The 72,089-nt window shown below is 35.9% G+C and overlaps 2 protein-coding genes across 6 annotated transcripts in view; one reads left to right on the top strand and one right to left on the bottom strand.

The window, feature by feature from the left end:
- Positions 1-1,123, bottom strand: part of LOC145114530 (mitochondrial Rho GTPase 1-like) — a 5,635-nt gene extending 4,512 nt beyond the window's left edge. For 3 of the 4 annotated variants that reach the window (XM_079050556.1, XM_079050555.1, XM_079050552.1), the window contains exons 1-4: positions 914-1,048; positions 594-821; positions 371-503; positions 137-286 (exon numbers count right to left, since the gene is read on the bottom strand). In XM_079050556.1, coding sequence (XP_078906682.1) covers positions 137-286; positions 371-503; positions 594-814 — 504 coding nt within the window. In that variant the 5' untranslated portion in view covers positions 815-821; positions 914-1,048. The other variant, XM_079050554.1, reaches the window with a different exon arrangement.
- Positions 1,124-55,854: 54,731 nt separating this feature from the next.
- LOC145116644 (uncharacterized) lies at positions 55,855-58,610 on the top strand. Of its 2 annotated transcripts, none has more exons than XM_079052966.1 (6): positions 55,855-56,138; positions 56,320-56,385; positions 56,531-56,617; positions 57,420-57,588; positions 58,069-58,155; positions 58,262-58,610. In XM_079052966.1, exons 1-6 carry the CDS (start codon positions 55,971-55,973, stop codon positions 58,402-58,404), a joined length of 720 nt encoding a protein of 239 aa, XP_078909092.1. In that variant the 5' UTR covers positions 55,855-55,970; the 3' UTR covers positions 58,405-58,610. The 2 variants fall into 2 exon arrangements, with proteins under 2 accessions (XP_078909092.1, XP_078909091.1); XM_079052965.1 differs by having other exon boundaries at positions 55,857-56,138; positions 56,528-56,617; positions 58,262-58,607.
- Positions 58,611-72,089: the final 13,479 nt, after the last annotated feature.

Here is a 72,089-nt window from a genome sequence, read left to right on the forward strand (position 1 = left end):
AAGGTGATCATAAGTCCAGGACACTAGAAGCATGGCTCTGACTAATCTAATAATCTCTTTATAGTAAGGACTGCAGCTGAACTTGAAGGCTTGTTGTACTCTATTATTGATATTGAGGTTAAACGAAATAACATACCTGGACAAGGTTGGCTGCAGAACACTCTATACAAGTTTCAATCTCCCTAAATTGCTGCATTATTGGAGCCATCACCTGCTCTAGACTCATGGGGTAGTGTTCATCTCGCAAGTCTAGCTTGCAACCAACCACAATCACCGGTACCTTCACCTGTAGATATATATACAAAAAACATTAAACCTGGCAGTTTCCTTTTCAAACAATTACATTGTAACATATTAATGGGTTGAAAACCTTCAGGCGACGAACTTCAGGAATCCAAAAATTCTGAAGGCGATTGAGTGTTTCAGGTTTATCACAAGCATAGGTTAACACCACGGCATCAGCTCGCTTCAATTCTTCCTCTAGCTTCGCTTTCCCTTCCAAACTACATTAATAAGTCCGAATTAAAACATAAATATAAACGCATAATCTAATCAATCAAATAAGTTGATGATGGATAAAACTCAATCGAGACCTAGAGGCGGTGTCGATGATGATGACAGGAACGCCATCCGGATAGTAATCCGCAGGAAGACGAGTAGGAGGAAGAACAGGTGAAACGCTTTCAGGAAAATTCTCGGAGGCAGCTGCCGCGATTAAGCTTGATTTACCGGTACCACGATCACCGACAACCACAACGCGAACGGTACTCCGGCGACCGGGAATTGGTGCCCCTACTGCTGAGCCGCCTGACATTTAACAACTACAAAGGGAAAAATCACGTATAAGCAGAAGATTAACAATAGAAAGAAAATGAAAACTTGGGTAGATGCGATCTAAACAATCAACAGTCACCTGTTAGGCAAAAAAATAAAACGAAAAACACGAATCAATCGATGAATTTTATGAGACTAATTTTCTTCTTGACCGACGGCAGACATTCGCATGATAGCGTCGGATACTTTTATTATTTCTACAGCGGGAGTCGGGAGAAACCTGATGATGGAGACACTGAGGTCCGAGGGTGTAGCAAAAGCGTGACTGAGGGGAGTAATTTGTAAGAAAGCTCACTTTTTTGTTGGGAATTTGTAAAAAAGTATTCTTGAAGGATAACTTTATAAAACAAGTCTTTCTTGGGGATGAATTTTGCAGGGAGAATTACCAAAAAAAATCAATTTCTAATAATAATTTGTGCATATCAATATATCATCATCTGCTAAAAATAACGTTATCTGCCATTTTTTATTTTCATGTATTTTTTATCATTTTGATTGCGAAAATGAGAATTCATAGGGAAAACTCATACGTTTTAGAGGATGCTACAACTATGGGTAGGGACAATCCATACGTTTTGGTAAACAAAAGAAAGTTTACTAAAAAAAACTATCAAACATATTCTCTCATCTTTGGAATAAAAATGTAGTTGGTTTTTCTTTTATTTTCCCTATGAATTTTATCTACCTTATATTATTGCTCTTGTTGATATAACATGAGTTCAAACGATTCAGATTAGTATTTTATTGTTGGTTGCGTTGGCGGGTCATGATAGTTAGAAAATGAGGAATTGATATACGTTATACCATTTGTTAAAAAAATTGTGTTGAAATTCTCGTCGATATAAATTTCTCAGATTTATACAATTTGGTTAAAAAGAGAGTAGGTTTGGATGTCAGTGTGTCTTTCCAACACCATATGTTGAAATTGTAACATCCCGATATCAGGTACTTCTATTATTTCTTGTATTGTTATTAAAGTGGCTCATTTGGTCCCTTGGAGAAAAAGGCTTGCGATTTTGGTCGTACGCAGGGCGTGCGTAAGAGTACGCGCAGCGTACTCGTGCAATTTAGGAACGCGGATGATCAGCTAGTACGTTGGACGTATATGTGGTACGCCGGGCGTACTAGCCGAGTCTTCAAACCCTAATTTTAAGGGTTACTCCCTATTTAAAGAACATGATGTCCCTATTTGATCATCCTTACGAGCCACCAAACCCTCCCTAAAACCCTAATCCCGAGTTGAGTTGCTTATGTGAGTTTTTGCAAGTTTTAAAGTGTTCTTGGTGCTTGTAGCGGAAGGAGACTAGAGAATAATGAGTGGGTGCTACAAAGCTTGTAGATCCAGAAACCTTTCCTCTTTGTGTATCATTTCCAGGTATAAAGTATATACCTTGGCAAGCTTTTCATTAGATCTTTATGGTTGAAGTTTCATGAACTTTTGTCCCCAAGATTGGACCTTTATGGGTTTGGAGCACTCCAGGAAATTGTAGCTATCCTTTCATGCATTTTAGGACCTATAGATTCATAAAAAATGGTTGCTTGATCATTCCATTTGGCTCATGCATGAGTAAAGTAGCTTAGAGTGTGTTAGAAGATAATGATTGTTGGATTGGGTCCTTCCTAGCCATGCAAAGGCTTAAAGCCAACGACTTTATGGGTTAAGACATCTTAGAATAGTCAGATTTGAGGTTGGGTTAGTTGTCTTAAGGGATTAAGACACTAAGTTGGTGGAAGTAGAGGTAGACGGAGTACGCCGGGTGTACTTCTGGGCGTAGCCGGTTCCGCCCCTCGATGGATTTTGATTTCATTGTACGCCATGCGTAAGAAGTGGTACGCCCAGCGTACTCACTGGGCAGTTGACTTTTGTTGACCTTTGACCTTTGGTCAAGATTTAGGGTTTTGGATCATGAGAAGGGCAAAATAGTCTTTTTGCCTTTAGGAGATTTAGTTGTGGGATTTGGACTCGCGAGAAAGTTTTGGACCTTAATTATTAATTAGGGTTAATTATTTTGTTGATTAGGCAGAGTCTAGATCCGACAGTTCGGGTGTGAGATTTACTTATCGTCAGTATCAGGTGAGTCTCCTCACTTATTCTTACTTGTGTGGTATAATAGTTGTATCTGTAATGACCAGTTGGGTCTAGCTGTTATGATTATGTTATGTTGTTTATATGTGACTGAGACTACTGATAGGCTTTAGGGTTGCTGATAACCCACAGAGCATGTTGTTAGCCCACTAGGACTACTGATAGTCCCCAGGGTTGTTGATAACCCATACTTGTTTATTTATGTTGTGTTGTATGTAGTATCTTGGGGAACTCACTAAGCTTCGTTAGTACAGTTGTTGATTTATATGTGGCATGTACTTCCGAGGACTGCGGGAATGCGAAGGTCTGATTGTACACATTCGCTGGGAGATTTACTACTAGGACAGTTTATGAACTCTGATATTTCTGATACTGGTTGTTTTGGGATAATTATGTATTTGATAACTTGGTTTGTGAAACCTTAATTTTGGTAAATTAAAAATGAAAAATTTGGGCTAAAATTTGAGGTGTTACAGAAATATGTTATCCAGATAGTTGAGAAGGGTGATGTAAAGCATTTAAAGAAAATTATTTGGAATGTTTCAACTGTTGTACATTTGTATCTGGTGGATAATGATCTAGCAGAGGAGACACATAATGTTCAATACAATCCAACAAATTGATATGTTGTTGGTTGGAACCTATCTAGCGAAGGAAGAGGGTTTGGTAGTATAAGAGGGAAAAACTCTACTAAGAACATATCTAGAGGAAGAGGTAGCAATAATCAAGTAGGTATGCATATTTCTCAAAATGATCCTCTCATTGTTAGTGGTTATGTTGCATATGGAACACCCGTACAACCACAAATCAATCCACAAGTTATTTATGAAAACCAGTATATGTATCGATGAATTCAGTATGATGATCCTAAATATTATGTGTCATATCAAGTGTCGATGACACCATATCAAACGTCGGTATCAACCATTTTCAAACGCCATTTGTATAATATCAAACGGAGGTTGTATAACAACAAAAATTGGTTGTTCCATGTCAAACGTCAATACCACCATTTCTAACGCCGGTTGTACAACATAAAATGTAGTTGTTCTATGTCAAATGTATGTCGAACGAAAAATTCATTATGTCAAACCGTTAAATTATAAGAACTTTTATGATGATGATAATGTTGCATGTAAATACTATGGTGCTTGTCATAATGAAAGGGTAATAATGATTTCATACAAATGGATTGTAACGTCCCAAATTTTCAACTAATTTTTTTATAAATAACAATTAAACCACCAAAAACCATCTCTTCAAAAGTAAATAACAATCCATTTGTTCAAACATCATAAAAGCATAATATCAAACCAGAGTCAAATCGTAATATCAGTGAAAGTCTCAAAACAAAATCAAACACCGATGCGAGTACAATCACGTCGCGCCCTTCCTTTTCTCACTAGAACAACTTGAAAAACATTTAACTTAGAAAACATAAGCACAAAGCTTAGTGAGTTCCTCAGAATATCACACATTCCATCACACATACAATGCATATCAACAGTAAGCTCACGGTCAACACCTTAGTGAGCTAGTTGGCACTCAGCCAACATCCCAATTGGCATGCGGACTCCCAACTAGCTCATAGTCAACACCTCAGTGGGACATTAAACACTCAACCAACATCCCAACCGACCATTAAACTCCCAGTTATCCTCCTACAGGGGCTGAACGCTCGTGGCCAACTTCCTGTAGGACTTTCCAAATATCATAACACAAGACTATTCTAGTCTAATCATATATTTGTACACTAACAGTACTCACAAGCATCCTATCATACAAATGACATATAATGTCACACATAGTATAGTGAGAAAACTCACCTGAAACTAGCAACCCAAGTCTCAAGTCTTAGTAGATGAAACAGCTAGCACGAACCACCTAATATCAATTAGAGACGAATCCTCAGTCCAATACTTATATTCATCAAAGTTTGACCAAAAGTTAACGGTTAAAGATCAACGCCAGACGTACCGTGACCAACACATGGTTGTGTTGTGACCATTACAGTCCAAAACAATCATGATATTCCTCTATGCAACTAATTTATGGTCGAATCACACCCCCTGGCAATACAATGTATTTTTTTAAGTCCTTAATCTTTTAAGCTAGAGGCTATAACTTTCCATAATACTTATAGGAAAGTTCTTAATGAATAAAATTTCCAACTTAATCCATATGCAAGCCTCTAACATTACAAACACTAACCCTAGATCCAAAAGGAACCCAAAAGACTAAAACTTCATGTATGTTTTTTAGAGTTGTTTTGCTTTAAAATAAATTTGTTTTTTGTGTAATCGTATGTACAATGGTATTTTTTTAAGATGCTTGTTAATCATAGAGGATGCTTGTAAAAATTGATTTGTTTATCACTTTAAGCATAATCATATTTTTTAATTATTTAGTATTATTGGAATAATCTTAATCTATGAATTATGATATAGATTAAATTATTTTGGATTGTCATTTTTCTAATTTAGAAACATAATTGTCAAAGTTAAAATATAAAAATAAAACTATGTATTTGTAAGCTTTTAAATTGGGAAGATTCAAGAGAGCAATCTTAAATTATTCATTTCTTCTTTATATTATTGATTATTGCATATCTTAATTTTTTACATCTGCCATGATTTCATGCTATACCTCTTTATCACACCATGACATTTCTTTGTAATGATATTTAAAATGTTCCACAAAGTGTTTAGTTGTTACCCAACATGATTATTGTCTACCTGATCTAGTTTTGCAGTCCTAATGTCTCATATTATATTGCTAGTGATGACATGTTATGTTGTAGGTACACATGTCCAACAAAAAGAACTTGCTAACTTCATCAACTTGGGATACGATTAGGGATGAAAATTTGGCCCAAAAATCCGAATCGAACCGAACCGAATTAGGCCCAAATAAGCAATTCGATTCGGGTTTCGGGTATCTATATTATGCTTATTCGGTTCTCGAGGTTATTTGGTTCGGGTTACCCGAATAAGAGCTTATTCGGTTCTAAATACCCGACCCAAATAAGCATTCCTCGTCCCTTTCTCTGATCGACAGAAATCAAAATCATGATTCACACTTCTGTCATCGTCATTCATAACAAAAAAACCCTACGCTCGTCATCGTCGTTTCAAAATTGATCAATCTTCTCAACTATTTCTAAACTCGAAATCACTTTTGTCGATCTTTCTTCTTGTTTCAGACTTTCAAAAATCGACCCTTCCTATTACCTCTAAGGATTCACGAATTCTTACTTTTTCTAGTCATGGAAAATTGGGTTCCAACTCAAGAAACTCAAGTAAGCATTTAATTCTCATTATTTTAATCTACTATGTAAATGCTATTCTTTCAATGCGTTATTGTGTTATGTTAGTCTTTGAACGTTTTATGTTGATGTATAAAAGTACATTGTTATTTTGTTACTCGGGGTTATAGAATCATAATACGGTTTATTCGGTTTGTTTTGGTTATATTAGGTCTCTAATCATATTGTACATGTTATTCAGGTTATTCGGGGAACTGAACCCGTATTGGTTAATCGGTTCGGTTTTCGGTTCATGCAATTATCCTTATTCGGTTTTCGGGTTATTCGGGTTTGGGTCGGTTCGGTCTGGTTCCGACTCGAATAACATCCCTAGATACGATTGTAGATTTCATGGTAATAATAATAATAATAATAATAATAATAATAATAATAATAATAATCATATCAAAGTTGTAAACGCGATACAACTTTCCAACCAAAGCAAGTACATGGCATGACAATCACCTATGAATTTTAATCAAGAGTTGATGGAAATGTATCATTCAGCCAAAGGTTAAGGTTTAAAAATGATAGTGAATGTATAGGTAATAGGTGTTAGCCGTATATATTTCCTGTATATGTTATTTTATATAGTAATCTTTTTAGTATGTGGCCCAAGTATAGTTAGCCCACATTCTTTGCCCTTTGATTATTTGTATTATAAAGACAAAATTGCAAGAATGGTCCTTGTGGTTAGGTCGAAATTGCCACTTTGGGCCAAATAGGTTTGGACTAGCACTCATGGTCCAAAGGTTTTCATTTTCTTGCCACTTTGGTCCAATTTACTTTAAACTTTTTGGTAATGACGATTTTGCCCTTGGTTTTTCTTTTTCAGTTTATTTATTTATTTATATACTTTAATAATTAAAAGAAAAATAAAAAAGAAAATACCTCTCTCTCTCTCTCTCTCTCTCTCTCTCTCTCTCTCTCTCTCTCTCTCTCTCTCTCTCTCTCTCTCTCTCTCCAGATGCTAAACCCTATCAGCCCCCCATCGACTTCCAAACTTGTTCCAAAGCTTAGACCATGGCTGCTACTATCACCCATTTTGCCACCTATCATCAGTTTGCTTTGTTCACAACATAGTCTGGAAGTTCAACCTAATTTACAAGACACAAATAAATCATACACAAATCCAGATACACATTAACCCAGAGAGTTAAAAAGGTTTAGAATGAAACCCATATAAAAATTGAATTTACAGATATGAAACGAAATAAGAACAAAACAGAGTAGTAATGAAATTTGTCGATCATGAACCTAAATTGGGATATACTAAAATACCTGAAAGAAATATGGAGGACAAATTGGGAATAAATCCCAAATCATAAAAAGCCCTAAACCACACTTTTCATCGGAAAGAACAAAATCATTCGATACCCATTTCACTCTTCTTTCAATCATAAGTAGAAGGGAAACGAGAGAAATAGAGAGATTCGATGAGGGTGATAGAGATGGAAAGACATAGGGCTTTCACATCCGAAATCGACTAAGATTAAGATTACGTTGAAGAAATCATTTTTTTACAGTGATGGTGAAAGAGGATGAAGGGAAATAAGGTCTGATTCATGTAGTGACTAGAAGGGGTAGTTTGTGAATGGTTTCTAGGTTCAAAATCAAAGCAGAAGATGATGAGGGCGGTTGATCGATATTGACAATGTGAGGCAGTGAAGACGAAGGGTGCTGAAGGTAGCAGATTCCACAACGGAGGCATTGGTGGTTGCTGGTTACGAGGGTGGGGCAATAAAACCTACAAATCTCTGTGAGATTGAACAGTAGAGAGTTCTCACTATCACCAATTTATCCATTGTTATGTTGATGTGTTTAGAGTAAGGATTAGAAAACGCTTCTCGAGCCCTTTTGGTATGCAAGAATGACTTTGTTCTTGCAAATGATAAGGGATGAGCTGGGTTTTGTGTGTGTGTGTGTGAGAGAGAGATGTATTTTCTTTTTTTATTTTTCTTTTAATTATTAAAGTATATAAATAAATAAATAAACTGAAAAAGAAAAACCAAGGGCAAAATCGTCATTACCAAAAATTTTAAAGTAAATTGGACCAAAGTGACAAAAAAATGAAAACTGTTGGACCATGAGTGCTAGTCCAAACATGTTTGGCCCAAAGTGACAATTTCGACCTAACCACAGGGACCATTCTTGCAATTTTGTCTATTATAAATATATGATGGAATACAATATTTGTTTTGTTCTTTACTCTTCGTAAAAAAAACTATATGAATTGTTATTGTTGTGGACTTGACAGATCAATAGAAATGATGTTGCTCGGATCAACGTTGCATGTTGTTTAGTAAACCTTTGCTTTCTTCCAAATATTTTCTCACTTCACGTATTTAATTAGTTTGATAGCCAACTCTCATTTAGTTCATAATTTATTATGATAGACACATGTACGAATGTATTCAATTCATTAAAAAAAAAAGTAACTTCTTACGCTATCCGTGTCATCTATATATATATATATATATATATATATATATATATATATATATATATATATATATATATATATATATATATATTCAATTCATTAAAAAAAAAAGTAACTTCTTACGCTATCCGTGTCATCTATATATATATATATATATATATATATATATATATATATATACACACACACAGTGGCGGACCTTAGTGGTGCCCGGGGGGTCCCGGGCCACTGCTCCGATTCCGGCACGCAGTGTAAAAAAAATGTTTTTTTATGTTTTTTCTATTAGGTGTACCGACTTAAAATACGAATGCCACTACTAATCTAGATTTTTTCAGAAATTTTTTTTTAGTGCCACCTCTACTAAAACGTTTTGCGTCCGTCACTTTATATATATATATATATATATATATATATATATATATATATATAGAAAAGTTCAATAGATGTAAGTTCAATTGAGAAAATAAAAAAGGTTGAGAATGAGATAATCATTCTCAGCCACTCATTTATTTTTGCCGCAAAAGCCTCCGTCGTACCAGTGGAAATTGAAAAAGAATAGACATATGTTTTCCAACAAAACATGTTTCCTTAAATTATGCTAATCATTACCTTAATATATACAAAAAACATAGTTTTTCGTTTTTTTTTTTAATTTTTAAGAAACTATTTTTTATCGAAAAATGATTTTAAATATACCAAAATTTATGATTTTTATTCTCTACAAATAGACATCCATATTGATATAGTTTTAAGATAAAATAATTTTTTTTTATTTTCAGCTATCGTTATTCATAAGTGAATAAAAATGCATCAAATTTTTGCTACAGTACATTCGTTATTCACTTATGAATAATAATATATAATTAATTTTTTTACAGTTTAAGTATCATTTAAAGTACTTATTCATATATGAATAACAAATTAACCGTAACAAAAATCTGATAAATGTTTTATTCATATATGAATATAAAATATGACGACAACTTATACACGTTTTATTCATATATAAATAGAATATATGACGAAAGATGATGTAAAAAATATATTTGAAGTAAGAACACTTTATTGTGTGTCATATTAATATATGAACGATACTTAAACTATAAAAAAAATTAAACATGCGTTTTATTCATAAGTGAATAACGAATGTACTGTAATAAAAATCTATTTGATTTTTATTCACTTATGAATAACGAGAGCTGAAACTCTAAAAAAAATACTTTTTTATTTTATTTTAAAACTATATCAATATGGATTTTTATTTATAGAGAATAAAAATTTATGAATTTTGATATATTTAAAATAATTTTTTGATAAAAATGGCTTTCTAAAAATAAAAATAAAAAGTATTTTTTTGTGTATATTAAGGTAATGATTAACATAGTTTAAGGAAACATATTTGGTTAGAAAACACATGTTTATCTGTTATCTATTTTCGCCGGTACGCCTAAATGTTGTGCGGCAAAATAAATGTGTGGCTGAGAATGATTTCCTAATTCTCAACTTTTTTTTTTCTCAATTGAACCCTCCTATATATATATATATATATATATATATATATATATATATATATATATATATATATATATATATATATATATATATATATATATAGAGGTAAGTTCAATTAAGAAAATAAAAAATGTTGAGAATGGGGGAATCATTCTCAGCCACTCATTTATTTTTGCCGTAAAAGTCTCTGTTGTACCAGCATAAATGGATAAGGAATATACATGCGTTTCCAACAAAACATGTTTCCTTAAACTAGGCTAATCATTACCTTAATATATATACAAAAACATAGTTTTTTTTCGTTTTTTTAATTTTTAAGAAACTATTTTTATCGAAAAATGATTCTAACTTTACCAAAATTCATGATTTTTTATTCTCTACAAATAGACATCCATATTGATATACTTTTTAGATAAAATAAAAAATTTATTTTTTTTATATTTTCAGCTATCGTATTCATAAGTGAATAAAAATGCATCAGATTTTTGTTACAGTACATTCATTATTCACTTATGAATAAAAATATATAATTAATTTTTTTTACAGTTTAAGTATCATTTATACTACTTATTCATATATGAATAACAAATTACCTGTAACAAAAATATGATAAATGTTTCATTCATATATGAATATAAAATATGACGAAAACTACTACACGTTTTATTCATATATAAATATAATATATGACGAAAGATGATGTAAAAAATATATTTTAAATAAGAAAACTTTATTACGTGTCATATTCATATATGAACGATACTTAAACTATATAAAAAAAAGCATACATTTTATTCATAAGTGAATAACGAATGTACTGTAATAAAAATCTGATCAGATTTTTATTCATTTATGAATAACGAGAGCTGAGACTCTAAAAAAAAATTATTTTATCTTAAAACTATATCAATATGGATGTCTATTTATAGACAATAAAAAATTATGAATTTTGATATATTTAAAATAATTTTTCGATAAAAATGGCTTTCTAAAAATCAAAAAAACAAAAAAAAGAGTATGTTTTTGTGTATATTAAGGTAATGATTAGCATAGTTTAAGGAAACATGTTTGGTTGGAAAACACATATTTATCCGTTATCCATTTCCGCCGGTACGTCTAAGTGTTTTGCGGCAAAATAAATGTGTGGCTGAGAATGATTCCCTCATTCTCAACCTTTTTTTTCTCAATTGAACTCTCATATATATATATATATATATATTATCCGATACCTATTATATGAAATAAACGAAAATTAATATTCAATAATCAATAACACAAAAACAAAATTTTCGCACAATTTAAAACGCTAACTTGATGATATAAGTCAACTTAAGCCAAAGATCATATTTCATATTTCTAGAACACAATTTAATCATTCCTTAAAAACCTAACAATTATTTAAAACAACATATTATATAAAACCTAACAATTAAAAAAATTAAAAAATCTAAATCAATGAAATTTGAAAGGTTCGGCAAAGACGGTAACTCTCCAATTCATGAAAGCGGGCCTTCAGTGATGCGCAGCTTAAAAACTTGGCCCAACATCCAATTTTTGGACTTGGGCAAATCCAAATTGAAATGGCTACGTTTCAGCGGTGGTACAGAGAAATTCAGCAAGAAGCTGAAATGTGTAAACTGTGTTTTTTTCTCTGTATATGGTACAACCTTTTCTGCTGAGATTACAAAATGATATTCCTTGTTTACATTATAAATTTAGGGATAGTAACTAACATAACCCTCAGAAATGTTCTTGACCAAAATGACCAAACTTTTTGTAGTTTGGAAAATAAACTTCTTTCGTCTGAAATGGGTCATTATGAACTATTTTCGGACAATAATTTTTAGGGAAAATAAAAAGTACGCTCTTGACAAAAAAACTATTTTGGAATTTCAAGAATGAGTCCGAAATCCGATAAGCAATTTCTGGAATTTCAAGATATTTTTTCGTTTTCTACCAAAACCTTACAAAAACTTAAATAAACATAGCAAATGAGAGTCAGATACTAATGAGAAGCATATACGATACAAGGGATTAAAAAGTGACATTTAATTGAAAATTTGGTGATGTTTTTCGACTAACCATGTTGGACATGAGTAAAGAGTGTTTTTGAATGAAAAAATCCGAACGAATAGTCATTTTCTCAAATCAAGAAATTATTCCGGTATAACCCGAATGACCCATTCCAAACAAAAGGTTATTTTCACAAATCAAAAATTTATTGTCATTTTGCTAAAACCCTTGTTTCTAATGGTCATTTTTGTAGATATTCCTAATTTTTAATACATTATAAATCAAAAATAAAAACAAACCCGTAGTATTAGAGATGTTATTTTGAGACTAGGACTGACAAAAAGTCTCATTCAAAAACATGGGACAAAGACTCTGTCACACCCCCAAACCGAGATGTCGGAAACATTCGGGGGCGGAGGACGTCATGTTTAGTATCACAACAAATGTAGAATAGTAAAATAAGCAACAACATCCATTGCATTAATATTAAAGTGTTTACATTGTATTCAAATCACATATGGTTGACTCCAAAAGTAAGTAGCAAAACAAGATTCGTAGCTATTATGCTCCGTCTTCTAGAACCCTGCGCGTGTACATGTCTACTAGTCACCTGAGAATACAAGTGATTTTGAAAGTGTATTAACATTTAAGTTGGTGAGTTCATAAGTATTTTGTTTTATAAAGCATGTTCTTTGTTCCTCGAAGACCTTAGTATGTTCCTCCAGAAAATCCAATATTTTCTAATGTAATCTTATGTAAGAAAAATGTGAGCCTTTGGTTCCTTTTACAATCACCTAGTAGATACAGGTTATATACAATACAGATCAAACAGACAATCGATTGTGTGGTTCTGCCCTAAGCCCACAACCAAACAAGGAACATGAAATGAGGCGGAATCCACACATTCCACTGTTTGTCGGATCTACATTGTATGTAACCCTGGCGTATACACTAGGTAATTACAGAGTTAACGGTGTTGGTCCTTTTTGTGTGACATCTACATTGTACTCAGAAAGTAATGTAATATTGTTGTATTTGTATGCAATCCTTTATGTATGTATGTACTTAGTTAAACGTTCCATCCGAATGTATGTTTTTGTACTAGAAAATAGTATGTTGTACTTGTATGTTATGACCTGACCCATACCTATTTCCCCCTATGATTACTTAGTGTATACGGATTATATATAACTAAGATCGAATAGATAGTAGACTGTGTGAATCTGCTCTAAGCCCACAACCAAACAAGGAACAGGAAGTGAAGCGAAAAACACACATTATACTACCTACCGCATCCTATTAATATATAACCCTATTGTATAAACCAAGGAATCACAGAGTTAGCATTATAGGTCTCTTCTAAACTGTATGTTCATGTTACTAGGAAAGTTGTGTGGTGTAGTTCTATTGTTTAGTAAAACTACTTGAAGTTATGAAAATCCCGTAATCTAAACGCCTTAGTTGATACCATCGTGAGTTTCATATAACCATACTTAATTGGACCGGATAAAAACACGACGTGCTGTAGGCGTCGAAAAAGTTATGATGCTTGTCACCTGTAGACCTGCCGGTCCCAACTGTAGCTAACAGCCAAGGTGCGGGATTGTCAGTTCCGTATAGATCTATACACAAACCCACGCTCTCCCTCCAGGAGACTCTGGTTATAATATATACGACTTAGAAACCTGTACCCAGATGGGTACGGCCAAGTGGTACCTCACAACCCTGTATAACTAGACACGAAGAGAATACTAATGTTTTTTTGTACTTGAAAATGTATGAATTATATTGTACTAGTAGTGTACAATAATTATAATTTAAATAATCATTTTAGTATGATATTCCTGATTTAGTAAAATAGTATTAGTGTTCCCTAAACTATACCTATTATAGTTTATATGTATGTTCTGTACGCAATGAAAATCTTAGTAACTTAACAGTTTATATAACACAATGAAATAATTTGAGAAAGATACATATTACTGGACATGTTTACAAAAGGGGTTAAAGCTTTATTTAAATACTTTTCATGTTCAATATATATATAAAACATATATAATTGAGATCAAACGGGCAGTCAGACAAATGGTTCCAACCCTAGTCCACAACCAGACAAGGAACAGGAGATAAGGTGGAAACACCAGTCCTAAGTATGTTGGATCTACATTATATATATATATATATATATATATATATATATATATATATATATAAACATGTATTTTGGAACATCAAAGTATAAAATAATTTAAGTAGTTTGAAAACAATTTTTAAAATAGTTTAAATCAGTTGAAATAGCTTGAACTGTTTAACACAAGATTTCCTTGTGTTTTTACTTATATCCCCCCCCCCCCTTTTTAAAACTTTGAAAAATAGTAAAAACATAGGGGTATGAACTCACCTTATGTGAGTGATTCGATAGAAGGTTCGATATACGATGTTATTTCCACAAGTTAAGTCCCGCAACAAAACCGAGTCCTAAAAGCATTTCACGTAATATATAGGTATACAATTAGTGAATATATATAGCAAGTATGTTAAGGAAGTAGCCTAATTTATAAGTTTCACTTACAAATACGAGTGTCAGAAGTCAATTTGTGAGGTTGCAAGGTGTTTTCGGCCAGCCCTTGGGTTTTCGGCCATATGAATATCTTGGTGATGTTCTTCGTGTTCTTGGTCAAACCAAGAAGATTCAAGGGTTTTCAGCTGAAGATCACCAAAAAGGAAGGTGATATCTTGATGAAATGAAGAACACTTAATGTTCTAAGCAAGATCCGAAGGAGATTCAAAGGATTTTGGATGGTACTTGAGAGAGAAAAAAGGGTTTTCGGTTGGTGTTCTTGAGAGAATGGATAGTGTTTTCGGTTGGATGTAGAAGAAGTGAGAGTATGTTTTTGGTCCATGCTATTTATAGCAAGAAACTGACGAGAAATGACACATGCGTGGTGATGCGAACCGAAGGGATAAGACCGAGGGTTCTCGGCTGCGAACCATTTGCGGCTGGGAACTGTTTGCGGTCCGAAGGAAATGGTCAGATGCGAGGGTTTGCAGCCCTGACCGAAAACTCGTTTTCGGTCCGAGGCAAGTGATTGCGAGACTTCTCAGAATTCATAGGAAAGGCATATTTTGATTTTAATAACACTTTTACACTATCACCTAATTATAATAACGATTTAATCAAATGGTTTCTAGTATCTTGACCGATGTTGACTTTTTGTTGACCTGAAATAACGGGTTGTCACAGACTCTAATATGTGCAAAAGATGTAAATGTCATCTGCGTGTAACGAAAATAGTTACCAGAAGCAAACATGAGATAACGATTAATGAAGAGACAGTATTGCACTTTCTTTCTTCTATATTTAGTTTGGGGACTATTTGGGTGATAGTAGATATGTTGACTAAGAGTGCCTACTTCTTGCCTATCCAGGAGAATTCATTGGCTGAAAAGCTCGCAAAGATATACGTTAAAGATGTAGTTTCTCGGCACGGAGTACCAGTCTGGATAATCTCTGATAGAGATTTTCGTTTCACTTTTAGGTTTTGGAGGAAGTTCCACGATAAGCTAGGAACGTAATTGCTTATTAGCATGTCTTATCACCCTCAAACTGATTGGTAAAGTGAAAGGACGGTACAAACTTTTAAGGACATGTTGCGGGCATGCGTACTTGATTTTGGTGGGAGTTGGGATTCGTATATGTCATTGGCAGAGATCTCTTATAACAACAGTTTTCACTCCAATATTGGCAGGACTCCTTTCTAGATGCATTATGGGAGGAAATGTTGGACACCAATATGTTGGGGAGAAGTCGGTCATAGAGTGATGGGAAGTACTGGTGTAGTGATCAAGATGACCGAGCTTATTCAACAAGTACGTGAAAGGCTACAAAGGCTACAAACCTTGGCTTGCCTTTTCTTAGATCTCTTCTTGTGTGACTTTATGGGTATTTTGGTGCAAAATGAGGGCCATTTTCGGGTTGAGCTTGTCTAGGGGGAGTAGTTGCAGATCTGGACTCCTCTAAGCCCTCATGTACATAAAGTCTCAAGCTTTATGAAGCTTTGACCCTTCTTTATGTCCTAAACCCCTTCTTGAGCATAGTTTTGGGTATTCTAGCCTTGTGAGGCATTGCATGATCGTAAAGTTAGCAACTTTACGTGGTAACTCCATGCTAGGAGGTTAGATCTAGAGTTTGGAGCACTGGAATCGACTGAAATGAGAATTGGCTAGAGTACTCGACGAGTTGAGAGGGTTTTACCCGTCTGGGGATTTAGATTGAACTCGACGAGTTATTGGGACAACTCGACGAGTAGTTGGGGTTTTCCAGGTCTTCTGGACACTGTGCTGACTCGACGAGTTGGTGAGACAACTCGGCGAGTTGACCCGAGTTTTCCCGATTTTTCCTGAGAACAGAGGGAACTCGACGAGTCGCGTAGATGCACTCGACGAGTTGAGTCAACATGGACTGTTGACTTGAGTGTTGACTCCCATGGACTTTTAGGGTTTGACCAAAATGTGAACTTTGGAGATCAAGGAGAGGTAAAATGGTCCTTCACCCTTTTTGGAGATTTAGCAAAGGAGTTAGCTTAGCAGTTTAAAGTTATTGATAAATTGCTAATTAGAGGTGATTGTGATATATGTAGGCGGAGTCTAAACCTGCAGTTTGAGTACGAGACATATCTGCTTTACTTACGAGGTGAGTCTTCTCACTATACTTGCCTGAGTGGTAATAATGTGTGACCGGTGGGTCTAATATGCTTATTGTAAGGTCCTAAAAAGGATCTTTACCAATGATCAAGCAACAAACAATCACAATAGAAGAAGAAGAAGAAAAGAAATCGAGCTTGCACACATTTATATTCAGAAAAACGTCAGGTACAACTCGATGGAACACTCTGTAAACGCAATGGTATCAGCAACCACACATAGACCTACACCTCCACTATTTATACTAGACAGGACCGCAAACTGGGTTTACGGCCGTAAACGTGTTTACGACCGTAAACTCTGTTTACGGTCGTAAACACACTTTCCAACCGTAAACACCTAAACAACTCACAAAATGTATTACAGACTCATACTGAACTATTACATTGAAAGCCTAGACCAAACCATTAACTATACCCTTCAATCTTCCCCTTGGTTTGGTGCTAGCTTGGACTCAGCTTTTGTCGACCACCAACACATCAGATTTTCCCATAGCTCTGTTCCACATCTCTTTCTCGATAATCTCAGCAACCATCGAAGTATACTCCTTTACAGCGGACTCAAAAAGTTCTTCAGCCACCACGATCTGATGAATGGAGAGCTGATGTATATCCCACTTGCCAAATTGAAGCAAATCCCTCATGTCATACAAATGGATACAATCGTCTTTAAGCTTGATGACAGCAGAAGCAGTAGATTCATCGAACACCCAGTATAGCATAGATGCGAGAGATCCATCCGGATAATTTTGAAGAACGGGAATCTGCTTAACTTGAGTAGTAGCGGGCCACATTACTGACCGAAGTGGCTGACTTGTTTTGGGATCAATGACGCTAGGGTAAATTTTAATGATAGACTCTGCAGTCTTCATTGAAGGGAAGCCCTTAGCCACTTGATCTTCCAAAAATGCCTTGAACGGAGTCGCCCTGGGATTGTTTGATGGATTTGAGAAAGGAACTTTAGACAGCTCCGTAAGATCAATCCTAGTAAAGGAATGAAAACCGTGAGCATCTTTGTATAATTCAGTATTGCCGCTCTTTCTTCTCACCATAAACATATTCATAGTGTCATGGAATCCCCACGAGATTATTCCTGACCTATCACCATAAACGTCTCTGAAACGATGTTCGCCCAGATCCATAACGGTGATCTGTGGTTGATCCCAGGGGGCATGATGATCTGCGCTCCTTTTGAATAGAAGTTGACCCTTTTCAGCTGACTTGGCCAATTTAGCACGCTTCAATGCCACTACACTCGGAGCCTGAGCCGGTTCTTTTTCAAAACGGTTAACAACGGTGGTCGTTCTTGTAGGTTGTGGAACTATGGGAGTATCTTGATCAGGAAGATAGATATTTGGCTCGTCAACGGATGACTTGAATTTGTCGCCAAAATCTTCTTCCAACTTCTTCTTAAGATCGTAGTAGCTGGCGGTTAGTAAGCCAAAATGTGTCTGAAGATCCGTAATTTTCTTCGTCTTCAGAGCTTTATCTTCGATAAGTTCGGCCACTTGAATATTGAGCTTTGTATTTTCAGTCTGAAGGTCTACGACCTTGATATCCAGCTCAATATTTCTCTGATCTAAATCAACATTCTTCTGATTCAGTGCATCGATCTCCTTCTGAAGTCCAAGTATTGAAGGATTCTCTTCTCTTGAGCTGCCACCCCCAATAGAAATTCCTTTGCCACGTGAGGGAGGCGTTGAAAATTGTTCTCTGGCCAAATGCCTAGCTAGCCTCAAAGAAGCAGCCTCCTGCTCTGGCCTGGGAGGAGAGAAACCTGTGGGGAAGGAAGAGCCACCAGCTTCATAGAAGGTACTAGGACCTTCACTTACAGGTTCAGATGAAACGATAGCATGAGTTGTTGTTGGTGGAGTTGTAAAACTTTGAAGTACATCCGAGTCAAGAATTCCCTGTCTAGGGTCAAGTCTTCGTCTTTTTGTGGGAGGTTGAGAGGCCTGTGTAGTTGGGTGATCACTTTCCAATGGCTCAGAAGTAGGTAAAACAACATCAAGGGGAGGAATCCCTGATACTATCACCATAGGAATTGCTATTTCCGCCATTGGATTGGTAGGAGGAGGCGTGGCTTTGAGAACGTCTTCATTTTCCCTTGTCTCTGTTGCTGGATGAGCAACTTCATCGACATTGTCAAGCAACGTGTAGAGGATTTCACCGGTCATGAAGTCTTCATTACTACCAAAATTCAAAGGAATTTCGTCCTTATCGAACCCTGTGAGATCGAGGCCTTCGTACAAATCAGTCTCCGTTCCACATTTCGAAGACCCCTCGTTATAATCTCCTTGGACCTGAACAAATGTCAGTTTGTGTTCCTCAGCTACTTGTGCATTAAGTGCTGGATTTTCTTCTTCATCATGATCTGACGTTGTGATGACATCTTCAGAAACAACTCTCTCAGAGGAAGTGGGCTCAGATGACATCTTGTCTGACGTTCCATGAGATTCGGAGGATTCATTAATCTCAACAAATTTTCCGAATTTCACCAGAGGATGTAATCCTTGGAAGACGACTTTGCCCTTGCGATTTTGCTTAATAAGACCAATAGTGTGGGGGCCCAATGACTTTATGTCTAGTGTGTCTCCATCTTTGACCATCTCCGGGAATTGATTGTCAACAAACAACTGAATAAACCTCGGATACATCAAGAAAGAGTCTCTAGTCTCCCGAGATATAGCATTGATGTTTACCAAAAACTCATCCAGAATGAACTTTGAGAAGTTGAATTTGATGCCGGCAGCCAGTGAAACAATTGCTCCTGTGTTCCTGAGCGAGATTTCATCATCTCCTGATCTCCTCCCCGAGATACAGCTCACGAACACATGCGCTAAGAATCGCCAGTAGGGTGGTAAAAGCTTTTTCACCGTGGGAGGGTAGATGCCCTCATATCCCATCCTTTTGAGAATCTTTTGTACATCATCAATCCCAATTTCAGTAGGAAAATCGGGATGATCATCGATCAGCAATGTTTCTCTGATATACTGCTCAGTGATTATGATCTTGCATCCTTTAACTACAGCTTTAACGGCGATCACCCCATTATCTTTTGACATCTTGGCCGTCTGCCAGAACTCCCTGACAATCTTCTGATGAATGACTGGATTCACAGTGATGGCAAAGGCCAGGCAGCACTCTCTTAGTCTGTAGATCATTGGTTTGAAATCTGCATGAGCAACAGGAGGGTCATCCAGTACAATTGCCAGGTTATGCATGTCAGCAAACTTAGGACTCGCCATTGATCTGCACTAAACCAGGCCAAGTAAGAAAAAAAAGTGTTTAAACAATTAAAGCTTTAATTTTTCTTAATTAAACAAAATTATTTTGATCAAAAATTGGAGTTTACGGTCAAACATGGTCAAACTTGAGTTTACGGTCAATATTGGTCAAACAAAAGTTTACGGTCCGAAGTGGGTTTACGGCCGTAAACCCATTGCAGTGGTCACCTGACCGTAAACTGAGTTTACGGTCGTAAACGCAAAGGGAGTTTACGGTCGTAAGCTCCAAAAAAGTTTACGGTCGTAAGCACAACCGTAAGCCCTCCCCAAACCGTAAACCCTCCCCAAACCGTAAACTCCGACGAACACAAGAACTTCGATTAATCCTCCAATTTCAGTCGAATCGATGAACAAACAGCTTTTCCCCAGTCGGTTTTAGCATACCTTTGAAGTGGACTAACTGATTTCGCAAAATCTCACAAAAAATTTCGAGGATGAGAGAGAGTAGAGGGAGTGTTTGCGGCCGCAAGGAGAAGAGGGAGGTGAAAAGGGTTTACAGGAGTAAACCCCACCTTTTATACCTCCTTAGAGTTTATCTGTCTCCCACACAGTATTATGCACAGTCCAAATCCCGATTAAATTTTCAAAAAAATAAAACTTTTTGAGGATATTAAAATAAAAGTAAAATTAAAATTAAACTAAAAATAAAATAAACTATTTTCTAAAATTTAAGAATTAAAAGATTTAAAAATTAAATTTTTGACAATTATAAAAATAAAATAAAATAAAAAATAAATAAAATTAAGAATAAACACAGACAAAATTTATCTCAAGAATCACTGAAAATTATCTTGTGATACTGGGATCAAAGTTGTTAGACAGCCTTATCCACTTGTCGGTACCTTCTATCTTCACGTCTTTGTCTGGTCGATCGCCGGTATTGTTGTCCACTTAAACACGAAAAATTGTGACAAAATTAGAACATACTATTAGTTATAAGACAAAGTGATCCTAAGTTCCTAGAAACTATTTCTTAAGGACCATTCAGCTGACGACGACCAGAGATATTGTTGTCCACCTAAATTGAGCAGCGAGATCTATAGACAATCTGTAAGTGTTCAATTTTTAATTATACTAGAACATGGTTCCCGCTTCCTGATATGCTCCAGTAAACAAGGACTTCCAGAATACTCCTTACATCGGGTGAGCAGACAATTATTGAGAGAGAAGATAGATTTAGAATGCATATGCTATACACCCAGGTCGGATCTCTTCCAATCACGCAGAGGGTGAAACATATGACTAACTGAAGTTTTAGAGGGATTGAGAAGTAGAATGGTGCATATACTGTGTACCAGTTCGGATTGTGAGTCACGCAAAGGAGACAGTATATGGCTAACAGATAGAAAGAATTGCATAGATAGAAGATGCAGAGAAATAGACTTGCATATGTTACAGTCCAGGTCGGATCTCTCGATCACGCAGAGGAAGCAACATATGACTAACAGACAGATAGAGAAAGAAAACAATTTTCTACAGACCTAATTCATCGGAATTTACCAGTCGCCCCATCAATACCCGAATTAAGGACAAAATCCGCACATCGAGGAAAAGTTAATCCACGGTTCCAGGTACAGGTTCTTTTAATGTGACCAGTAGATTCCCATATATATCTCCCTGCTCAACCTATCCAAGCGTCGTATTGTCAGGCTAAACGGATCTAACTAGGTCAAGATTTGTCAAGTCTATGAATTCCTTAAGTTCAACTCTGCCTAGTCATGTCCACTTAGAATCTTTCGTGCCTACCAACGCATCAAACCCAGAGCATAGACCCTTCAATTTTGGGTACGTTACGCAGACTCAGATTGTCTGTTATCACTTGATAATATCACTTCCCAGTACTATATCAACAAGCAAAACTATAAGCGACAATATTTTTGATTTTTTCTGAATTTTTAATGTTTTTGGATTTTTGATTGTTTTCTGAAAAAATAAAACAGAAGCACGATGTTTTTTTGGATTTTTAATTTTTCAATTTTTTTTTAATTTTTGTTTATTTCTCCCATAAATTTGTGCATGGGTGAGAATGAAATGACTAAAATGCGCAAATTTAAAACTAACCTAACCTAAAATAAAAATTTAATCCTCAAAACGAATCATTTTTAAAAATCCCACAAGCACATCGAATCGAGCTTTGTTAAAAGGCTTGGTGAACAGATCCGCCACATTATTGGCAGTGGGAACCTGTTCTAGCCGGATGAGCGAGCGCTCATAACAATCTCTGATAAAATGAACTTTGATATCAATGTGCTTGGTTTTGGAATGTTGGACAGGATTTTTAGTAATCTGAATTGCGGCCTCATTATCATAGTGAATTGGGGTTTCTAGATAGTTCAAATCGTAGTCCAACAGCTGATGTTGGATCCAGATAACTTGAGAACAGCAAGCAGATGCAGCAACGTATTCCGCTTCTGCTGTTGAGGTAGAGACGGTATGATGTTTCTTGCACTGCCACAACACCAGCCTATCTCCAAGGAATTGGCACCCTCCTGATGTTGATTTCATGTCAAGCTCACAACCTCCATAATTACTGTCAGCAAAAGCATATAAATCAAATTCAGAATTCTTCGGATACCAAAGACCCAATTTTGGGCTGCCTTTGATATACCGAAAAATCCTTTTGACAGCAATAAGATGTGAAAGTTTAGGATTAGCCTGATAGCGAGCGCATCGACAAACTGCAAACATGATGTCTGGACGACTTGCAGTAAGATACATCAACGATCCGATCATCGATCTGTAGTGTGTCTGATCTACGAATTCGCCATCAATATCTGGATTCAGCAGGGGTCTTTCAGCCATTGGTGTTGATGCAGGTTTTGCGTCTTGAAACCCGAACTTCTCAAGAATATCCTCCACATACTTAGCTTGATGTAGCAGGATTCCAGTTGAATTTTGTTTGACCTAAAGCCCCAGAAACATTGTCATTTCACCCAGTGAACTCATCTCAAACCGCTTTTTCATCACACCTTCAAACTCTTTACAAAGCTGTGGACTAGTAGACCCGAAGATAAAGTCGTCAACGTAGATCTGGACTAGTATCTGATCATTACCAACATGCTTGATGAATAAAGTTTGATCAATAGTGCCGCGAGAGTATCCATGCTCGAGCAAGTGCTTTGTTAGAGTCGCATACCATGCTCGAGGAGCTTGATGTAACCCGTACAACGCCTTGTCCAACTTGTAGACATGATTAGGAAACTTTGAGTTAACGAACCCAGGGGGTTGATCAACATAAATTTCTTCCTTCACCTTGCCATACAAGAAGGCAGTCTTGACATCCATTTGGTAGACCGTGAAGTTCATGTAGGAAGCATATGCGAGAAAGATACGAATAGCCTCCAATCGAGCCACGGGAGCATAAACCTCAGTATAATCAAGACCCTCAACTTGTCGAAACCCGCGAACCACCAACCTTGCTTTATTGCGCACTATTACACCAGAATCGTCCTGCTTGTTACGATAGACCCAACGCGTGTCAAGAGACCTTTTGCCCTTTGGTAACTCAACCAATTTCCAAACCCCGAGCTTTTCAAACTGATTTAGCTCTTCATGCATCGCATCTACCCAGCTGGGCTCATTCAAAGCCATGTCAACGTTCTTGGGCTCTATTTGAGATATAAATCAAGAGTAGAGACACGCATTAACATCTCCACTCTGACTTCTGGTTTTAACTCCATCGCCCAGCTGTCCAATGACGTTATCGATCGGATGATCGCGTTGAATTCTTGAAGGTATGTCTTGGCTGATATCATTGAGTGAAACAGGAAGAGTGTGGATGTTGAAACCTCCATCATTTGCTGATTGATCCGCATTGGATGAATCTGCTACAAACTCACTAGCAATTTCTTCAGGAAAGAGTAGTTCCATAAAAGTTGGATTGACAGCGGAAGCATCTGTAGACATGAACTCTCTTTCAATAGGGGTAAGAGGTGTAGCATCAGCATCAGGAGTTCCATCTTAAACTTTAGACTCTGGACTATCAAGTCGATCAGATGACTCCCCCTGAGGTGGAGCAAAGGACTCCCCCTCAGATGGAGCAGAGGACTCCCCCTCAACCGTTGGAGGTCTGTAAACAACTTCTTCGTCTTCATCTTCAGAAACAATCTTTGAACCAGAAGAGGATCCATTTGAGCCATCTGAAGACACATTTAAGGATTTGAAAAGCGATGTGTAATCAAATAACCAGTCAGGACCCACTCGAGTGTCTGTTTCATTCTCCTGCAACCAGCGCGCGTCATAGGATTCAACAATCTGCTTAGTCTTCTTGTTGTAAACCCTATATGCGGTACGCGCAGCATACCCTATAAAGTAACAATCATCAGCTTTGGCATTGAATTTAGGGTTGGATTTGAAGGGTTTTAGGTAAAACAAATAAACTAGAAAAACAATTCCTAAGTTCACATGCAACCTACTTTGGATCTATGTTTTAACTATTGAACATACAACTTTGAATTGCAATACAAGAACCCTAGAGGAGAGAGGCTATTATCGAAAATAGTAAACTAGGGTTTAGGGTTTACATACCTTTCAATTGTTATAGCAAACAATTGATATTCCCTTGATCTTGATCTTGATCTTCTTGGAAGCTTTAGCACCACAAGTGTAATGCCTCTAATGGAGTCACACCCAAACCAGCAAGAAGGAAAGTAGAAGAGAGAGAGAGGAGAGGGAGTATGCAAAATCTCGGCCTTAGGGTTTCTTCAAAAGAAAGAGTGACCAAAAACATGAACCAGGAGGCTCCTTATATAGCTGAGGGATCTAGGGTTTAAGGGAAACCCTAGTTATCCTTTGCTTAGGGCCTAAGCAAACCCAAGGGCCTTATCCAAGCCCCTATGGACGAAATTATTAGGGTTTCCCCTAAAGATTTCGTCCACCCTCTTCCAAGGGGGTTCTAGAGCCTTCCACTCAACTATTAGATAATTGCAAACTAGTCCCTGCACCTTATAATTAATTCTTTTAACCCCAAAATCAATTCTGATTAATTTCTGGCTAACAATTAATTAAACATAATGATTTCTAATTAATATATTAATCCATTAACATATTAATAAATCATTTATATATATATATTAATTTATTAATCTTATAAATTAATATCTCTCCTTTCATAATTTCCTTGTCCAGTTGCTAGGTTGAGGGCAACCCAAAAGGACTGTGCTGCTATCAATTCAAGTACATACCAATTATAGTTATGGGCTTAGACACCTAATCCAACAGTCTCCCACTTGGATAAGTCTGTAACTATAATTGCTAGTATGCCTTCTAAATTTGACCAGCAAATTGTAGCTTCCAAAAGCTGCTGCCGAACTCTGACCCAGTCAGTTACGTGTCCTAAGATAAGTGATCATATAACCCTTCGTTCTGCTTGATATCCCCAGACAAAAGACATGGAATGTAATCAATCTGTTTGTCCAGAATCTATGTTTCCCGATTCCTGATTTGTGATGATGTAGGACTTCTAATCGAACACATCAATTTAGTCCTGGCTGGGCCCAGCACATAAGTCAACACCAAATCATCGAGGGGCCCACAGATATCGCTTTTCCTGTTAGGGCAAAAGGAACGAATAAACGTTGACTCATATGCTTGTATCTTTTACTCATCAAATTATGCATGACAATACGTTTTATAACACCAAGTTACTGATGCGTTTTCGTATCACCAATGCACAACCGACTTGTAAATTACAACTCATATATCTTCGTTTCAAGATTATAAGATATTATCGTCTCAGTATTACTCGTGATGAATTCCATGAAGTAATACTCTGAGCGTGGGTTTATCCAATACTCAAATCTCAATTTCTGAGTACTCATGAACATTGCAGCAATTCTATTGCCATGTCTATCCTTAGACAATCTGCAATCCAATTCATGACAGTCTTAATTCACTACTTACTTCCAAGAGTACGAGCGACTGTGGAGTTTGAATAATCTCATTATTCAGGAAGTAAAACATGCAAAATATGAAACACAGTAATAAACAATTGACAAAAGGTAGTAGCCAAACTTATAAATAATACTTTATTATTTAATCACCAAAAGTCAATTACATTTACTTTGTTACAAGTTTCAAAAACTAATCTAACTACTAAAACTAATATCATCTTTCAGTCCTATGCTCCGAGCATGCTGAATATGCTTAGCCCTACTCAGACCCTTTGTGAGGGGATCTGCTGGGTTATCTTCAGATGACACCCTCTTTACTATAAGATGGCCTTCTTCAACTCTATGTCTAATGAAATGGTACTTTCTGTCGATATGTCTGGTCTTACCATGATCTCTCGGTTCCTTTGTCAAGGCAACCGCTCCTTCATTATCGCAGAAGAGTTCCATAGGCTCCTGGATGGTTGGAACAACTCCGAGATCCCCGATGAAGTTCCTCAACCAAGCTGCTTCTTTCGACGCTTCACTTGCTGCAATGTACTCTGATTCACAAGTAGAATCAGCCACCGTATTTTGCTTGGAACTCTTCCAAGTAACTGCTCCTCCATTCAGTAAAAATACCCAGCCCGACTGAGAACGGAAGTTATCTCTATCCGTCTGAAAGCTGGCATCACTGTAACCATCTACTCTCAAAGTATCACTGCCACCAAGCACAAGAACCCAGTCCTTTGTCCTTCGCAAATACTTGAGTATATTCTTAACTGCTATCCAATGAGCTCTACCTGGGTTTCCCTGATAGCGACTGACCATGCTCAAAGCAAATGCCACATCAGGGCGAGTACATGTCATAGCGTACATGATCGATCCGACAGCGGAAGCATAAGGTACACGACTCATGTCATCTATTTCAACATCTGTACTCGGGCATTGAGTCTTACTCAATTTGGTATTGCTCTGGATAGGTAGCTCTCCCTTCTTGGAATTTTCCATACTAAACCTCTTTAGTACCTTATCCAAGTATGTGCTCTGACTAAGTCCAATTAGTCTCTTCTTTCTATCTCTCAATATTCTAATCCCAAGAATATAGGCAGCTTCTCCAAGGTCTTTCATTGCAAAACACTTTCCAAGCCAAGACTTAACCTCTTTCAAGGTTGGAACGTCGTTACCAATGAGTAATATGTCATCGACATATAACACCAGAAAAGTTACTATACTCCCACTAGCCTTGATATACACACAAAACTCATCTTCACTTCTAGAGAAACCAAACTCTTTGACTTTCTCATGGAAGCAAAGATTCCAACTGCGAGATGCTTGTTTCAATCCATAAATGGATTTCTCAAGCTTGCACACTCTATTGGGAAACTTTGCATCAACAAAACCCTCTGGCTGACTCATGTAAACATCTTCAGCCAACTTCCCATTAAGGAAAGCAGTTTTGACATCCATCTGCCAGATTTCATAATCATGAAAGGCAGCTATGGCGAGCAATATCCTAATAGATTTAATCTTAGCCACTGGCGAAAAAGTCTCATCATAGTCAACCCCTGGGGTTTGAGTAAAACCTTTTGCAACCAGTCGAGCCTTGAATGTATGCACATTCCCATCCATGTCTGTCTTCTTCTTGAAGATGCATTTGCACCCAACTGTCTTGCGACCTGGTGCACTATCAACCAAATTCCAAACTTGGTTGTCATACATGGACTTAATCTCGCTGTCCATTGCCTCTTTCCACTTGGAAGCCTCTGGGCCTGCCATTGCTTCCTTATAAGTGTCTGGTTCATCTAAGTTTACCAGTGTTCTGTCACTTATGAATGTGTCACCATCTGAAGTAATATGAAAACCATACAACTCAGGTGGCACACTCACCCTAGTGGATCTTCTAAGAGGTAATGAGTTATCAATTGGTTCAACAGGAACTGTTTCCTCTGGTTGAGTGCTAATGTCATCTAAGGTTCCTTCATTGGCTGACTCTTGAATTTCTTCAAGGTCAATAGTGCTCCCACTGTCCTCTTTGAATATGAGCTCTCTTTCAAGAAAGACTCCTCTTCGTGCTACAAAGACCACGTTCTCACTAGGCCTGTAGAACAAATATCCAAAAGACTGTTTTGGGTAACCAATGAAAACACATTTCTCACTTCTAGCTGCTAGCTTGTCGTGAGTCTCTCGTCTTACGAAAGCTTCAGAACCCCAGACTTTAATATGTGCTAACGAGGGAACTTTCCCTGTCCACATTTCGTGAGGTGTTTTGGCAACCTTCTTTGTAGGGACAAGATTGAGGATGTGGGCGGTTGTCTCTAAGGCATACCCCCAGAAGTGAATAGGAAGCGAAGCCCGACTCATCATAGAACGAACCATGTCTAACAAGGTTCGATTGCGCCTCTCAGCTACACCATTTAACTGTGGTGTCCTAGGAGGAGTCAATTGTGAGACTATCCCACATTCTTTCAGATAGTCGTTAAACTCGATACTAAGATACTCCCCGCCTCTATCGGATCTAAGTATCTTTATCTTTCTGCCCAATTGATTTTCGACTTCATGCTTAAACTCTTTGAACTTTTCAAAAGTTTCTGACTTATGCTTGATCAAGTAGATATATCCATATCTGCTATAATCGTCAGTGAAGGTCACATAGAATCGATTAGCATCTCTTGTAGTTGATCTGAAGGGTCCACACACATCCGTGTGTATGAGATCCAACAGACCTTCACCTCTTTCACAAGACCCTGTGAATGGTGATTTTGTCATCTTTCCCAAAAGACAAGACTCACACATATCATCTGACTTTAGGTCAAATGATTCCAACACTCCATCCTTTTGGAGTTGGGCTATGCGTTTCTTGTTAATGTGTCCAAGACGACAATGCCACAAGCATGCCTTGTCTACACTATTAGACAAGTCAATATTAAGTACACTATTTCCTAGGCTATCAACACAAGTCACTGTTTCATACACACCATTACAAGGCAAAGCTTCAAACATAAAAACACCATTCTTATAAACAGAAATTGAACCATTCAAATCATTAAAAGAATATGTAAAACCTTGTCTGAACAATGCATGAAATGAAATAATGTTTCTCGTCATCTCAGACGAATAGCAACAATTTATTAAATCTAATCTAACATCATTACTAAGCAGAAGCTGATAAACTCCGATCTTGGTTACTGGTGAAGACTTTCTGTTTCCCATGATCAGGTTTATCCTTCCTCGCTCTATCTCCTCACTTTCCTTTAGACCCTGCAAATCAGAACAGATATGAAAACCACATCCTGTATCAAGGACCCATGAACGAGAAGATAATGAGTTATTAGCAGAAATAGTGTAAATACCTGCCGAAGATGGCTTCACTTTGCCATCCTTGATATCTTGCAGATACTGTGGGCAAGATCTCTTCCAATGCCCCTTTTGGTTGCAGTAAAAGCAAACTGCCTCTTTTGGATCAGAAACATGGGGAGTGGAACCATTGGGCTTAGCCTTTGGGCCATTACTAGATGACCCAGCTTGAGCCTTGCTCTTCCAGTTTTGCTTGGGAGGACCTTTCCTCTTTTTCCCCTTTCCCTGTCCAATAGCCAAAACAGGGGCACTAGCAGGTGTGGAGGGTATACTTTTACCTTTCATCCCTGCCTCAGCTGTCTGCAACAAGTTGTGCAATTGGGCCAAGGTCTGCTCAGTATTGTTCAAATGGTAAGTTAGAATAAACTGACCATAACATTCAGGAAGTGAGTTCAAGACCATGTCAATGGCCAATTCCTCATCAAAGTGAATATTGAGCTTGACCAAACGCTCTATGTAGCGTTGCATTCTTTGCACATGTGACACAACTGACTCCCCATCTTTCATCTTGCAAGCCATGAGTGACTTGACTACTTCGAACTTTTCTTGACGAGCTCGCTTATGGTACTTTTCCATAAGGTCCTTGTTCATCTCGAAAGGCCAGTAGTCCTCATAGTACCTCTGCAGTTCTGGGGACATAGTTGCCACCATGATGCATGCCACTTTGGTAGCATCATCGTAATGTTTCTTGTAGGCAGCAAGATCTTCAGGAGTAGCTTCATTCTCATCAAGCTCTTTGAGCTCCTTTTCAAGAACATATTCTTTGTTCTCGAAGCGAAGAGCCATCTTGATGTTGCGCATCCAATCATTATAGTTTGAGCCATCCATAACGACTTTGGAGCATATATTGAGCAAAGAGAAGTTTTGGTTGGAGGAGGACGAAGCAGAAGTGTTTCCAGGAGTAGACATCTGAAAAGAAAGAAAGTTTTAGTTAGATTTCAAGATACCTTAATAGAATAACCCAAAGATATAGTATCAAGGTTAGGATCCAACTATGAAGATTCACAACTTAGAAATGGGATGCCGAGATCCAAGTGCAAATTTCATAAAGGTAGGTGAATGACGATTCACCAATTCCACCATTAGACGAAACAAACGAAGTGAAATTCCTAATTCTTTTGAGATACATTGAAACTATTCAATGGCATGTTTTATTCTCAGATTATGCTCTTCTATTTGTGACTGGGATGCCGAGGATCACAAACAAGATGTGAATAACCATGCAAATGTGCTTGGTAACCTCATTGTCTTTATCATTAACTATTGATGTGCTGGTAAACCACACACGCTCCATCAAAATGACAATTATGAGATACCCATTGCTACTCTTTATTAGTGCCTTTTAGTGTGCTGGTTAACCACACACGCTCCACTAACGACCAATAAAGCATAATGTGCAATTTCATGGATTAGCATACTTTTCACATTTTTCCTAAAGTAACTAGAGTTGGGATTTTGAAAATAATGTTCTAGTACTTTCTTTAATATCATTATACTTTTAATGAGAAGTAGTTGTCCTATCAAATCCGTTCTGCTAACGACCCTCCACTAATCAAGGAAGCGGTGGGTGAGAGTGGACACCCATTCAACTACCATTTTATAGGCAGTTTCCTTATACCCCCCTTATAGATTAGCTTCGTGAATGAGGCATACTAGCGATTTGACTGACCATATTCTTATACATATAATATTAAACCTTTAATTATAATATATATATAAGGTGTGTTTTAAAACTTTTTAAAACTTCAAGGGTTTATATAAATTTCGAAATTTAAGCTGTTAAATTCAAATTTAAATAAACCAATTCACTAGATTTAATATTTATCTATTAATTAACTATTAATCAAATTATTAAATCTTGTAAGGATTATCTAATTAAATTAATCAATTAATTTAATCCTAATCCTTATCCCTCTAATTTCGAAAAATAGGGTAAGGATAATTATCCAATTAATCTAATTAAGTAACAATTATCCAAAAAACAAGAAACCCTAGTTATCCTCTAGCATATTTCGAAATTTACAAGGGAGGAGGCTAGGGTTTTCAAAACCCTAACCCTAATTTCGATTAGGGTTCTTTGGAGGCTAGGGTTTTCGAAAAAACCCTTTGATCCAAAACCCTAGAAATCGAAAATTTGGCCTTTAGGGTTTAATAGCTATAAACCCTAATTTGCAATTCAACAATTGTAGCAATTCAATTTAAAACAACAATGGCTCTGATACCACTGAAGGGTTTTAGGTAAAACAAATAAACTAGAAAAACAATTCCTAAGTTCACATGCAACCTACTTTGGATCTATGTTTTAACTATTGAACATACAACTTTGAATTGCAATACAAGAACCCTAGAGGAGAGAGGCTATTATCGAAAATAGTAAACTAGGGTTTAGGGTTTACATACCTTTCAATTGTTATAGCAAACAATTGATATTCCCTTGATCTTGATCTTGATCTTCTTGGAAGCTTTAGCACCACAAGTGTAATGCCTCTAATGGAGTCACACCCAAACCAGCAAGAAGGAAAGTAGAAGAGAGAGAGAGGAGAGGGAGTATGCAAAATCTCGGCCTTAGGGTTTCTTCAAAAGAAAGAGTGACCAAAAACATGAACCAGGAGGCTCCTTATATAGCTGAGGGATCTAGGGTTTAAGGGAAACCCTAGTTATCCTTTGCTTAGGGCCTAAGCAAACCCAAGGGCCTTATCCAAGCCCCTATGGACGAAATTATTAGGGTTTCCCCTAAAGATTTCGTCCACCCTCTTCCAAGGGGGTTCTAGAGCCTTCCACTCAACTATTAGATAATTGCAAACTAGTCCCTGCACCTTATAATTAATTCTTTTAACCCCAAAATCAATTCTGATTAATTTCTGGCTAACAATTAATTAAACATAATGATTTCTAATTAATATATTAATCCATTAACATATTAATAAATCATTTATATATATATATTAATTTATTAATCTTATAAATTAATATCTCTCCTTTCATAATTTCCTTGTCCAGTTGCTAGGTTGAAGGCAACCCAAAAGGACTGTGCTGCTATCAATTCAAGTACATACCAATTATAGTTATGGGCTTAGACACCTAATCCAACAGGATTCCAGATGAAGAAGGGTGCAAGGGCAGCCAAATACACGGAAATGGCTGACTGAAGGCTTGTGTCCATAGAGAATCTCGTACGGTGTCTTCATAGGAGCTTTGTTGATTAGAACACAATTCTGCACGTAGCAAGCAGTGTTAATCGCCTCGGCCCAAAAGAAAACAAGTAATTTTGAATCACAAAGCATTGTCCTTGCAGCGTCTTTTAAAGTTCTATTTCTCCTTTCAGCAATGCCATTTTGTTGAGGCGTGTGAGCAGAGCTGTATTGACGCACGATCCCCTTTTCTGCGCAAAAATGGTCAAGAACCGCATTCTTGAACTCAGTTCCATTGTCAGTACGAAGCGCCTTCACCTGGTTGTTGGTTTGCTTCTCAATCATCACAATAAACTTCTTTATCAGATCAACAACTCCAGCTTTGTTGGATAAAAAGAAGACCCACGTAAAACGAGAGAAATCATTGATCACAACTAAACATTACAAACTTCTGTTGATGCTCAGGACGTTGACCAGACCAAATAAGTCCATATGCAATAATTGGAGCACCTGACTGATTGAGTTGACTTGCTTCGGCAAGTGTGGTTTTCTATGATGTTTTCCTTGGGCACAGGACACACACTTCTCAAATGTAATAAAGTCTCTGACAGGTAAGCCTTGGACCATCTCATTCTTAGCAAGGCGATTCAGGTTTTTCGCGTTAGCATGACCGAGTCGTCGGTGCCACAGCATTGCGTTTTGTTCGGAGACTTTTGAAAATAGGCAAGTGACTTGTTCAGGGATGTTACTGTTCATGTCAATAATGTAAGCATTCTCATCCCGCTTAGATTTGACGAGAATCCACTCTTCCGGGATGACAATGCCTGGCTTGAGAATCATGCATTCTTTATCGGTAAAATGGGTAGAATAGCCTTTGTCGCAAATTTGGGAAACACTCAACAAGTTGTGCTTTAACTCGGGAGCAAAGTTGACATTCTCAAAGCTTAGCACTCCATTTGTAACGGTTCCTCTCTGAGTGATCTTGCCACCATCTCCGCCCACGAAGGAAACATACCCCCCATTAAAAGATTGAATGTCGCTCAACTGGGAGATGTCTCCTGTCATATGCTGGGAGCAGCCGCTGTCGACGTACCAAGGACGGACGACATTCCTCCGCAACTGTCCCTGCAAAATGAGCGGGATCATTTAGATTTGGGAACCCAGGTCATCACTGTCCTGGGTTTCCTTTTCGCTTTCTCTGATTTATCTTTTAATGATTTCAAATTAGGATCCTCATTCCTAATCACTTCAGAGGATGTAGATGATGGATTGTAAATTGATTTGGGCATCCAATGATATTTAGGTTTTACAGTATTCTCAGGTGGTTTTGAAATAGGTTTCTTATGAGTTTGCACTGAGCCTCTGGATGTTCTACCAGAAGTGGTTGAAGATCCATAATTGCTTTTTGACGAAACCGATCTAGGCGGAGCCTTGTTCGGTTTTGGCAAACTATTTTGAGCTTTGTTAGTGAAAACCTTTTTATTATTTTGAAAAACAGCCCTTTTTCTGCTTCTATCATCTTTCCAATTATCATTTTGAGAACGAGTTCTTGAGGATTTTCTAATTAAAGACCTTCCTCGAGATTCGTTCTCTCCTCTTGGTGACATATAGTTCACAAAGATCCTATTTTGACAATTCCTAGCTATATGACCACCAACACCACAATTAAAACAAATTTGTTTATTATTTGAACTTGTACTACATTTCTCAGATTTATTTTCTTGACAGACACTCTTACTCTTCTCAGAAGAACATGCATGAGAAATAGATTGTGAGATAAGTGAGGGTGCCTCAGACGGTGTGACTTATGGAATTGATGGGTTTTCATGAGAATCACAAGCATCAGAATTACCAAACAATTCATCAAACATATCAAAGAAATTAAGTTCAACAATAGCAGATGTGGAAACATCACATGAAACATTATCAGTCTTAACATTAGAAACACAAACATTTTCATTTGAAACAGAAATATCAGAATTAGAAACAGAAACAGAAACAGAATCTCCAGCTTCACGCTTTGCCTGATATAATGGTTGATCTGCAGGGGAAGTAGAAATGTTAGTACTTTCAACATTAATAAATTCGCCTGAAACGAAACCAGATGGCTTGCCATAAACCATAAACGATTCATTGGCAATCTCATCCTTGGATAGGGGTTGATACTGATATGTATGATTATAAGGAGGAGGTACACTATCATATCCTAAACCCTTTGACTGATTTCGTTTGAACTGCATGCAGTGATCAATCATGTTGGCAACTACCTCGCTTGATCCATCAAATTTTCTAAAATCAAAATTTGCAGTTTCAAATTGTCTTTTCAATGTATCAAGCTCGGTAATTAACTCATCATTTTGTCTCTTAACATAATCATAAAGTTCACATTTTTCACTGTATTCTGTTTGAATTCTCTTAAAGTCCTTTATTTTTGTCTCTAACTGGGCCTTAAGGGGTTTCTGTCCTTTCCTAAGCTGATAGCCCTCATATCTAAGGTCCTCTGCTTCTCTACGTAATAGTTGAATTTCATCATGAAGAATTTTAACATATTCATTACAAGCCTGAGAACAAGATGGTAGATTTACCTCACTTTTCCTGGGCTCGGAAGTAGAAGACACCATCAGAGCAAACTGCAGCTCCATCATTTCTGCTTCGGGATTAGCTGCATCATTCTTCAAGGAAGCATCATCAATCTGAGCTAGGTGAGCATTTTCTGGCCCTGAAATATTCAAAGCCTGAATCTGGTCCTCCCAGTCAAAAGACTGAGTGACCATAGCAGTTTCACCATTAACCGCAGCGCCTGCACGGTTGTTTCCCACTGCAACTATCGTCCTGTTGTTGTTCGTCCTACGATCTGGCTTTGGACACTCACGAGCAAAATGACCCGGCTCATGGCAGTTGAAACATCGCAGCATGCCCTTGTTGAATCCCACCTTCTTGTCAGCATTCATGCCCCAGTTGCTCTTCCCTGTCTTCTTAGCAAACTGCTTGGACCTGAAAACAGCCATAGCAATCTGCCATGTGATGTCCATCTCTTCCACGTCTTCAGGATGAATCTGATCCAGGTCAGCAAATGACAGCTGAGGTAGAAGATCTCCAACCACAAAAGCATTGTAGCAGTTAACAAGCCCAGTGGCTAGAGCCAGATTTTCATCAGTGTCTTTCGTGTTTGAGGAAGAGGCTACAACTTGCACATTTGGATGGGGAACAGCTTGTGGAGTAACAAATGGCTGGCTTTGAGAGTGAGGAATGGATGATGAAGCAACAGAGGTATGAATCTGAGGTTGTTGAGCAGCAAAAGCTTGACCTGAGGAAGTCATGATTGATGAGAGAGCATTGTTGGATGAGATTCCAAGATTTGCAGTAGAGTACGAGTTCACATGGTTTATTTCTCTCTGTTTGTCATCAATATCACAAGCTTTGATGATCGCCATGATTTCAGCAAGAGTGAGGCGATTTAGATCCTTGGTCTTCTTAATCACAGCAACATTCATGTCCCATGATCTGGGAAGAGCATTCAGAAGCTTCTTGTTAATTTATGACTTGTTCAAGAAAATCCCAAATATGTTCATGTCAGTGGTGAGAGTTGTGAACCACTGCAGCTGAGCCTCAAGAGTCTCTCCTGGAATGTAGTTGAACATATTGAACTTTTGTCTCAACATGTCCTGGCAACTCTCCTTCATATCTTCATTGCCCTCATATACCTCAATTAGGGCTTCCCACAAATCCTTAGATGAAGTATACTCTCGAAAACCTTGAGCAATATCAGGAGATAATGCCATGGTTAGAGTGGCTAAAGCCCTTTCCTGCTCTTCAACTTTCTCAAACTCCTCATCAGTGTAGTTTTCAATAGCCTTGTTAATCACTTGGCCTCCGACTGTCATAGTGATTCTAACAGGGCCTCTAAGAATGCTTCTCCAGACTTTGAAATCCTTCATTTTAATGTATTTTTCAATTCTGTACTTCCACTCAGGAAAACCATCTGCAAACATTAATCTTGGAATACGCGTAGTAGTGCCCATGACAGTATCAAGTTCGTGAAAATGATTTTGACTTTGAGATTCCATTTGAAATTAAAGCAAATTAAAGTCACAAAAGTGTTTACGGTTGATGTTGATGAGATTACGACCGTAAACTGTGTTTACGGTTGAAGAGTTTACGACCGTAAACTTGGTTTACGGTTGGGCTGTTTACGACCGTAAACTGGGTTTACGGTTGAGCTGTTTACGACCGTAAACTGAGTTTACGGTTGAGTTGTTTACGGTTTGTACGTTTACGGTTTAAGCGTTTATGGTTAATGAAGCTTAGTTTACGGTTGTTGAAGATTCACAGTTTACGGTTCTTCAAGATCTTGAGTTTACAACCGTAAACAGGGTTTACGGTAGGCAGTAAACTCCCAGAAGGTCTTCAAAAACACGTTTTTGCAGAAGATTCAGTTCCTTTAACCACAAAAACACTAAAACCAATCTCAAACGATAAGAATATCAGTTTAAGCAGCCCAAATCTCGATTGAATGAAGCTTTGACACCGGTTTTTGCTCTGATACCGATTGTAAGGTCCTAAAAAGGATCTTTACCAATGATCAAGCAACAAACAATCACAATAGAAGAAGAAGAAGAAAAGAAATCGAGCTTGCACACGTTTATATTCAGAAAAACGTCAGGTACAACTCGATGGAACACTCTGTAAACGCAATGGTATCAACAACCACACATAGACCTACACCTCCACTATTTATACTAGACAGGACCGCAAACTGGGTTTACGACCGTAAACTGGGTTTACGGTCGTAAACACACTTTCCAACCGTAAACACCTAAACAACTCACAAAATGTATTACAGACTCATATTGAACTATTACATTGAAAGCCTAGACCAAACCATTAACTATACCCTTCACTTATACTGAGTTATGTGATATCATGCATTTGTCTTTGTGATATATGTTGTATATTATTATGTGCTTTATTGGTTAGGATCGGAGGGTCCAACCCGAGTTGTGAGACCGGAGGGTCCTCACTGGAACCAATGGACCGGAGGGTCCTTATCGAGATATAGCCAGGAGAGGCTAATTATTTGCGTGTGGAATTTTGGGGAACTCACTAAGCTTCGTGCTTACAGTGTTGTGTGATATGTGTTTCAGGTACTTCTGTAGATTTCGGGAAGGCGAAGGCTCGATTGTACACATCTATCGGCTTATAGAGATTTGAGGATTTTGGGATACTCTGATGTAGTATTGAAAATAAATTACAATTTATATGATGATTTGGATTTATGAGTAATATTTTGAGAATTAAAAATGAAAAATTTGTTTGAAAATTTTAGAGCGTTACATGCGGTCCAGCCTAGTGCCGCAGGACTGGTTGTGTGCATTGTATTATGTTGTTGTGTGTGGTACTTTGAGGGAAATCACTAAACTTTGGCTTACAATTTGATTTTTATGGTTCCAGGTACATCAGAGGACAGGGGCAAGGCGAAGGCATGATTTTGCACATCATCATGGATATTTATTTAACTTATGGTTTTGGGATACTCTGATTTATACTTATGGTTTGGACATTATGTTTTGTGTGAATTATGGATATGAGATGGTTTTAAAAAATGAAAATTTTGTCATGATTTTTGGGATGTTACAGTTTTTCTAGAAAATCTGAAATCTACATCCCATTTTGACCGTGGTGTGATTAAGAGTGAGAGTTGGCCATTCTTTCTCCGTTCACATTCTAATCACCAGGTTTCTGTTGCAATCACTAACCCTAATCCTATTGTCCAGGTGATTATATCACAAGAGATATAGATAGAGATGGAGAGCGATCAGGGGAGAGAAAGAGAATGGGGATCACCGAAATTTCTTGCTGCCGGAGTTCTTCTACTCACCGGAAAAGGGAAGAATCGACGGGAAAAGAGGTTCCCTTGGTGGTTTTGGCATTTAAAGGTAACTCCTTTCTATTTCTTATTTGTATTCTTTCTTTGCTAGATATTCGCCGCCACCACCACCAACAACCTCCTACTGCCGGTGTACACCGCCAACTGCCACCACTTGCCACCCTGAGGTGGCTGTGTATGTATGTGTTTGTGTGGGAGTGTGTGTGTCCAAGCATTTACAAATATGGTCCTTTCACTTATGTTTATTTTCTTCTTTTCTTCCTTAGACCACTGTCGACCACCACCACCGCCTGCCCCTTTTCATCGGTGGATGGTTTCCTTTGCCACTACATTTCACCTTGCAATGGTGGCTATGGGTTTTCTTAATTAGGCTGGTGTTTAGCCAAAGAGTTCAGAAAGCAATTTTTTACTTTTTGCAATTATGGCATTTTACTTTGGTTGTATGATGGTTTTACCACCGTTGACCACCATCGGACTTACAATAGATGGTTGGTTGTGGTGGACTGATTTTCCAGCCTTGTGATCTTATATTAGAGCTTAATGGGTTAAGTTGCAAACTTAACCTGTATGTTGAACTCGTGATTTTATGTTAGAAAGTTCCTAGTTTCAAGCCTTCATTGAGCCATGCCATTAAGCCATTAAAACTCCTGTGTTCATTTATCTTAATAACGTTTTAAGTGACCTTTTAAATCACTAAAGGATTAAGAGTTAAATATTGTTCATTCAGAGCTTAATAAAAGGGTAAAAGTGATGTGATATCATTGATGCTTATAAGTTGTTGAATCTGCCCTGCACTTCGAAAATTTATATCATGGAATGTCAGATTTAGGTTCTATCAGTGTCTAAAGTCTATGTTTTGATTCTAGTATCTCCATAATTTTTTCCTTGACCCGATGATGGCTCTAACTAGGGCGAAAATCGTCATTTTCACTAACTGGTAAATTAGCTGCATTGATATCCCATCTTGTAAAATCTATAGTAAATTGTAGAAAATCGTATGGGCGTGTACAAGTAGTCCCTGGAAATCTAAAGGACTGAAATTCTAGAATATGGAAAAATAATACAGTTTTGGAAGGCTGTGGTGGTGTAAACTTGTAACGTCCCAAAAATACTAAGTAAAAATTTCATTTTTCAACCACCAAAACCATTCAATCATTTGTTAAAAAAACAATCATAGTATATTGTATTCTCAACATGAGAGTCAAAATCATAAATCAATAATGTGGAAATAAAACTCCAGGGGATGCAGTGAGATCAAGTCGGTCCCTTCCCTTTGAAACCAAAAGTACCTGAAACATTAAAACATAAACCGTAAGCACAACACTTAGTGAGTTCCCCAAAATACCGCATAACCATACGGTCCCCGTCCACAAACATAACGCCCCCCGCCTAATTAGCATAACGAGACCTTCCCAACTCACATATTGGACCCCACCCAATTCACATAATAGGTCCCACCCAACATACATAATGAGCCCCACCCAACATACATGCAAGAGTCACAAAGACAACTAGCATCTTACATAGTATAGTGAGAAGACTCACCTTCCACTCGAAGTCGAAAAAATCACATATCGTAAATTTGTGAACCTTAGTCTACACTCTAAAACTAACCTTTTGACCAAAAGTCAACCATGTCAAAAAGTCAACGGTCAAAGTCAACTCCAGCTGACCTCCACATCGTGGCCACCCATTGGCCACGTCGTAGCAACGTCACGACAAAGAAATCACGACCAGACCAACCACCACGTCGTGGAAAGCATGCCACCAAGTCATGGCAACTGCATAAAACTAATCCAATTTTGTTCGATTTTGATGACGTGACACTTCATTTTTTTATTCCAAATCGGAAATCATTTTTTTTGTTCCATTTGAAATTGAATAAATAATGTACATTTATATAAATATATATTAATTATATTATAACCGTGTTTTTCATGCACTATTTGATTATGTGGCGCTGATATGACATGATAACGAAGTATAATATAATTAATACATATTTATACATAATATTATGGTTTGAATGTAAAAAAACCTTGTATTTATATAAAAATGTGGTTTTTTAAATGAAAACAATATATTTATACGGGTTCAAATGTAAAAAAAAAAATTTATACGGTTTCAAATGGAAAGTGGTCAACATTGAACAAAATTGGAAAAAATAATGTTCGGTTTAGAACAAAAAAATGGAGTGTCAAAATTAAAAAAAAAACTTAGTGTCAAAATTGAAAAAGGTGAGAACCAAGTGTCTTTTAAGCAAAAAAAATCAATTTTGACACGTCACCATGTTATATCAGTATGTCACGTCATAATGTCAAGTCAATAGATAACCGGGTAAATTGGAAAGCACAATGTTCAATTCGAAACAAAAAATAAGACAGTGTAAAAATCGAATTTCCGTGTAAATTTAGTGACATTTGTGCCATTTACCCAAACTAATAAGGGAGATAGTTGTCAAATTATTTAGATAAAGCTGCAAATTTGGTCCTTGTGGTTTGCAAAAATCTTTGGATGGGGTCCAAAAAGTTTCCAGCTTGCACAAAAGGTCCAAAATCAAAGTTTTTCTGGGTTTTTAGTCCAAAAAAACTTGAAAAGACGATTATACCCTTTTATTTTTTTTTTATTTTTTTTTTACAATTATTCTAATACCATTTTAACTTAAAAATAAAAAGAAAAGAAATGTATTATCCCCCACCAACCCATACGTTCTCTCTCTCTCTCTCTCTCTCTCTCTATTTGTCTTCTCCAACACACCAATCTACAACTTGGAAATAGCATTCCATCATCAAAACTGCAAAACCCCACCCACATAATTCCTGGTATGTTCACATAATTCATCTCCAGATCATTTGTAAAATCACTTAGAACTTGGATGAATCAAAATTCTTTCGAGAATAAGTGTATTCAACTGAGTACACTACAACAACTTTTGAAATCAACAAGAGAGTGATGTAGAAGGGGAAACAAACTATGACTGAGATCGCCGTTTCTGAGAAATTGTGGCAAGATTGCTTCACGTAGGGGTTCAACTAATCAGCGTTTGAAGATCTGGGTTTTCAATTTTTTCTCGATTTATTGTGATTGTGTTCAGTCTAAACCATATTCCATTTGGGGGTTCCGTAATTTCACTGCAATAAGACGATTTGCATAGAAATTGAGGTTTGGATTGACTCAAGTGTATCGAGATTTTGAAGGATACATCACTGAAAATAGAGTTTAATAGTGATTCCACTATTGCTCCATGTTTTCATCCTTCTGTTTGCGATCCCACCACTGCTACATGTCGGAGCTTCCACCACTGATACATGTCTAGAGTTATCGTCGGAGTTGGAGAACTTGTCGGCGGGTCTTGAATCCAGAGATGAAACCCTAGTAATAGTCGGAGAAGCACAACTTAGTGGCACGAAGAACGGAGAAGGGGAATTCGTCGATGGGTCTTTAATCGTCGGAGGTGGAGAAATCATATATAAGGTTTAGCAAAACTGGATTTTTTTCACTATGTGTGTGTTTAATTTTCTTTGTGTGTGTGTAGAGTTTTGTGAGTGTGTGTTCATGAGGAGATGATTTTTGAAGGTACAGAGAGAATGCAAAGTTCTCTGATGAAAATACACTGAGAGAGAGAGAGAGAGAGGTATCAATAGAGGGAGAGAGGGAGAAAGAGACGGAAGAGAGATAGAGTTTTACCCATTTTCTTTTTATTATTAGACAAAACTTCAAAAATAGTCCCTGTGGTTTTCGAAAATATCAAGTTTAATCCCTGAGTTCAAAAAACCTCACGGATCGTCCCTGTGGTTTCAAAACTTTTAACATTTGGTCATTCCGCCTAACTCCGTCAGCTTTCTACTGTTAAGTGAAGGGTATTTTCGTCATTTCAACACCTAGGGACCATTTATGAGGTTTTCTATTTTTTTTTTGGAAAAAATAGAAAAAAAAAATAAATTTAAAGGGGTCCCACCCATCTCTCTCTCTCTCTCTCTCCACTTTACAATAGAGGAATCCTAAAAAAAAGCTACAACAATGGAAGCTGCAACAGCTGTGTTACCAAATCTCACTCATTCAAATCCCCCAAATCCCCTGAATCGCTCCATAAATCTTACACCCAACTCTACCTTCTATGGTTCTTAATGAAATCTCTAACTCACAGCTCTCCAATTCACAACATCTGGGTCTCAACCATCTGGGTCTCAACTTTTTCTGCTCATTGTCTTCCCCATACACACCCACAAATAAAGAAAACCCAAAATCGGAAACTCCAGATTTATCCACCGAATCACATCTTCAGAATCCGGTCTCGACCCGTGAAGAAGCACTACCACGGACGATCTAGAATTGCAAACCCGAAATCCCATGAGATAAACATCGAAACCCAGAAAAAATTCATAAAATCTTGGTTTTCTTGAGTAGAATCAAATTGAGTACCATTACAGGAACCCACTAATCTCTCATTTGCCTCAAAACGTCCCAATCTATCTAGCAGCATCTCGATCTGGTAACTGCCAAATTCCTTTATCTTGTTGGCGTTTGAGATGAGTTCTTACAGAGCCTTTATCCTCTCTGCAATAAGAACAAGATTTTGAAGAAAACATAATACGAGGTTTATAGGAAAGATAAGAAACATGGGCCTGAATCTTCTAGCTCTACTTCTCTGACGTGGCTGTGATGGTGCTCCACCACCAGTGTTGCAGTTGCGGTCTGTACTCACGATTGTTGACAACGATTTCTACAATGTAATTTGGAACGTAGGTCAACTACTCACTATTCACTTGTGGTTTCCAGTCTAAGACACAAACACAGGACGGAACAATAAAAACCACGCACACACATATGGGGAAGGGCGGTGATTATCGCGTCCACAAATTGATGATGACAACAAGCAGCTGACAGTGGTTGGGAGATGTAATCAAAATCGACGGCGCTAGGGTTTTAGGAGGTGGTGTCGTCGTCGGAGTCGATGGGTATTATATGATGCAATGATAGTCGGAGCAACTGTATCGTGGAATCGTTACAGAGCAACAAACTTCAAACAAATATGGTTACGATGATGCAATAATGATGATCATAAATTACGGACGAATGTGGTGGAGGTGAAGTTATATGATAACAGGGATTGAATTTTCCCTTTTTATTTTGGGTTGCAGGTGCTCTTCCTGTGAATGTAAGAGAGAAAACAAAGAGAAAGGGGTGGAGTGGAGTGGGGAAGAAGGGAATAAGGGTGGGGTTGTTGGAGAGAGAGAGAGAGAGAGAGAGAGAGAGATGGGTGGGTGGGTGGGCCCCCTTTATATTAAATAATTATATATATATTTCTTTTTTTTAAATGAGGCAAAACTTCATAAATGGTCCCTGTAGTAGTGAAATGACCGAAATGCCCTTCACTTAATGGCCAAAAGCTAACGGAGTTAACGAAAAGGACCATTTGTTAAAAGTTTTGAAACCACAGGGACGATCCGTGAGGTTTTTTGAACTTAGGGATTAAACTTGATATTTTCGAAAACCACAGGGACCATTTTTGAAGTTTTGTCTTATTATTATTATTGAAATGTTAATAAAATGTAAAAAAAATGTAAAAGTAAATAAATAAGGGTATAACCGTCTTCTCAAGTTTTTTGGACTAAAAACTCAAAAAAACCTTGATTTTGGACCTTCTTTGCAAGCTGGAAACTTTTTGGACCCCATCCAAAGATTTTTACAAACCACAATGACCAAATTTGCAGATTTGTCAACTATTTAACTAACCTATAATTAACTGATTATCTTGTACATTAACATTGCTCCAATCAATGACATAGTTGTAAAATTATTTAACTAATCGTATAATTAATTGATTATCTTATATATCAACGTTGCTTTAATCATGAAAACTCACATCGAAATATGGATAGTATTAGACAATATTCTAAATAACGTTAGGCATGACTTGGCGACAAGGTCAAGCTTCAAGCTTTTACGAGCCGTGACGAGTTATGTCGTTTTTAAGGCGTGAGTTAAAGCGACAATTTTATGTGTGTGTGTGTGTCTATATATATATATATATATATATATATATATATATATATATATATATTCTAGTATAATTCGTTTTTATTTATATATATGACTAAAGACGACATTTTATTAAAGCATTACGACAGGTACAAACCTTGGAACCATGACGTGCTATGTCGAGCTTTTTAGAACCTTGTCTTAAATAGTTAGATATGTTAGCTTTTACTCATTTATATAAAACATATCACTTTTGTTATATTTTACTTTTTACAAAACAAATTAAAAAAAAAAAGATTGGTTGAAGATTAAGCCGTTCGAAAATGACTTGAATGTCTTTTTCTTAGAAGAGGAAGGTTGAACTAGGAAGCCTACCTTTTGCAATTGCAAGTATGTTCGATTCGGGCTCCACTTTCCTAAACCAAATGTTGTTGTGGGTGGTTGTGAAGGAAGTGTGGATAAGGGGCACTTGTAGCTTGTTCATAGGGTAAGTGCATGCAGTAGTTCTATTTCCCCTTGAATTTGTTTACCAAATAAAACATCACATTATATGGTTGGTGAGCCCTTTTCTTTTCTTTCTATTAACCTACAAATAACGATATATTAGCAACGACTTGTAAACTTATAAATATATTAGTTTAATACTTGGTTATTATTACAAAGTTATAGATATCATCAAATTTATTGAGATGATAAAACGAAGTAACAAATGTGATTTATACGAGTAAGAGTTTGTCTATATTTTGATTTTTTTTAAATGATGTATAAAATATAGTTTATATAATATGGGTCAAGTTTTTTGGTAACCTTAGATTCGTAATAATTTGAGATTGTTTTTCCGGCCATTTTTTTTAAAAACTCCATCAAAATCATTGTTACATTTTTGTCTAAACCAATCCCACATCAATGTATTCGAATCTACCATAATAAATGAAAATGTTTTTTTATTTATTTATTTACAAATGTCATGTTTTCCTTTAGTTTGACACATGTCATTTTGTAAGATTTTTTCTTTTTCCACTTGGCATTTTCTTATGCTTTCAATTTTATTAAATTTAAAAGTAAATTCCAGATTTTATGCTGATTTACTTATGTTATGTAGAATCATTAAATTAAATTTCAGTAACCATACAAAAAAAACCGTTGTACAACCACAAATTAGACAATAATCAATTCTTCCATAATTTAATATCGACACATATCACAGTTTTCACTTATACAGTAACTTTTTCAAAACAAAAATGTTATGGAATACAATTATAAACAAAGAAAATAGCTTTCATAAGCTTTTATTTATTACTATATATATTGAAAAACTTGCTTTATTCATTATATCTGTAATACTTATGTAAAAAATTACTTAAAAAAAATATTTGATGCTTATAACTTTATATTCAACATTTTTTAATTAAATCTGTATAATACACGGGTCTCACACCTAGTTACATCTTATATTTACAAATGTGCAATATGCATATATGTGTAGATATGCACATCGTATTGTTCGAATGTTTTGTGATTTTTTGTTCAATTGACTTATGAATAGCTTAGACGACGCATATCAATGATTTTAATGTTGTTTTTAGTGAAAAATATTGAACATAAAAAAAAGTTTTATTATAGTTATCACTATTCTCTATTGGGTTAATGACTTAGGAGGGTAGTTAGGTTTCCAGTTTGTCTGTATTAGGTCACTAAGGTTTTTTTTTGTGCGTATTAGACCAATATGGTTGTTATTACCATTTAGAAATAGTAATTTTTACCGGTTTCTTCATGTTTAACCGGTTACAAAGTGAGTACATGTTATATACGGGTGTTACGTGGTTATTAGGCCGTTATGTGGATTATTAGGTGGCATTTAATGTATATTTCGTCTCCTTAAATTAGGGCAAGACGAATCCCCAATCACTTTCTCTTCACTCTCACTCAATCGTCCCCATCCACTGTTCTTACTTCGATCAATCCACGATCAGATGGATGAAGATGATACACCGGTCGTTGAAGTACAGTACAACGGGATGTTCATCAACAAACCATTTATCTATTTTGATCCAGATAAAAAGGAGATAATGTACGCCGATTCCAGGGAGAAGGGGTATGTTGAATTCATTGCTCACCTCAACGTGATTACTAGAAGAATGTGCAAATATGTATACTATTGTCCAGATGGTCAAACATTGTGTCAAGGATTGGCCACATTGCAGAACGAATGTGATTACCATGAATTTCTTGAGTCTCTTCTTGAGAAAAAGAAAGTAACTGTGTATGTGTACCATATGCATGAACCCCTTTTTGAGTGGATTGAAATGGAAGAGCCTGAAGTTGAAGATGATACCAACTCCAACGCAGATGAAGGTGTTGATTCAATGTTAATAGATAAAGAGTGTTAGGAACACGAGGTGGATGATGAGGATTTTTCAATGAAAAGGGCAACAACAACTATTCAGAAGAAAGACAAGTTTTTGAACAAACTTTGCCCAAATGTTGAAGAGGAAGAAGATTCTAATGTTGAGCAACTACCACCTGTATACCCTGTGCACAATTATGAGCAACAATGGGATGAAATGGCTCCTGTGTTAGGTATGAAATTCACCAATCCTACTGAACTTAAACAATGTCTTACCAACTATGTTGTTAAGCATGGTTATGATTTGTGGTATGAAAAGAATGATAAAAACAGACTTCTAGTGAAGTGTTGCAAAGATAAAGAACCTACATGTCCTTTTCGGTTGTGGGCTTCTTGGATGCAAGAGGAAAGGACTTTTCAGATTAAGTCACTTAAATCAAGTCATAACTGTGGTAGAGTTTTTAAAATAGGCTTAGTGACTTACAAGTGGATAGGGAAACAATATTTCAATGTACTTCTGGAAAACCCCAAGCTTAGTTTGAGGAAGATGAAAGCTCAAATCTCAAGCACATACAACATCATAGTTAGCATTGGACAATGTAGAAATGCAAAAAAGTTTGCATTGTCTGAGATAGAAGGCACTCTAAAAGAGCATTATAGTAGGTTGTGGGACTATGGCATAGAAATCAAAAGAGCTAATCCATGATTAACTGTGAATATGGAAGTTGACCATACCCTTGATGGAAGTCTAATGTTCAAATGGTTGTATGTATGATTTAAAGGTGTAAGAGATGGTTGGGTAGAAGGGTGTAGCCAAATCATTGGGATTGATGGATGCTGTCTCAAAGGAATTTGCAAGGGTGAACTCTTAGCTGCAGTGGGTAGGGATGCCAATAACAACATGTTCCCCCTAGCTTGGGCTGTTGTAACTGTTGAGAACAAAGAAACTTGGAAATGATTTCTTGATCTACTCATGGATGATATTGACAAAGGCAATGGAAATGGGCTTACTCTTATATCAGATGGACACAAGGTACTACTCATGTTTACTCTTAACTTTATAGTTTAATTATTACTTAATATTGTAAATTGTACAGGGTTTAATTGAAGCTTACAAGGAAAGGGTTCCTCATGCTGAGCACAGATTATGTGCTAGGCACATACTAGCCAACTTCAACTCCAGGTTCAAAGGTGAGCATTTTATCAAGCCATTTTAGAGAGCTGTGAAGGCTACCACAAAACAGAGACATGAAGCTGCTATGCAAGAGATCAAGGAATTAGACAGCGGGGCATTTGATTATCTCATGGAGAGGGACCCTAAATGTTATTGCAGGGCTTTTCAAGAAGGAGTATTTTGTGATGCTGTGGAAAATGGAATTTCAGAGAGTTTTAATGCTGAAATAGTTGAGGCTAGACATAAACCAATAATAACAATGTTGGAGGATATAAGGGTTTATGTGATGCAGAGGTTATACCATCAGAGGAGTAAGGGAGAGTCTTGGGATTTAACTATATGCCCAAGCATTAAGAAGAAAATAATAGATTTGAAGGAGAAACAAAGGTAAGAATGTTTGTATTTACTTGTTAATGTTTATACATTTGTTCATGTGTTCTTACCTGTTTAATGTTTATGTACAGATTCTGGGTTGTGTACCCTTGTGGGTATCAACAATTTGAGGTGGTATTATGTAATGACAGGTATGCAATTGACCTGATCAGAAGGACTTGTGGATGCAGGAGATGGTAGATGACTGGAATACCCTGTGTACATGGAGTGGCTGCAATTTCATCCATGAACTTAAACTCAGAGGAATATGTAGCTAGCTGTTACAGTAAGACAACTTATCTCACCTGCTATGCATACATTATTCATCCTTTGAATGATAGCTCTTTATGGACACAAAGTGAGTACACCAAGCCTTTACCCCCAAAGAGTAGAAGGCTACCTGGTAGGCCATCTACTAAGAGGAGGAAAAGTGCAGCAGAAAGGGAGATATCAAGCACACACACAATATCAAGAGTAAAGCAGGTGCAAAGGTGTTCAATATGCTATGTTAGTGCATAAAAAAATGGGTGCCCAACAAAAAGAATTCCAACAACAGGTGATCCCGTTCCTGGATCTTCCATTCCAGCTCCAATTCCAACTCCAGGATCCACTTCTGCAACTCCAAGATCCACTCCTGCAACTCCAAGACCAAGATCCACTTCTGCAAGACCAGTTCAAAGTGAAGTTCAATTGAGAAAGAGGAAAGCTTCAGAAAGAATCATCAAACTATGCGTGAGGAAAAAAGTGGTGCCCAAGGATGGTAGTGGTTGTAGTTTAGAGAAACCTGTAGATTTGGCTTGATTGTAGGTTTGATGTTGAACTCCTTTGTTTTCTTATGTATGCATGTGGGGTGTAAGTGTTAGGTAAGCATGTGATGGTCGAATCTTTTGATATTAAATGTAATGTTGTACTAGACTAAGGGACAAAACTATCCAGCTTTTGATGCTCTTTTGATGCTGAACGGGACACCTTTTTAAGGGTGTTTGTTTGTTGACAATATTACCCTTTAATATATTTTCTGCTTTAAATCTTTGAACTGATTCTTGGTTGTTGAATCATACACTATACATATGTACTTTGCCTTCAATTTGGTTGTTCATTATAATTACTGCTTTTGCATTACACTGACATTGGTTGTTCAATATAATAGCATTTTAGATTTCAATACACCATATTAACATTACAATTACAGATTTCATTACCAAAAGCTTCATTGCATTCATACATATGATTTCATTACATTATAGGTACCCTTACAATCAAAATAACAAAATTATGGGTATCCTTTATATTCAAAAGATGTCTACTGCTGTCACACCCCCGAACCAGACGGCGGAAACGTCCGACGTCTCGTGTGACTTAAATTGAAATATCATCACAATGAATATACATGAAACATAACATAAACATCACCATGCATTAATACATTACAACCGTCATTGTTCACATCCAATACATTGTTTACATCACATAATCCCAAAAATAAATTGTTTATCAAATGACATCACACAAAAGACATTCAGACACACGCTTGATAATTCTTCATTCTAACGGTTACCTGAGAACACAAGTTATTTTGAAAACGGTCAACATATATAATGTTGGTGAGTTCATAAGCAGGTTTGATATGAAAATGTTTTGTATTGTTTGTAAAACCCAGAAAATCCGATATTTTCTGAAACATAAATTGTTTACGAAAAAGGTGTGATGATCCATAAGTATACGTGTAAATGATTTCAAAACATGCAAAAGTGAAATGTTTTTCATAATAGTTTCTTGTATTATAGTTGTTGTAAGTAAAAGTGAATAAGGTTGTTCCCCCGGAAAACCCGATGTTTCTCGATATAAATAGCATGATAGTTTTGTATTATTGTATCGTCACAGCATATGAACATGATTTCCCAATGATTACTTAGATGGTAATGGATCTCTATGTGAGTCGTTATAACCATGCATAATAATGACTAATTCGCCTGTCTTGGCATTCTAGTGAATACTGGTATTGAATTAAGATTTTGTCACCCTAAAGTGGCCGAGTCTAACTGTAGCGAACAACTTAGGTGTGGGGGAGTCACCCCCGTATAGATCTATACACAAACTATCGCTCTCCTTCCAGGAGACTTTGATTATAACTACAGACTACGACCGACACTTATTGGTGTCGTCCGTTATTTCTCACTAATCCAAAAGAAATTGTATAACATTGTTTCACGACCCGATTTATGTTTACTTGAATAAAGGTAAGCCTAACAGACGAAGAGAAGAGGACTACGGAGGCCCACTAACTTTGTATGTTATTACAGACTGTCGAGTATGCTACAGACACGTTATAGCCCATTAAGCATATTATAAAGGTTTAGGGTCTTATTAGCAATGCAAATGGACCATTAAAGTCCAATAACATATTAAAGCTGATAAAGGCTCACTGGGTATGTAATTGGGTCACCGGAAGCCCAATAAACATGTGTGATTATATTGGGCCCAATAATCATGATATTGGGCCATAAAGGCCCAATAGCACGAATATAAGATATTTGAGCCCAACCATTGAATCATCTATAATTTATTGATCTTAAGTTCGTAATGTAGGTATTTGTTGTAAGTTCGTTGTTTATTCGAAGTGTTAAGATTGTTTTGACGTTTGATTTATAACGAAGCTTGGTTATATATATATATATATATATATATATATATATATATATATATATATATATATATATATATATATATATATATATATATATATATATATATTAAAAACCATGCGTTATAAACTTGATGTTTTTAACCCAAAAATTTAATATTCGTCTAATTGGCCCAAAAACATTTAATTTGACCATTTCAGCCCCTTTATCTATAAAAATGGCACTTTTAGTCCCCTTTTATGAAAATTGACATTTTTGGTCCTTAAACCGTTTTTCTTGACGTTTTAGACCCAAACTTTATTTGAAATAATAAATTCAGCCCAAAACTATTGTATTTGTCATTTCCAGCCCTTAATTGTAAAAAGTTTACACTTTTGGCTCAAATTCATAAGTTTTACAATTTTGACCCTAAAATCAAAAACTTTGCATTTTTAGTCCAATTTTTGCATCAAGTCATTTTCAGCCCCTAAAAATAGTTTATTCACGTTTTAGACTCATAGTTTGTTAAGTTTTCCAATTCAGCCCCTCAACATTTCATTTTTTTCGCAACTTTGGGCCCAAAAACTCGTGAGGCCCAAATTAAAGCCCATTAAGCTAAAATTTATGTTTTTGACCCCTAGACAAGTGTTATTTTCATAAAAGTTAGATTTCTATGTAAATAATACCATTTTGTCCTTATAAAACCGAAAATATCATATTTTACCCAAACTTTGATTATTTTTGCAAAAATGACACTTATAAGGATTTTGACTTTGTTTTCACTTCTTAAGCCTAAAGATCCTTAGATCTTTGAAGTAAGTTGTTTATTATGTACATTGTTTATGTATTCTTTACACTTTAGCCATAGATTTCAAGATTTAGCAAATAACATCATATTTTCACAACATAAACCAAAGAAATCACATATAACAAGCATACACACATAGATCAACACATAGTACTTGTATTCTCCCCCAAAAACAAGTAAAAACCGAAAACAAGGGGGTATGAACTCACCTTGGATTTGTTGGTTCGATTTTGGAGAAAGAAATGGAAGAGATTGATGTTATTTTCGGCCCTAGTAAGCTTCTTGAGAGGACTTTGGTTTAGATAGCTTCTAAGGAGTAGATCACGAAAATTGCATGAGTTAGGAAGAGGTTTTTGATGAAATAAAGAAACTAAGCCATGGATCTAAGTAATAACTTACCAAAGATGATGATTTTTATGGAAAAACCTTCTTAAAATGCTCTAGATCTCGAAATTTTTGAGAGGAAATGAGAGGTTGTTGTTGTGAGTGTTTGAGAGAAAATTCAAGTGAGGTGTGTGTGTGTGTGATCCTCGGTCGAAGATAAGAAGAAGAGGGGGATGAGAGAAGTGGTGCGGTGATGGATGCATGGGGATGTGAGAAGGGTGCATGGATATCCTCCATACAATTTTGAGGTGTCACCCCCCCCTTAATACCCATTAGTCTTATTCCCCCCCCCCCTTTTTTTTTTATCTTGGGCCGAATTCTTGGGCTGGGAGGAAAGAAATAGATTAATTTGGCCCACTTCTTATCTTGGTTCAAAATTTTGAGGTCCATAAAGAAGTTTTCGGCCCATTGGGTCCTTAGGGTGGTTCACGGCCCAATTAGCATAAAAGATTTGGTTTGTGGCCCATTAGGGCTAATTAGATTTGTTATAGCCCAACAAGGTCCATTAAAGGTAAACTAATTCATTTTAGGCCCATTATAGCCCACAATGTTAAGTTTCATGCAAGTGATCTAATTAGAGCCCATTTAAGGGTCCTAAGCCCAAAATAGTCAAATTGGAGGCTTATTGGTCCATTAGGCCCAACAAGAAAATCCTAGTCCATAATGGACTTAAACCGGGATTTTTAGGGTTTCCAATCTTTTGTTGACTATTTGAAGTGTTTGTATTGAGTGTTTGATGGAATTTTGTTGTCGTTGAATAAACATCATGCATGCTTTCAAGTTTTAGTCACAAATGTTATGATTGTTAATGTTTACAAAAACATTAGAATTCCTAGTTGTGACAATTGCATCATAATTCCATTCAATATAACTTAACAAAGTACAATACAAACAAGACAATCAAAGCTACTTTATGTCATTTCATCTTCTTCTTCATTTCATTCAGCTCATGACTAAGACCTAAAAGCTCCTCTGTGACCGGATCTTCAACAACCCATTCCCAAAATCCACACATTCTCCCTGCTCTCTATAAAAAATGAAAAAGAACAAAGCTTTAGGATAAATGCCATAACTTACACACTTATAACAGAGATTTAAAGAGAGAAAAGCTTCAATCTTCAAAATTGGCCATTACCAACGAATTAGGGCATGTTCTGAACCTTTTCCTCGGATTTTATGGTGTCGTGGAGACTCGAATCCGACTCGGGAGCCCACACTAGCACATGATTCGGTTGTTTGAGGTGGAGGCGATGGAGGCTTGCGACATCTTTTTCTGTTCTTCTTCAACTCTTCAATTTAGGGCACAAGAGATATGGGACATTGTTTGAGGTGGAGGCGATGGGGTGGTTATAGGCATGTCACCGGACACGTAAGCTGCCAACTAAGCTAAACAAGAAGAAACCAGTAAAAAAGACTATTTCTAAACGGTAATAACAACCATATTGGTCTAATATGCACACAAAAAACTTTAGTGACCTAATACGGACAAACTGAAAACCTAATTTCCTCCTAAGTCATTAACCCATTTTCTATTTCATTTCAAAAGACGCTCAACTTACGGAATTGTTCACTCCATTCTTTTTACTTTTTTTCTTTTTAATATTTATGTTTGGTTCATTTAAAATACAATATAACTCAACTCTATTTATTAAGGATATACACCAGTCAGAATTACAAAGCTTTAAATTGTATGTTTAGACTTTAGATTACATACGTTTAAACATTAAAATAATAATACACTAAAAAACAATAATATTAATTTATAAAATAAAGTAATTGACCTTGGTATAAGTGGAAGTGGAGGCTGGAGCAGAGAAAAAGGCATACGTATACGTGAGGAGTTTAACTGTGAAATTATGATTTTTATTTTAAAAAAGGTGGAAGAGGTTCACCCAACCCAAACCCAACCTATCCACGTTCCCATTTCCTCTTCGCTCCTTTCTATTTTAGTTCTACATCTTTAAATTACTATTCTACCCCTTGCCATCATTTTTACAAATAATACCTACAAATTGGAACGGTCAAATAAATAACGAAGACATAGACGGATAGACCCAACATTTTCATGTATGAGAGGTAAATTTGACATGCCCACATAGTTTTTAAAGGAATTGAAATCTTTAAAGAAGTTGAAATTTAAAGAAAATAGAATTTGAAATAATTCAACTCCCATCACATTTTGGGTAAAAATATATGAAATGGAACTGGAATATCAGTGTAGTAACACAATAACAAAGTTACATTAGTTTTATAAACTATTACTTGTTTTATATATATATGAAAATAAATTAAATGTTTTTGGACCTATATGTATTTTTCACAAAATAATTTTAAACCATGGTAACTCACCGGTAAAAGCTTGAGAGTTTTAATCAAAGATTGACCAGCAAAATGGTGTAAGACGCAGTTATGAAAATGTTGTTTAGTATCATTTTGTTAAAGATGAACTCTTACCCTTTATCCTCGCGAAATACAAAGCCACATTAAAAGGCCGGGACCAATTTTTTAGAACTTCAATAAAAACTTGCATGGAAAGTAGCCGTATATATTTTTAGTACAGAATGAGTATTTGAATAGAATCGGAGAATCGATATATTAATACAAATGGTATATAATAAATCATTAAAAGCAGCGCCTTCCTAAATTAAATTATTTGTCAATTAAAAATAAATTCCACGATAATTGTGCAATAGAGTATCATTTATAAGTTTTCTTTACTCGTTACTCAAAAATATATTTTTGTGTTTGATCTAAGTAAAATATTTTGGTAAATTATACACAAGTCAAATTTTTTTAACGACAAAGAGAGTAGTTACTAGAGGTGGTCAAGTGAATGGAACGAGTTTCTCCTATAGTTGCTTGCTATTTGGGTGAGTGTTAATAATATTATTGGCCGTTTCCAAAAAAAAGAATGGAACGAGTTCGAAACAGTAATAAGATTAGTTTTATTTTAAATATATATTTATCTTTTTTTTTTTTATAAATAATTATTATATCATATATAATTACTAAAACTATATAATAATAATCAATTGATTGTATGTATTAAAATTGGATTTCGATAGACTTTCAACCTATTTATCTCAAAATATTTAGAGTAAATTACACGAATGGTCCCTATGGTTTGGGATAATTTGCACGTTTGGTCCCTAACTTATTTTTTTAACTCGGAAGGTCCCTACTGTTTGGTTTTGTTACACGCTTGGTCCCTACTATTTGTTTTTATTACGCGTTTGGTCTCTGCCTTACCTAAAAAAACTATTATTTAAATAGGGAAAAATGGTGGGGTAGGTAAGGTAATGTGAGGGGGGTGGGGTTGGATGTGTGTTTATTTAAATAAATTAAAAAATCAATGGCAAAATAGTATTTTTAGGTAAGACAGGGACCAAGCGCGTAACAAAAACAAATAGCAGGGACCTTCCGAGTTAAAAAGATAAGTTAGGGACCAAACGTGCAAATTACCCTAAACCATAGGGACTATTCGTGTAATTTACTCAAATATTTAACTAAATTTTCTTTTACCTATTTTAAGTTTTTAACCCATAACACTCTATAACAGGACTTCATGGGTGATGTATGTGATTTTTGGTTAGCAATAAAAAAGAGAAAGGGCATTTACGGTATTTAGCATAAAATTAATATACGTGGTGGACACGCGCTTATGAGAAGACTATAATACAGAAAGAAACTATATACGGAGAAAATACAGGAACGGTGTCCGTCACTATATAAACCCTCTCTCCTCATATATAAGGGGTGGCAAGTATAAGTAGTTACATTGCAGGTTCAGAGTTGGAAATCCACATTCCCTCTAACTCCTCCCCAAATTCACTATCTCCGATCTCCAATCACTTCATGATCGCAGAAAACCAACCGATTATGGCGGAAGAAAGCGACGAAGCTGTTCATTTGTATGAATCCGGAAGCGAATTAGGATCGCCATGGCTTCCGACGAACGCTATCGACAACGTTACTGAAGCATGTGGAGATTCTGGAGAAGACGATCATCTTTTATTTTCAAAGGTACGTATAGACACAGTTTCTCAATTTGTTTCGGGTTTGAATGTGATCGATATATATCCCTTCAGTTTTCTGCGAAAATTAATAGTACTATTTGGATGATTCGCGCACAGATATAGTTTGCGTTTTCAGAGAGAATTAGTATTATTCATTGATTTTCATTCGAATATTTTAATGATAACAGCGGCGGAGCATTCTCAACGACGCTATCGGAGCATGTGTAGACGACGATCATCATTTCTATTTTAAGGTATAGACACAGTTTTTCATTTTTTTTTCTCTGATTTGAATGCAATTAATGCATCCGGTGTTTTCAATCGGTTCAGCTTTTGGCGAAAATTAGTACTATTTGAATAAATTGTGCTTATGTGTGATTATTGTGATGATAACAGCAGCGGAGTTATAATAAGCACAGACATCAACCTCCGACTGTTCGGAAGTCAGCAGCTGCCGCACAACCTCCATTGCTTCCGTCACCTCCGGTAATTAATTTCATACAGCATGACACACACACACACACACACACACAAAGCATGGAGAGAGAAAATATAAACTGTTTACGTCGTGTTACAGATTCCTGGAGATTCTAATAGGTTGGTTAGGGATAAACGATTATCCAGCATTGATGAGGAAGTGGAACCCGTTAGTTTTTTAGCTCATAGAAAAGAGAAATAGTCAACTTGATAAATTCATGATTACGCATCCTGCCTACATATCTGTTTCAAGTTTCAAAGCCAAAATATATATATTTATATAGTCATATAATCGTATTTCTAGGCTTTGATTATAGTTTCACCATATCTGAAATGAATAAATTGATTGTATCTTTTTAGGAAACAAATAGTAATTTATATTATAGATATGTTTTGATTATGAAAGTTTTAGCTAAAGACACTTTAAAAGTTGTATTCCCTTAAACATAAATAATAAAAAAATACATATTAGGCATGAATCAAGCAACCAATGGCAAATTAAACATAATAAAAAGATTCTGAATCTCCCCAATTAAGTTATGGCATAAGACGAAGCTGAAAGATTCCAAATCTCCCCAATGAGAGAAGATGGCAATTTGGCATCAAGTTTGACCAAAAAGAATTAATGGATTTTTATGCATTTTAATACATCAATTTGTTTATCTTTCAAAAAAATAACATAGAAGATGACATATGCTCTAACTATTGTTATGCATTTTAACACTCCATTGCCATAGAAGATAATTGGATTGAATCCATATAATCTGAACGTGAATTTTAATGGTAAATGTTTTTGTTTTTGTGTTGTTAGCATTGGAAAAGTTTTTCAAAGGATCAAAAACCCAAACATCCTACAAATTGGGCAACTGGAGGACCTGGAATGCAAGCCGTTTTTCTAGATTCTAGCCAAAGATCATGCGGTACTGGAGTTTTCCTTCCTCGTACAGCAGGAACCAATATAGAAAAACCCAGAAAACCAGGTATATTTTTGTCTGTATCAAACAAAATAAAAATATTAAATGGCTAGAACGAATATACATCTACTTCTCTCCAAACGACTACAACATACACAATATGATTGTATATTTTGGGAATTTTTAAAAACAAAAAATCTATTGAAAATTGAAAAAGTTTTCAAACCAAAGTTTTTTTTTTTTTTTTTTTTTTTTTTTTTTTTTAATAGAAAACCTCCCATTGTTATTATTTGAGGTACACGTAACGTTTTTGTTCTTCAATTACAATGTTTGGTCCTTAAGTATTGCTTAGTTTTCCAATTTTGATCCAAATATTATACTAGTAATTTACTTACAACAAACAATAAAAACGTTACACCCTTGTAGTAGATAAATATAGTTAGTAGAGGAAATTGCAAAAATTGCAAAATTGCAAATATTGTCTTTTTAGTGGGCTTTATTTGTCGATTTGGTCTCTTTATAAAGAGCGGGTGTGGTTTTATGCAGCATTTGCTCCTGTTCTCCTTCCGTCTCGTGTAGTCCAAGCATTAAACCTCAACGTGCACGGATTAGGCTTGCAAATCAAGCCACGAGGTACATATATATTCATTCTATTTGATTCTTATATTTTGAAAATGATCCTTTCAAAAAACGTTTTCATCAATGGAAGTTAATTTAAAATCACATTGAATTGTTTCAGATTATAACAATAATGTAAAGGGATTAGAATGTGATCGAATTAGAAACAAAAAGAGTAGGGATGTATCGAGCCAATTTTGTGTCATCTCTCAAAACCGAAGTTCTTCACCGGAAATATTTCTCCCTAAAGAATGGACTTACTAGAACCACATCTGATACGACTATATACCACCCCATATACATAAAAACCCTTGTTGAATGTACTTAATGCTTTTGGTTAATATTCAATCATGTACTTGAATAGAATAAAAATGTCATTGGTTATATCATTAATTCGGTAACAAATAAGTTCAATCTCATTGTTTTTATGTTGTAAGTTATTGTAATTGAATATAAGTAAATTATAATCATAGTTTTAGAGGGTGTATGGATGTGTGTATTGTTACTGATTTTCTCATCATTATGATAATTTGCTTATAAATATTTGATTATTTAGGGATCAAATAATCAATATTGTTTAGAAAGGTTGCATGATTTTGAATTTCTTGCACATACACTTATAAGCAAGGTTGTAAATGACGTAATAAATGGCGTAACAGTAACTTCAAGCTTCAAGCTTTACGAGCCATTACACACCCATGATGTTTTAAAGGCTTAGTTTATGGTTTAAGTGACATTAGTATGTACAATGTGTTAGAGCATGGATCCAAGTTCCAACTAAAAGTTGGTAATACTATAATGCCTCATATGAATGGGGTAGAAACGAATTTATTTTCAAAAACATTAAAACCATTTAAATTATTTTGAAATTATCAATGTGAAATTTGGTTTGAAACCGTTAAAACATAAGTTTTTGGAAAAATGGATACAAGAGTGTACATTCAATATCATGACAACTCTTTAAAGTGAACCATACACATAATGACCTTCTAAATGTCCAACATTGCTAAATAAGGTCTTCAACTTTATATGCGACTACATGTCAAAATAATACGTTAGGATTGGAGAGCCAAGTGTGCAATACCGAAATATGACTATAAAATGGAATTGTGATTGCAATACCCAATTCCTAAGTCTAGATTCCTAAAAACATTTGAAAACCTTTTCTTTCATAAACCTTTTTCAAAATAACAGCCTTTTTCCAAAAACCATTTCATACTTTCATACAATCTTCTTTCATAATTATAGTGATATAGTTAAGAGTTTAGGATAAGTGCATAAAATAAAAACCATACAAATGCATATGTAACTAACCCAAACCCAATCCACTACTTTCATATAATCTCCTTTCAATCTAAGGGACAAATTTCCTGACTAATTCCGGGTAAACTTCCTACTTACTACCGTTGTCGAGGCCACAACCTCATGGAGGCCATGCCCTTCATTTTTTAGGATAAATATGTATTCCAATGAATGTGTTTGTAAAGTCCATCCTGAAGCATTATGCATAAGGACTCTCGAAACCCATCCATTTGTCCATAAGTCATAAGGACTCTTGAAACCCATCATACATGCAATGCACAAGTAAGAATGCTCCAAATCACATTTCCAAATCATATATAATTTTACCAAACTAAAATAAGTTCCAAAATGTATATTCATGCTATGAACACATATACCATTAGGCCACATAACATTCAAAGTTATTTAAGTATAAGTAATACTTCAAATATTTTCAAGTATGGTAATATATGACTTGTACTCTCGATATGTACTCACCTTAGTCCAAATCTAGACTTCTAATACTTCATTTCTTTTTCACAAATAGGTTGAGAACTCAAGTTCTACCTATGAATACAATAGGTGTGTCAAAACCCTGTTAAGTCAATTATTAAGCTCTTAATTCCAAATGTGAAATTTTATGGTTTCATAATATTTTAAAACATGAATATAGGTGAAAATTGTGGGATTTCGAGTCGGTATGAAAAAGTTATAAAAACAAGTTTGGTTGACATACGACTCCCATACCACAAAACAGCCCGCGCCACGCCTAACAAACCAATAACGATAAATTTTCCATTTTTAGACATCCTACTTTGATCCCAATGCATCCAATGATCCAACAACTTTCCTAAATGTGGATTTAATAAGTGTGAGAAACATGTTTTGAACTCAAATACATCTAATTCACTTAATGATTAAGACCTTTCAAGGTCATGGGAGTTATAGAGAAGTTCATGTAAACCTAAATTACCAACTTTGATCAATAAGTTCTTAATAACTTTAAACTTCACCAACAAATATTATAATCACTTAATTAACACTAAATAAACTTCTAATCCTCTCGATAAAACTTGGAATAGTCAATTCTATTCCCAAGTTATGATTCCATTTTATTCATTTTGATCACAACACAACTAGGGTGTTGTATTGATTCCAATTCCTCGATCAATTTGCAATTTCATTTAAGTCCTTTAAAATACTCTTTGATAAATCCAAAACCATCTTAAATTAACTTCACATGCTTCATTTATCAAACCAAATTCTTATTTGAAATTAAACTTGCTTCAAAATCATGTTTGTTACATTCCAATGGTGATTCACCACTGGAATCACCAATTCTAACCATTACTTCAATGTAAAAACATAATCATAACTAGGATCCGCATATAAACTATCACATTAAATAAGATTTCATGGATTTGAATCCATACATGCATCTAGAAGTTAAGGTACAAGTCATTAAAGCACTTGTACAACTCATACATAGAGATTAAGGTTTATATCACCCAAATTCCATCATTAGAGATGGAATTTAACCATCTATTGAGCATATAGCAACCTCGTGATGAATTAGAGACCATTACACACATAAGAATCAACTCATAAACATATAATGTAACGCCCGTGTTTTGAGGCTAAGAATTGATGCGATTATGTAATAGTCTAGGTCAACCGTTATAACCTATTTTAAATTTTAAAGTAATAAAGATGAATTACTTTAATATTATGTGAATTATGTGTTTTTATGTGATTATATACTTGTTTGTAAAGATATAATAAAAATAAGCGTCAAAAATAAAATGTTAGATAAGCCCGATATCGATGAAGAAAATTGTAGCGGTCGTGACAAGGATTCCGAAGATATAAAGAACGCCGAAATCCGAGTTATAACGAAGAAGTTATGGTCTGTCGAAGTTTCGCGACAAAACCGGCACGACACTGCGTGACGTAAATAGTGAATTTACAATAGAGTGCCTTTTAGCCTTAGCAATCTAAACGAAATTCGTAGCATACGTTAAACCAAGAGTGTGCATAAAAAGAACGCCCAAATCTGACTTCGTATGAGGAAGTTATGATTTTTCTAAGATTTGGCATAGCAGTGCACAACCCGGAATTCGAATTTTAGATCGAGCGGTTTTTGGCCAACACAACCTAAATGAGAATTGAAGATCTCATTATTAGTACCGCAACAGTAAAAAGACAGACGAAAATGGACGTCGGATTAAGAAGTTGTGAATTTTTAACGTACTTTTCCTGTCTCGGCATGTTAAAAATATAACTTTAAAAATAAAGTCAAAATAAGCCAACGGAGTCTAAACGAAAGTTGTATAGTACAATCCCACCTACGCGTGGATATAAAGAACATAAAAAACGAAGCTCGTATGCAAAAGTTACGAATTTTAGAAGATAATTAGTTTTTAGAGTAACCAGCGAGTGACATGTGGCGCAATCTGAGCCGCACCTTCTTCCCTACGGCTTTGCATGAGATCGCGACACGTGGCACATTACGCCCAGCGCAATTTTGAGTTCGCTTAGCGTAACCCTTAAAAACCCATTACGCTCAGCGTACTCGGCGCTGGCAGCCTATAAATAGAGGCGTAAATCACCCCCAAAACTCACACCTTTCATACTCTTTCTCTCCCATTACCCCCAAAACCTCTCTTCCATTCCCTAGTACTTCCTAAGTGCTAGAATCGAGTTCCGGAGCGCCCGAAGGCTCCAAGAAAAAGAGTTTTTCGGCTAGAAACTCTGCCCCCGCAGAGCCCGGTTTTCAAGCAAACCTCCCGGTGTGTGCATATTTACACATAGATATGAAGTATTTTATATAAATTACGTGATATGTGTGCATATTTACTTGAGATTTGTGCTAGATGAAAGATTTAAACTTTTTTGTTTTTCAGATCTAAACCGTATATGTATTTTGTTTTCAGATCTGAATCTTTTCTTCAGATCTAGACTATAGATGTACTTTGTTTTCAGATCTGAACCTTTTCTTCAGATCTAGACTATAGATGTATTTTGTTTTCAGATCTGAACCTTTTCTTCAGATCTAGACTATAGATGTATTTTGTTTTCAGATCTGAACCTTTTCTTTAGATCTTGGCTGTAGATGTATTTTGTTTTCAGATCCGAACCTTTTCTTCAGATCTAGGATATAGATGTATTTTGTTTCCTGATTTGAACCTTTTTCTTCAGATCTAGGTTGTAGATGTATTTTGTTTCCAGATCTGAACCTTTTTCATCAGATCTAGACTGTAGATGTATTTTGTTTCTAGATCTGAACCTTTTTCTTCAGATCTAGGCTGTAGATAAATGATGAGGTATGAAAGATGATATAGATAAATATTGGTAGCTGCATCACAACCTGTAGATGTTTTTCGAACTACGATGCACTCTAAACATCCTAGCAGTTGCGCAAAAGGGATAACATCGGCAGCTGCGCCTAATAGAGAACGTCATAATTCCGGCAACTGCGCCTAGATGATAATATTCGCAGTTGCGCCTAAAAGATAACATTGGCAGCTGCGCCTAATAGATAACATTGGCCGCTGCGCCATAGGCAAAGATGGACTTCATGCCTATTCCTTAGGAGAATCCTTAGGAATGAAAAAGTGAATGATAGATGATCCTTAAAAAGATAATGGGGATGGGTAATTGGGTTAAATGTTTGATGTTTAAACATAATAACTATATTATTGTGGGTTGAAAACCCTATGTACTCATCAGGTTTCCCAACCTGACCCACTCAGTTTATTTGTATCACAGGTGTCGATATAAAGCTGCACTACACTGAGAGATTAAAGAGATGTAGATCATTAGTGTAAATGAATGTAAGTTCTGTTTATGCTTATGTTTTTGTATTGACGTTGACATCCCAAAGTTTTAAAATAAATAAAATACATTTCTTTGGAAATGCTTGATAACATATTTATCATGTTTTTCTGGGAACAATAATTCTGCAACACTTTTCTTCAAAACTATACTCTGATTTTGAAAATGAAGCATAAACAAATCGGTATTTTCTGGCCGTGAAAATGAGGATGTCACATATAATGATCCTTGATATCAGATCTTAGAAAGCTTAGTGTTAGAGAACCCCAAATCACCATCAAAACTCCAAATAAACATCTATGATGGAAGTTGTTGCTTGGAGAATGGTCATGGAAGATGATGAATGTTATAAACTCAAGATATTTTAAAGTTAATCAAGGAGAATTTGGAATTGAAGGTTTACATAAACCATAGATTAAAAAATGAAGAGATTAAGGAAGAAATCTACTCATGAAGCTAGGAGATGGAGAGAACCTGACTAGATCTTCATCAACTGGACTTTAGATGAAATCGTTGAATAAAGAGGGAGAGAGATATAATTTTGTATATTTGGGAAATTGGCAAGAAAGGCTCCTCAAATCCTATTTTTATCAACTTAGCCAACACTAACTAGAAATTTAATATTTCTCTAACTAAACCTTACTCATATAACGTATGACATTCAAGTCCCATTTGGTCAAAATGAGTCAAATCTCAAGTTAAATAAATTGACAACTTTAATCCTTCTAACATGATTTATTAAATTTGACTATATTAAACTTCTAATTGATTTTTACCATTACATTTATCGTTAATATATACTTAACTATTTTAAATAATTTAATTGATTTATTTTTATTTGATTTTATTTATTTAAAAAAAAATATTTTACTAAAAAATGGTTAAAACTTCTAGACCCAATTTGAGGATGTTACAAATACATATGTATATGTAGAATGATAGATATTAGATTTAGATTAAATTATAAACATACAAAAACGCAATGGAAGCACAAAGCAAAATAAGATCTAAATCCAAGAGCGGATCCATGTTCAATTGAAACTTACAAGGTAAGCTAAACCTAAAAGGCTAAAAGCATAAATTAGGGTTGACAAAATTGCAAAAATGGTCTCTGTGATATGCATTTTTTGGGGTTTTAGTCAAAACCACGATGTTTTTTGGATTGGTAGTCCCTTTGACCTAGTTTGACTGCGGTTTTGGTCCCTCAAAAAATGAAAAGACTAAAATTCCCTTCTCGTATATTTTTTATATATTTTTTCTATTTAATTTAATGTTTTATTATTAATAAACATTGGGCCCCACCCCCTCTCTCTGTAGGTTTGTCTTTGATAAACACCTAAGAATATGTTCATAGGTTCAAGAAAACTCAAGAACATCTTCTACCACCACCACCATTCGACCATCGTCCTACACCACCACAGTCTGCCACCACCACCGTCTGCCACCTCCATCTCCACCTAAACTTTTTCTGCCACTTCAACTCCGCCAAAAATCATCTCAGAAACAAAAACCATACACAAAATCTGGGTTTGTTCTTGAGTTTGCCCTTATTTGATGAACAAACACACACATGAAATCATATCCGATGAACATACATACACATAAAATCATATCATATGAACACCTGATGAACACACACACCCAAAATCATTAACACACACACATACACAAGAAATTACATGAACACACACACACACACACGAAATCAGATCTGATGAACACATGTGTTTGTTAGTCACCAATCTACCATTTAACCCATAAATCTTGTAATTTAAAGACATTATAACCAATACACACTTGTATATCTTGAGAACGGGACTTGAACACTAAAGAACAGAAGAAAAACTCAAGAAAGTAATTGGACTTGAAATCCATGGCAAGAAGCCAATAAACAACAAGATGAAGGAAAACAGATGTGAGAAGTTGTTGGATTAGTGTCTAAGCCCATAACTATAATTGGTATATACTTGACCCGACCCGTCATGGTCCATTTGGGTTGCATGGCATCGGGACATTTGGATAGACCTTTTGTGAGAAGAGGATATTTGTGACATATTAATATATTATAAGTTCTAATATATTAATATGAAATCATATTATTTAATTAGTATTGATCAAGAATTAATTTGGAATTAATTTAGTGATCAAAAGAGACTAATTAAATATGTGGGGATTGATTGTGTAAATAATTCATTCTTATATATGTGAGCTTATGATCCATGATTCCTTATGTTGGGTTTAACCCATGTGGTGACCCATGGATACTCCATGGAGGTTAAAACCCATGGAGCATAAGGAATGGGTAAAGTCATGGGTTACATGGTGTAACCCTAATGTGCACACTATATAAAGACCCCATTGGTTGGTGAAATCGGCACTAGTGCATACACAAGAGGGCAAGCCGATTTCTAAGAGTCAAGTATCTCTTCTCATGGTTATTCCAAATGTTGATGATGTTGTGTGAACCATTTGAGGTGTCACACTTGGGGCTCTAGGCTCTTAAGCTCCATGGAATCAAGCTACAACAAAGAGGTATGTATTCTATCTAGTTTTGTTATCCTAGTACATATGATTGTATGCTAGTTAGGGTAATAACTTGGAAAATTGATATTTGCATGTATAATAGAGAAAACATAGATCCAAGGTATTTAGGGTTGAATGTACACCTTAGGAGTGTTAGAATGCTCAAAACCCAACAGTGGTATCAGAGCCTAGGCTTGTTTTCAAGTTATACATGCTGAAATAGCTTAAAAATCGAAAATTCTGGCTTCCTGGGCACTGGACTCGCCGAGTCCACTGATGGACTCACTGAGTCCATGAAGAAATTCATCCTACTCGTCGAGTAGGTTGCATGTACACCTTAGGAGTGTTAGAATGCTCAAAACCCAACAGTGGTATCAGAGCCTAGGCTTGTTTTCAAGTTATACATGCTGAAATAGCTTAAAAATCGAAAATTCTGGCTTCCTGGGCACTGGACTCGCCGAGTCCACTGATGAACTCGCCGAGTCCACTGATGGACTCGCCGAATCCATGAAGAAATTCATCCTACTCGTCGAGTAGGTTCATACACTCGACGAGTAGAAGCCCCTGACAGCATATTTTCGACTTTTAAGGCTGAAATTGGTCTAGAATCATTACCTTAAACTGTTTTGGACTTATGAAACCTGTTTTTGATGTGGTAATGATTATGGTAAACCAATTTCAAAGTTTTTATCAAAGTTTCAAGTTTTATATATGTTTATATGATTCTTGAAAATTGTTGATATGGATTGTTCATGCTTATGAGTTTTGGTAGATCATAGGAATTATGTGCAAATTGTTTGTTAGTGTAATTCTTGATCTTAATGACATTGTATGGACTCCATAACTTGTCCTTAAGTTATGGATTACCAAGTTTTTTGTGTCACCTTGTTTTATGAGTTAATTTAGATTAATGGAAAAAAATTATGTGTTAGTTGTTTTCAAACCAAATTGATCTAAAAGTAGTTCATAAAATGTGTTTTTGTAACTTGTCCTCAAGTTATATGAAAAGTCACATTTATGAATCTTAAAACTCATAAAAGTGCCATAGGTTACAAAATAAAGAGTCTTTTTCTCATAAATAGTTTTATGGACTTCATAACTTGTCCTCAAGTTATGGATGTTCAAGAGTCTCTTCATTAAAGTTTTTAAAACTTTAATTAAACTCATAAGTTATGAAAAATCCAAGAGTTTTGAATAGTTTCAATACTTGCCCTCAAGTTTTGGAATTTGTAAAGTTTTGCTTATGAATGCTTTAATTCCAAATCAAACCCTAGAATTTTAAAAGTTTAAAATTCAACCCTTATACTATTATTATAATTTTAATTATATAGATATGTATAAGATAAAGTCAATCTTACCGTTACTAGGCCTCATTCACGAAGCCGGTCTATAAGGGGGGTATAAGGTTACTGCCTATAAAATAACAGTTTAATGGGTGTCCACTCTCACCCACCGCTTCCTTGACTGGTGGAGGGTCGTTAGCCGAACGGGTAGGATAAGGACTATAATTCTCCCTTCATTAAAAGTATAATGATAAATACTAAGTAACTAAACACTTATAAATTCCCAATCTTAATTACTTAGGAAAATGTGAAAAAAGTGCTAACCCATGAAATTGCACTTTGCACCTTTGTTAATTCGTTAGTGGAGCGTGTGTGGTTAACCTGTTGGGTTTTGAGCATTCTAACACTCCTAAGTGTACATGCAACCCTAGAAAACCTTGGATCTATGTTTGTTTAAAATACATGCAAAATACTTTTTCCAAGGTTCATAATCCTATCTAGCATACATGGGGAACTTTAACATAAAAGATGGCTAGAATTACATACCTTGTAGTTGATTTGATTCCTTGAAAACCTTGAGAGCCTGGCACCCCAAGTGTGATGCCTCAAATGTCTCACACAACACCAAATGCACTTGGAATAAACTTTGAGAGAGAATGTCACACTTAGAAATCGGCTTGCCCTCTTGCAACTCCTTATGTAGCCGATTTTGGTAGATAACATATCCTTTATATAGTGTGTTACAATTAGGGTTACACCATGTAAACCCTAATGTAACATGGCTCTTCATTTCCATGACCCATGGGTTTGTAACTCCCATGGAGCATCCATGACGCATCCTATGGACCTTAGCCCAACTTGATAATCCATGGAGCCTTTAGTCCACTATACAAGTTATGGGTGATTTACATAATCAACCCATATATTTAATTAGTCATCTTTTGATCACTTAATTAATACTAGATTAATTCTTGATCAAAACTAATTAAATAATATTATTAATATATTAGAACTTATAATATATTAATAAACCATAAGTGTTATTTCTCTCATTTTAGTTTATCCAAATGCATGATGCCATGCAACCCAAATGGACCATGCCAGGTCGAGTCAAGTACAACCCAGAAATAGTTATGAACTTAGACACCTAATCCAACAGTCTCCCACTTGGATAAGTCTAATAACTATAACTGCAAGTATGACTTCAGGAACCGACCAGCAATCGTAGCTCTTTTCAAGGTTTCTCGGAACTGAGAAGGTGATGATACGCCATTTAAGATAAGTGATCATATAATCCTCTGTTCTAGATATCAGCCGGACAAATACATGGAACAATGTCTTACTTATTGTCCAACAGTTTGTTTCCCGATTTCCGATTTGTTTGACATAGAACTTAAGTGAACAGATCAACTTAGTTCTGATCGGGCCGAGGTCAAAACAAAATCATCGAGGGGCCCAGATATCGCTTCTAATCCAAGAAGGAACAGATAAACTTCGACTCATATGCTTGTTCTACTAGTTGTTGAATCATACACAAATGCACGTTTTATAACATCGAGTTACCAATGCGTTTTCGTACGATCATTATATAACCAATTCATAGGCAACAAGTCATATCTCTAGGTTTGAAGACTTATATGATATTACCGTCTCACGATCACTCGAGATAAAATTCCATGAAGTGATACCAGTGAGCGTGGGTTGAATCCAATACTCAGAACTTATGAGCACTCATGAGTGTTGTAGCACCACTTTGTCCAACATCTTAGACCTCTACAATCCAGCCCATGACAGTCTTGATTCATATCTACTTCCAACATATGACCGACTGTGGATGGTTTGAATAACTTAGTCATTCAGGAAGAGCGACTTAGTTATTCTGGAAGTCGAAACATGCAAAGTGAAACACAGGAATAATCGAATCAACTAGGGTCTCATAACTTATGAATATAAATAAAAACACCTCTTATTTATCACCATATTGATTGCACATTATTCATTGTATACTGTTTCAAACTATCAACTTTATACTTGAATTAAAAACAATAGTTGTCCCATGCTCCGAGCATGTACACTATGTTTTCTAAACACTAGTCATGCCATACACCATGTATGCACACTATGTTTGTCTCAACATTAGTTATGAAATACATCAAGTATGCACACTAAGTTTGTCTATGCTCTTTACTCTGTGAAATAGATCGATTGAACATACTTCCAATGATTCTCATTTCACAATCCCAAATCCATACTGCAAATGCACGAATCCCAGATTCCTGGCATTTGCTTAAATATGTTAGATTCTAAACTTATATGCAGTGGTCCTCTTGTAATGATTATGCACAAAGTCACAAAGACTTGTCAACAGACACTACAGAGTATTCCAATGGAGATCAATTCCATGGAAACGAAGTCTCATATTCAGTGCTTTGAACATTCTTCTTGCAATAAGTTTCCTAATCTTACACAGATTTAATGAATAGCTTCCACCTGTGGGAATATTTCCATATTCCATTTTTAAATATTACTCTTAAACAAGAGTTACCTCCTTTCAGAATATGTCAATATGGTCCTTCCAAAATTAACACTATACTTCCAACTGTCCCTGAGCAACCAATCTTTGGTAAACCTTAGACTATCCTCGACAATTTCTTAATCAAATTAGTCATATCCAGTTCTACTACTTTCCCCTCTTAATGCTCTAGGCATTTTGGAAAAATTTAGAACAGATGAATATTATAGCACATGCAATCGATCCTATATCCGAAGCATATGAGACATGATTCATAAAGACATGATACTAGACCAATCTTTTGCTATAATATTTCTATTTCTATTTGCCAAGTTCTCATAATTCATATTATGAAGAGGGATGCCGTAATCATAATCGAATTTTAGAACACAAATACTAGACCCATATATGGAATTTCCTTATGTTGAGCCATTCCAACATGAAATTCATATATATATATATATATATATATATATATATATATATATATATATATATATATATCCTTGACTAAATATGATTAAAACCTCAATCCAAGCTTTTAGAATTGAAGTGAAGTATAATTTCCTCTCCCTTAATTATAGCAAAACAACTTTTCCCAATTGAAACCCTTTTGTTTTCTATAATTAACATTGCTAACTTGCAACACTTATCATAATTATCATGCTCCCACTAACATGATGATTATTAGCATAACACTTATGCTCCCACTAGCTTTGACATGTACTCAGATATCAGCTGGACTTCTAGAAAAACAATTCTTTATTGACTTTCTTATCAAAGTTCAGATTTCTGATACTAGATTGCTTTGATAAGACTTTATCAATATCATACACCTTATCTAAGATAGCTCACATGTGTGTCTAAACAATTTAAGAACTATGAAGAGGGATGTCGTAGTCATAGTCTCAATTGTTTAGATCTTTTCATTTGTCATAAGTCCATGTTAGTGTGCCGGTTAACCACACATGCTCCACTAACGACTTTGAGACTGCACAGATCACAATTGCTATCTTACTTAAAATCTACTTGGTGGAAGTGTTTCCTCACCATCATTTTCATGAATCGGAGAGAAACCTTATGACCCTTAGATTTTATGGTGTATGTGTTCTTATCCACGTGAATTTGTCAAAACCATAATCATAAGATAAGGTTAAAGACAAATTCAAACTCATATGGATTGAACTTATGCAATCTTAACTTCTTGCCACCTGGCAGTACATGGCCTGCCATTGCTTCGAAGTAGTTATGCAACCAATTGAGAACTCTCAGAACTCCTATGCAAAGTCAACTTTAACTGGAATGGGCACAAAAGTAAGAGTATGTCAACACGATAGGTTATAAACCTCAAGTCGTGTGCTAGTGATAAACTATATGTTTCTTCTTCTTGATTAGATCTAAAGGCTTTTCCAAGATCTTTAAGACTCCCACTATCCTCTTGACATATAAGAATCACTTGCCAAATATTCAAGAGATAGTGCGGATTCTTTATCAAGAGAAACACTTCGCACAATTGGCCTTAGTTGGTCTTTGTTTTATCCAAAACATCACAACTTACCAATGTCAAATGTACAAGAGTAGGACACTTATACTCTTACATTTGACAAGTGTTATAAACCTTTCTTTAAGATATGTCACTCAACTTACAGTCTTGGAGTATGACTCTAAGACTTATTTTGGAACGAAGTATGGCTCATCTTCTTGATTCAATCATTTCAGCAATTCTTGATTCCTCTTCTTAGCCATAGGAATGCACTAAGATGTCCTTAGAGGACAAATTGTGATATGATTTCTAAATCATTAAGATGATCACAAAACATGATACTAAAGTGCTCTCCCATCTTTTCAGATTTGAGAAACTTTTATCTTCCTGCCTAATTTGATTCTTCGTATTCGTTCTGCCATACATCGAATTTTTCCAATGCTGCAGAATTATACTTAAACTGTTAAGTATAACCATATTTACTCAACCTTAGTAAATCATGACGAATAGTCTTGACGATCTTTTGTGGTGGACCTTAGCAAGTGCACAAGACTGTGTACTGTATACCTTAGTCCTTCACTTGACTCACATATACATGTGATCAAGGAATTAGTCTTAATTTTCCAAAGATGAAAATTCTCAATCATCATACTATACAACTTGCATGATTCCAAGTTTCGATCCAAATGAAACTTGGTTGATGAGAATATTCCTTATTTGGTAAATTTGGACACTACTACAAATGATAGAATCAAATTCACATTTCCATTATTGCTAGAACCATACAAACATCAATTTTTTCATAAAATGTCATTGCAAGGAGATATAATTAAGATAAAACAAAATTTTATTTATTTATAAATGTGGAAAAAATTTTCCCTTACAATGCAACTTGAAATGAAAACTATGCTATTACATATTTTTCTAGCAATCTATCATATCTCCTAAGTAGTAGCTCAAAAATCCGATCTTCAACCATGCGATAGAAATCCATCTTCGCGATCAGATTCAGCATACTTTTACTTTAAGTTTT

Source organism: Lactuca virosa, chromosome 5 (genome assembly GCF_052849685.1).
Source record: "Lactuca virosa cultivar CGN04683 chromosome 5, Lactuca_virosa_CGN04683_v6, whole genome shotgun sequence".
Classification (NCBI taxonomy): domain Eukaryota; kingdom Viridiplantae; phylum Streptophyta; class Magnoliopsida; order Asterales; family Asteraceae; genus Lactuca; species Lactuca virosa.

Excerpts from the sequence above, each read along its gene's own strand:
- LOC145116644 (XM_079052965.1), top strand. The coding sequence starts at position 55,971 with ATGATCGCAGAAAACCAACCGATTATGGCGGAAGAAAGCGACGAAGCT. Across the intron at positions 56,139-56,319 it reads ATCATCTTTTATTTTCAAAG|CGGCGGAGCATTCTCAACGA; the intron begins GTACGTATAGAC and ends TAATGATAACAG. Across the intron at positions 56,618-57,419 it reads CATTGCTTCCGTCACCTCCG|CATTGGAAAAGTTTTTCAAA; the intron begins GTAATTAATTTC and ends TTGTGTTGTTAG.